At 32.5% G+C, this 72089-nt stretch overlaps 4 protein-coding genes across 4 annotated transcripts; 3 read left to right on the forward strand and 1 right to left on the reverse strand.

Moving 5' to 3' along the window:
• The first annotated feature begins 14789 nt into the window (after positions 1 to 14789).
• LOC134696312 (uncharacterized) lies at positions 14790 to 21300 on the forward strand. The gene is made up of 2 exons (XM_063558036.1): positions 14790 to 14845; positions 19701 to 21300. Exon 2 carries the CDS (start codon positions 19714 to 19716, stop codon positions 21127 to 21129), a length of 1416 nt encoding a protein of 471 aa, XP_063414106.1. The 5' UTR covers positions 14790 to 14845; positions 19701 to 19713; the 3' UTR covers positions 21130 to 21300.
• A 4511-nt stretch (positions 21301 to 25811) lies between these two features.
• Positions 25812 to 28142, reverse strand: LOC134697963 (uncharacterized). The gene has a single exon (XM_063560248.1). It carries the CDS (start codon positions 28140 to 28142, stop codon positions 25812 to 25814), a length of 2331 nt encoding a protein of 776 aa, XP_063416318.1.
• Positions 28143 to 28838: 696 nt separating this feature from the next.
• Positions 28839 to 30635, forward strand: LOC134697964 (uncharacterized). The gene has a single exon (XM_063560249.1). It carries the CDS (start codon positions 28839 to 28841, stop codon positions 30633 to 30635), a length of 1797 nt encoding a protein of 598 aa, XP_063416319.1.
• A 1018-nt stretch (positions 30636 to 31653) lies between these two features.
• Positions 31654 to 33984, forward strand: LOC134697965 (uncharacterized). Its single transcript, XM_063560250.1, has one exon. The coding sequence runs from the start codon at positions 31654 to 31656 to the stop codon at positions 33982 to 33984; it is 2331 nt and encodes a 776-aa protein (XP_063416320.1).
• Positions 33985 to 72089: the final 38105 nt, after the last annotated feature.

Below are 72089 nucleotides of genomic sequence, written 5' to 3' on the forward strand. Positions count from 1 at the left end.
ATATTTTTTTTAAATAAATCTTAAACATATACAATTTAAAATCATTAAAAAAAACTTTGAATATTAAAAAGATTAAATCTGTGAAGATTACTTCTCCAGGCATTTTCTAAGTTTCACAGTTAAATATTTACATAAACTTGAAGTATTTGTTGTTAGATAAAAAAAAAAAAGGAAGATGTGGTATGATTGCCAATGAGACAACTGTCCACAAAAGACACAACTGACACAGACATTAACAACTATAGATGTATTTTAATTAAAATGAGGAATAAGTGAGTATAACAGGGTATGCTATACATGCAATCGCATTACAAAGGTAATCGTGCTCTAAGCGGATTCTATGATACATAAGCCCGTCATTTTTATTTAAGGAAATTAACGCTCGTGATACTGTTGTTCTTTTATTTGGTGATACATTGAAGAATGTTACTTTTTTTTATAAAACATAAAGCATCAAATACGTGTACATAAATGGAGTAGATAAATCGTATTGGTGTATGCTTTAACAAAAGATGAATCATATGTGCATTCGTCATTTGTTTTTGGTTACTCGTTGATTTTGTGGATAAAGGTGAACTACGATTAAAGTATTTAACGAAATGCGCTTATTCTGTACGTTTTCTTTCAAGGGTTGTTAAAACAATGAAAGAAAGTATAAATGGAAATACGTTTTATCCTTATTCCTCTAATATGACACCATCAAATTCAAATGAATATATCGTGATAATTCTTGATCACTTGATAGCGTTTAAGTACATCATTTCCTCAGGCCGTACAGTTACTTATTGTCAGCCATGTCACGTGACCTATTGTTTATAAAAGTGAATATTAAGTGTTAAATGCATATATTTGAATCAGTAAAAAAGATATAAAAACTGGAGTAATCATTTAAAACGCCAAAATAACGCACCTTAATGTGGTAAGGGTGTCTATCGCAATCTTGGATTTTAAAAGACAGAGAATCTTCAATGTGAGGTTCAGGTTTGCAATCAAAATTTGAAAAATTTGATGCAGGAATGCAGATAACTCATGTGAATTTGCATTTAAAGGAACACATTTAGCTATCTTCTCGTATTTTATTTACAATTCTATCATTTAGTTTAGCTTCTAATCACATAATTATGTTTTTTACTGTTTAATCCATACCAAATGTGTCATTTAGTTACAACCTGTAGCTTTAGAATAAAAAAATGGTGACTTATCATTTTAATTATATTTTTGAACATATATCAATATATAATACATATACGTTTTGGTAAAGTATTAACAAATTCTATCATTTTTAATTTAGACTCCTATACAACCTAAAAACCAAAGGAAATACAATGTTAAGCCGTTATAGGTAAATTAAACTGAAGTATTTATAAAATTGACTTTGTAGAGTCATATCTTACTTGCAGTGCAGTAGTTTCCTGTCCAGTAATCAATTCTATCGCATTTACAGACTCCATGAGTACAAAACAGAGTTTCTGAACACTCTGCTGATATATTGCAAGGAGCATTGTGTATCTTTCCTATAATATCAAAAAATATTAGTCTTCCTATAGAATAGTCCAATTGAATATGGAATTATAAAAAAGTCTGCCATATCACAAGATAACTAAACTAGTTTGGAGACAGTTACAAAAAGGTCTATCTTCTTGTTTTTAAAGATATAATCGATTTAACATGCGATAGGAAATGATTCTCTCTAGATTTTTCATACATGTAACACTATGAAAAACAACAAGGTTGTCATATGATTTTAAAAGATAACCTTTTAAACTATATGTGATAAAGATTGTTAGAGAACAGTATGTATTAGCGGACAAATTTTTTATTGACACTATTTAGATACATCTAGATAATTCCGAATGTCTGACATAGAGTTTGGGAAACAAGAGTAGTACATGTATTATGGTAGATCTTATTTATATCCCTGATTTTGTAAAATTCCAATTTCTCCATAAACAAGCCTTTATTACTCTTTTGAAAACTGTTTTATATAACTTTTTAATTCTCTTTCACTTGTTTTGTTAATAAATTAATACCAATGCCATTTCTTTTTTTTTTAAATTAGTTGTAAGTTAACTTAATATTTAATTTGTTGTTTCTTGGCTGCTTTTTTTTTTTAGCTTTTGTTGTCCATGTTGTCTGAATGTTAAACACTAGCAAACAATTTGAACATGTTTAAAAAGAATTTCAGAAAAAAAAAGTCCAGAAGTGAAGATTATGTAAGAAAAATCTTACTTGAATTACAGTTGAAACCATCCCAGTATTTATCTATTGGACATTTGCACGTATTAGCCATGCACACAAACGGGATTTTGCATTCAGTTGAAGATGCACATACATGATTGATTCCTTTGGCTGTAAAATATTAAACAAATATTCTAATTTATAAGTGATCTGATGTATTTCTTAATATAAATCACTTTTGATAAAAGTTAAGTTCTGCAAAGGAATTGTAAGTATCATAAATTATAATAATATATTTCGTAAATCGATTAGTTTGAAATATCATTAACAACAAGTATTTAAAAGTTCAATGTAATAAATTGCTATAACATACGATACAGATTGAAATAAGGAATGCACCTATAATTGTCAACATCAACTTTATTTAAATTTGGTGGGTAGTTGTCTCATTGTAATCATACCACATCTCTTCATTTTTATAAAAGTATGTTTTCGACATCTTTTTTTATTAATGACACGTGGTCTACATATACAAACGAGTGCATTTATGGTATATTGCATAAATCGCTTCTCTAGTGTATACATTGTGAATAATTGTATTTATGATTAATTAATTCAAAGAAAGACATCAGAACGAAAACTATAAAAATGTATAAATGCGTCCTTTTGTTGGGCGTTTCTATTTTGAATAGAGTGTTTATAACCAGCTCGGAAGACCATCATTTGTTTGTTCTGTTTGCAGGAAACAATTACAAGATAAATCATATTACCTCGTACAAAAGTCAAGATTTCATACTTATGTACTTACGTAATGTGCAAGAATTTATCGACCAGTAATAATCATAAGTCGGACACTGGCATTTACCAGATAGGCAAATCAAATTGCTCTAACAACCACTTGTTGATGTACATGACCCGTTAACAGATGTTTCTGTAAAATAAATTTTGAGTGACGAAGATATCACGATAATGTTTGAATTTTAAAATAATCAGTCATACAAAATATAAACGAAACAATGAAAACAAATCATTGACTTGAAAAAAAATCCTGTTAACAGCGGCATTTACTTTTAAAAAAAGTATCAAATTTATTTTTCTGATATATTCATGCCAGGGGCAAGTTATAATCGTCATATAGCATGGTTTCATTTTAATTTTGAATCAGAAATTAAGTTGTTCAATACATAGATTTTTGATTGCAGTAAATACAATAACTTTTCTTAACAAGTTTGACAAACATAACTACATGTACGCTTGAAATCGAAAAAACTGTATCAACAGTTCTTTAAAATTATCATGTTTTCCCATTCAAACATAGATTTGACAACAGTCTCTATTTGAAATATATCTTGAATCTTATCTGTGATTTTTTACTTTTATCTCCTTGTTTTTGTATCTTTTTAAAATGAATTCATTATTTTTGAATATCTATATATACTTATTCGTTATAAAGGCTTTCTGATTGATATAACATATCTCTATTTCCAACTCAATAAGTTATCAACCCGTGTAAAGTTTGCTGTATGTTTTATAAAGTATGCTATATGATGTATGCTAAAGACAATGTGGTTGATTTCATATGATTTTGAGTTTCAAATACGATGATTACTATTAGCTACCTTAGAAATTGCTATATTGAATGACTATGATGATGCCATAGGTATTGATGGCAAAATTTGTTTAGGCGTTTTTCTGCTTTTTCTATTTTCTGTTTGGAACTGTTATTGGCAATCGAACAGAAACTGTGATCATTGTTAAAATATTACTGAATGAAAACCCTTTTACATTTTAAACATTGACATACATTGTACATATAATCTATCAAAAACATTGTCAAAAGTATATATTTTACTGAAATTTATTTGGTATTATAAATTATCAAAGAAATCGTATTCAAAATGATTGTTGCGTTAAAAACATTATTATATCATTATTATCTTATTGTTAACAGTAGCTTTTCTGGTACATTTCAAATTTTCGATTTGTTTTATAAACACAAACATTGTGTTTTGTACTTACGGTTATAGTGATTACATACAAGGTTACGATTACAGAAAGAGTTCCCTCCACAGCATGTTTCACAGGGGAGATGTCTCTCGCCCTCAGATCTTCGACCAAATATGTTAGAATAAAACCCGTTCATACAAATCTAAATATACAATCTTACATAAATTTATACTACATGCACGTGTGTATGATTTTCTAAAATGTATTGAAATACTTGTGTATTATTACTAGTATTTGTTACCTGTAAGTACCGGTCCATTGGTTAGCATTACACCAACATCTGGCAGCTCTGTTTCAGGGTTTTTAATGTGTCATTGGGAACATTTGATTCCGGTTGTGTGTACTATTAAGGATACCAGTACATGCAATATGTTTTTATCTATGTAGAGTGTGTTTGTATTGACATACTTTTTTTTAACACAACCAATTACCAAAAACTGTGTCGGTTCATTAATTACATTAGAGTTTTGACCAAAATCTCAAGAAAAAGAAGAATATAATAAACATGGCGAGAAGCCATCATACCGCCTATCATTTAATATTTTTCGTTGTCATGTATCTGTCTTAAAAGAGGGAAGCAAATGTTTATCGTCAATAATTTCTGATATGACTATCGGAAGCATTCAAATATAAAAGTTCAATACCCATGAGATAAGCTGTTAATGCGGTTATCAAGGAACAGCTTTATTGGTAGAATCTGTTTTATATCATGCACAATTAGTTTGGTATCATGAAAATATTGAACAGTTTTATATCAAAAAACTTTGTACAGTTTCATGTCATAACAACTTTTACAGTTTGATGATAAGGAAACCTAACAGGCATTTTTTCCATTTATTGGAGCCAGCGTTCTGTAAGTCACTGTCCCTGTCCCTGTCCCTGTCCCTGTCCCTGTCCCTGTCCCTGTCCCTGTCCCTAGTCAGAAGCTTGCAATCCAGTAATTGTTGTGTGCTACAGTATATCATTTTTGTTTTTCGTTTATTGTTTTGTAAATACATCAAGCCGTTAGTTTTTCTCTTCTTTGCATTGTTTTGCATCTGTAATTTTGGGGACATTTTAAAGCTGAATATGGGTATGGATTTTGCTAATTGGAATATGGTGATTTATTGTTGTATGCTGATAGGACATGTAGTCACAGGTATAAAACTGTTTCCCTAACAGTTATTCGACATCTTCTCATTTTTATATTTTACAGTTGTGTATTAAAAAACTTACAGTTGAACTTTTACATCCGAGATCAAAATGTTCTTGATTTAGTCCTGTCCGATATTTTTGTATAAAGCAAACCTATACGAAATAAACATTAATTGTATTTTAGCCTTTTCTACGATACTGATTTGAAGTTTATAAATTTTCAAAATACGTTCAATGTTTCAGTTGACTATTGATTTTTAAACATTAAAAGTTTTTCATATAATTGTATGTAATATCAAATAGGAAGGCCCTATTAATTTTCCACATGAGTTGATATTTAGTGGCCACCTATGCAATCAAGTTATCAAGTTAACATATAGGAAAAATAAAGATTACAATTATAATGGTTAACGGAATACATAATATACCTAATCTAAAGACACAGTATAGCGTTCTCTCTTTCCTGACCTTTGTAGTTGTCGCTGCATGTTATGACGGAGTTACAAACGTTGTCCTGGCAACATTGGTGACACACTACATGGCCATGGTCGACAATGCGTTTTCCAAACACAACTCCTGTGCTATCTTTCCGACAAAGCTGTAAAACTTTAGATGTGTTAACATCGACAATATGGTACAGTTATTTAACGATGAATATGCATTTAAATATTAATGTAAAAAATACTGTTTAATATAGTTTCTATCAATTATATTTGAAATAAATACAAATTAAACTTAAATTAAACAATTTTAAAAAAGTTCTCGTAGATCCGTTGTTTTTTCATCTTGGTGTTTATAACAATTTATTGTAGAGTAGTGGGTGTTGGTGTGGTTTGTCGTACTTATATTGTTAGCTGATTACCTCGACATGTCAGATTGACTATGCTTGAATGACATGTACACCTCGCAGTATTTTCATACGACAAACATTGTTGTCCAATTTCTTATATTATATTCTAAATTACCTTTATCACCAACAGAAATAGAAAAAAATATTACACGATAAAACTTGTTTTTCGTCGTTATTGTATCATGAAAATAAAGTTAAAGACTTAGGGAGATATGCTGAGGAAAACCTCTAATCAAATGACATGTACATAAAGAAAACGCCTATCGAGCTATTTTATTCTCTAGAATAAAAAAAAAACTTATAATCAAAGAGCTGACTGTCAACTTCACCGAATTAGCACCCCCTTGTCATATTAGTAAACATCCGTCTTATAAAAGACAATAAACAATTAAATGATAATATTATTTTGTCACCTCTGGGTAAGAGCATCCTACATCATATTTAGTGAAGTTATCTTTCGTTCTGTACTTTTGCGTAAAACAAACCTGAAAATTATAAAAAAAAAACAGTAGCGGTTTAAAAGTAAAGTTGTAATCAAAACTCAAAATGTTCGTTTTTGCTCTCTAAATACGTGATTATCACCTTCATTCTACTAGCATAAGAAAACTCTGTTAGTTATGTCAAATATTAAAGAAAAATGACAAAAATGACAAACTCTGATGTCAATTACTTTAAAGTATTGCAGCCTCTCGCAAAACGTCGATTTCAATGAAAGTTAAAACAATCTATTTGATAAAAGCTTTTGTTTACGATGTTTGTGGTCTTTGAATAGCAGCAATCAACCTAAAGATGTTACTTCTTAAGCTATTACTATGTATAACGATCACTAGTCGGCCTTTCTGTAAGCAATGGATCGTCTATTATTTTATTGTCAGTCAGTGGTTACCTATTGATAATCAGACTGTTTAGGTCTTTATTGGTTCTTCGTATCATACGTTTAATTTAGATGTGCTTTGATATAGGTTTTACCTTTTTCATGTACTTATCGTGGATATGCATAAACTGTTTGATGTTACAATAATCTGATAGTGTTTTATCTCAAAGGTTTCGCCGATAGTACATTACAAGGAACTCCTCCGGATAATATTCTGAAAAGATTGCCACGACAGCTAGGAAACTGTGTTATTCAACTCGGTATTGAATTAGGCCTAAGCTTTGCCAGCATTGAAGAAACAATGTACAACTATACAAAGGATATGTTTAGTCAGTTATATGATGTTCTAAAAAATGAAAGAAATCAAGTGAACAAAAACCGTCGGTCTATACATTGATGAAAGCTCTTCAGCGAACAGATTCTGGTGGACTAACATTTCTGCGAAACGAGTACAAACCTGCATAAAACTCAATATTGTTCTACTCGTCATTGTTCTGATTTGTCACACAAACATTGGGAACAATACATGTAGCTCTGAAGACTTTTTTCATTTCGAAATGTCTACCATGATCTCAATGTATCAAACTTTGTACATATATTTTGTTTTCTCTACGTGTGTACCATTACTTGAACTATATTGTTTTGCAGACTTTTAATGTGTTTGTGTAATTTATTTTACAGTGCTTATTTACTATTTCTTTCACAATATCAATTGCTATAAAATGCCAAATCAAAATTACACAATATTTTTTTGAAAGAAAACAAAACATTACATTTTTTTTCTTCAGGTAAACAATGTTTAGAACTAATTATTTATAGAATATCATTGAGATTGAAGATTCCAAATTCAAACCTTTGTAAATCATTGTTCCATGTAAAGTAATGCTAATTGTATTCCAGATCGATCAAGTTAGATAACTGGATGTGGATAGAAAGAATGATTTTTATTTCATTGCATTCACTTCATACTAAGCGTAACAATTTTTCCCTGAAGCAATGGGCTAAATTGATTCACCAATTGATCGATTTGTAGAGGCGTTTCAAACTATAATTTGGTAAACTTTTATTAGGGAATTGGTACTGTGAAGGGGCAAATAATTATGAAATTATATGTACAATATTTTTAGTATATCTTTGTGAAGATGATATTATGTGTATGTATGTATTTATGTATTTATGTATTTATGATATAAAAACAGTGCATGGTAGCTTGATTTTGAATAATTTTGATTGTGTATTAGAAATTTATAATATTTTATTTTATTTTTTAATATTATTTCCTTAAATAGTCTTGCTTTCGGCAAAAACATGCAATAGCTACATTTTTAGGCCCCAATTTTTGGCTTTATGTTTTCTGTTCTGATAGTCTGTTCGTCCATCCGGTCGTCCGTTCGTTTGTCCCTTCGTCCGTACGTCTGTTCAACCGTTCGTCCCACTTCAGGTTAAAGTTTTTGGTCCAGGTAGTTTTTGGTGAAGTTGAAGTCCAACCAACTTGAAACTCAGTATACATGTTCCCTATGATGTGATCTTTCTAATTTCAATGCCAAACTACAGATTTTCCCCCATTTCCACGGTCCACTGAACATTGAAAATGATAGTGCGGATGGGGCATCCGTGTACTGGGAACACATTCTTGTTTCTATATTTGATGCTAGTTTTAATTTGGTAAAATGTTATGGTGAGTTAAATCGGATCGTAACTTTAAATTAAATTATAAATTAGTAGCAAGAGAACAAAAGTAAAAATTTGAACCTATGACAGCGTTATTTCGTCTTACATTAATATAAGACAACATATCTGAACATTGTCTTAAAATCTGAAAAGTCTCAACGTTTTTCTCTAGCGGTAAATTAAGTCGATCAAGACTTGATCAGAGCAAAATGACCGTTTCAGACTTTAATCTGGCTACTAGTGATTTGTCAAGTACAAGTATTCGAAAATTTATTAATGTGTGCCATTATTTTAATCAGAATATGGATTCGTTTTGACATTATTTTAAAACTCTCAACCTAAAACTGATTTATTATTAAGTATTTAGCATGTATATGAACACTTTATATTTTTTCAATCAAATTATATTTCTTACATTTAATTTGTTATAATACTAAGTTTAATAAAGGTAGCTCCAATGTATTTTTGTTATTTTACTCATAAAACTACAATGTGCAATGCCATCGTTTTATATATTCACTTCTCAAGTCAACATTCGAAATAATTACAATTGACATACTTAGGTAGGATTGCTACAAATGATTCCGACAACAATAGTAGGCGTGTTATACACCCTCGTAAAGATAAATCAATCTAGATTTAGATTTACGACGTAAAAAGTTTAAGTGGGGTTGACAGCCGAAAATTCGGAATATAACGGAATTTCTCCACCTGCTGACATTTTTTCTAAATCGCGAGTTAAGTACCTTGTATTATATTAAGGTAAAATATAAACTTTTTTGTACTCGGCGCAAAACTATGAAAGGGTTCGATAGAACCTCGCCCTTCAACAGTTTCTCAGCCTCATACAAAAAAGTTTATATTTTCAAGACATTGACCTAATAATGTTAATATTTTCAAGGTTATTTGAGGATAAAGACGCTTGTTAAGTCCTGAATGAAAAATTCTTTACCATTAGTGTTAATACTTCTCAGGGTGCAATCAACAGGGTTTTTTTCTATGACGTCCTATTTTGAGGGACCATACATATATGACCCTTAGTGATGGACTGATTAATAAAGATACTTGTTTAAAACTAGATATCACTGGAATCAAAATGTTCTCTAGTTTATAAAGAAATAAAAATAAAGTGTATTCTTTTGCGATTAGGTCTAGTTTATGGTGAACCACTAGTGGTAAGTCAAAGATAGTATGTAAGCAGTCGTATGAGTATTGGCACATCTCATTACCGTGGAGATTATTTGGCCCCGCCCCCTCAGTTATGGTCTATTGACTTTGAAATGTTTGCTTAGATTTTATGTATTTGTTTGTGATTAGGTTGGTTTATGGGAACCACTAGTGGTAAGTTAATGATAATTGGTATGCAGTTGTATAAGCATTGGCATATCTCATTTCCATGGAGATTATTCAGCCCCGCCCCCTCAGTCATGGTCTATTGACTTTGAAACTTATGCTTAGTTTTCATGTTTAGTTTGTAAATAGGTCGGTTTATGGGAACCACTTGTGATAGGTAAATTATGTTTGGTATGCAGTTGTATAAGCATTGGCACATCTCATTACCATGGAGATTATTTGACCCCGCCCGCTGTGTTATGGTTAATTGACTTAGAAATTTTTCTTAGTTTGTGTTTAGGTTTGTTTTAAGGGAACAACTCATGATAAGTAAATGGTACATGGTATGCAATTGTATAAGAATTGGCACTTCTCATTTCCATGGAGATTGTTTAGACATGTATCTTCAGTCGTGGTTTATTGACTTTGAAAATGTGGAAAACTTATATGTTGAAGATTTGCTTTTTAAATTTCAACATTTGCATTATCGAAATGTAAAAAAAAAAGCGAGACATATCTCTGTGATAACAGTTTATTTATACGAAACTGTGTATAGCACCCTCATCTGCAAAATATTACAATATTCTCTGATCAAGGTTATCAACAGGGATTTTTAAGTGTCTATGTGAAGAAAGGATTTGTGTTAAACAAATGTGTATACATGTATATTGTTTTATTCAAATACTTGTTTAGTTAACATCTGCACGAGATTAAAGATCAACATATACACAATGAAATGCATTTCAGTCGTATAAAAGTATTTTTCTGCGTTGGTGGATATATATTTTAGTTGGATTATCTGCCATCTATATTTTTATTATTATTTTCCTTCTTGACCTGAATGAACGAATTCAGACTGGGTCACACACTAAAACTGTTTTGCCTTTATCCGACTAATACAATTGCTTATGTCGCTCTCCAACAAAACCAAACCTAAGTTTCATAATAAACATTTAAATCAAAATTAGATCTCCTAACCACTTGAGTAAAAGATGGAACAACGGGACAAAAATGTGTTAAAATGCAAAATTTATAATAGGACAATGTAAAATGATTCTTTGGGAGACCACACATAGAAGACATATTTGAAAACATTTCATTACGTCACCCTACACTGAAAAAGACAAACACACTATTGTCTTACACAGTCTTAGCTTTATTGTTGATATTCACCCCACATGCACCAAGTTTTAGAATAATTTTGTTGATATACATGAAATTTCTTGATGTTCCTATACGATAGGTTATAGAGACAGTAGAAGAAATAACTTGTCAACAAACTTATTTTCTTTTATCTGTGTAAAATAGTATATACAAATGACGTAATTTTTTTTCAAAGTTGATGTTTTTTCTTGGGTAGTTTAGCATTTCACAGATATGTAATACTCTGTGTCATACATCATACTTATTCGTTCATTGTATATAAAAAAAAAAGAAGATGCGGAATGATTACCAATGAGACAACTTTCCAGAAGAGACCAAAATGACACAGAAATTAACAACTATAGGTCACCGTACGGCCTTCAATAATGAGCAAAAAAGCCCACGAAATGAAAATGTAAAACCATTCAAACGAGAAAACTTATGGCCGTATTTATGTACAAAATATGAACGAAAAACAACTATGTAACACATAAACAAACGCCAACCACTGAATTACAGGCTCCTGAATTTGGACAGGCATATACATACAGAATGTGGCGAGGTTAAACATGTTGTGGATCCCAACCCTCCCCTAACCTGTATGTTCATTTGTGTTACTACGTCGTTTGAGTAAGTTAAGCCATTCCGATTGATGTTTTATAGTGTGTCTTTGTATGTTGTGATGTTATACTATTGTTTCAGATCAGGAAGAAGGTTTGGAACCATTTAAACGTTTAAACCCGCTGCAATTGTTTGCACCTGTCTTAAGTCAGGAATCTGATATTCAGTAGTTGCCTTTTTTTGATGTGGTTCTCTTTATTTATATAGATAAGACCATTTTTTTCCCGTTTGAATGGTTTTATACAATTACTTTTTGGGTGCCTTTTATAGCTTACTGTTTTGTGTGAGCCAGGGCTCATTGTTAAAAACCATATCTTGACATACAATGGTTTATTTTAATCATTTCAACAAACGTAATCTTAATTATTATTTGCTACATGAAAATAAGGCTTAATTAAAAGATAAATATAGATCAAAAAGCTTGTTTTGATTTATATATATCAGCTGTCTACATGTATACAAATACGAAATACCATTTACTGCAAATTGAATGGTTCGTTTTAGTTAAAAACGATGACCATGTGCTCACGTTTACCAGGTTTTGAAATTAATACATTTCGGTTTAAAGTTATACATTGCAGTTATCTCTCTTTCGATGAAGCACAATTTTTTAAGCAATTCTCCTTTAGTAAATTATCATTATTTCAATAGCTGAACTGTTTCCTAAAATTATCACAATGCGATATTCATACATTTACTATAAATTATTGACAAAACAATTCGCTTTCTTCAAAAAAAATCAAAGTAAATGTTTGTTCTCAGCTGGTTAAGGGTAATGGTAGAAAGGTAATTTTAAATGTTAAGGAAAATACCAGGACAAGTGTATCATGTGTCTGATATAACGCTTTAACATTCTAATTATACTGCATGAAAGAAGCATTTAAAAATTCAATAAATATCCAAATAGAAATATATATATCTGTTTTGTATTTTCTTTTGTTACATTTATTGATATATTTTTAACATGACGTGATTGATCTACACTAACAGCTTGACTTATGATCTTCTGAAACGTGATATATAAGTCAATATTAGGATAACGTGGATTTGATTTAATGGAAAGGTTTGGCATATTATTTCATTGGCGTTCATTGTATTTCTTTTGTTTATTTGTTAGAGATATTTAATTTAGAATCATTTAAGAAATGTTTTAGAAATGAACAATACAAACATTTGCGCTTTTATTGTTGAGTTTCTAAAATGCTTAAATGTATTCCAATACTAATGTGCCAGACAATTTGTTCTTGGTGCTATAATTTAAGCCATGAGCGACACATACATGTTGAAATCGGGAAAACCCATAACACATAAAAAAAATCGTCGTTTCTGATACGACGCACTTTATATGACTTTTTAACTTTTTTGATTCGATTGTCATTGGTCAGTCTTTGTACATTATACTTGCGTCTGGAGTACAATATATTAACCCTGGTATATCTGCGGAGTTTATAGAAAACATTTCTACAACTTTTCGTTGATAGATTTGGAAAATATAAACACACTGAACTCTAAACTCCTTCAGGTAAAGTTGACATTTAACGGATTTGGCTATTTTTTAGGTCCTTTTTGTAGATATAATGCATCAACTGTTTCGGTTCTTATACATTTTTGGCTTTCAAATATTCAGCATTTTTTTTTATTTACCTTTTCGGGAACGCTCAAAACAAAACATATGATCCGCCATGATATTTCAAGGCTAATGGATGTAGAACGTCGTTGTGAGAAAAAAAAACGCCGTTAATCATGTGTGACTTGCCACAATATATCAAGTCGTATAGCGGTACCTTATCTATATAAACTCATCATAGATACCAGAATTAAATGTTGTACTAAACGCGCGTTTCGTCTATTAAAGACTCATCAGTGACGCTCGAATCCACAAAAGTTTAAAAGGCAAAATAAAGAACGAAGTTGGAGAGCATTGAGGATCAAAATTCCTAACAGTTTTTGCCAAATACAGCTACGGTAATCTATTCCTGAGGTAGAAAAGCCTTAGTATTTAAAAAATTCAGTGCATTTATAAATATGACCAAATCAATAATAATTTAAGACAACACATAAGTGCTGACTACTGGGCTGATGATACCCTCGGGGAATTAAAACTCCACCAGCAGTGGCATCGACCCAGTGGTTGTAAATAAACTCATCATAGATACCAGGAATAATTTTGTATTTACGCCAGACGCGCGTTTCGTCTATAAAAGACTCATCAGTGACACTCGAATCCGAAAAAGTATATGACCTTTTCGTTAATTTATCTAGAACATAATGAAATCAAACACTATGTCATGTTATTACGTCAAATTTGTTGTAATATCAAAGGAACGAGTCTTATTGAAGATTGGCATTATGAGACTATTCGATGACGACTTTTTATATTCGAAGGCACTAATCTATAAAATACAACGTTATTGTATTTTATTGGCGCCTTGCAATTTCCAACTATTTGAATACAAATTACAAATGAATTAAATGTACTAAAAATTCAAACAGTTCTTAACTCTCTTTAAGAAAATGTAATTTAAACTTTTTGTAATGAAACAAGTATAACATTTGACAAAGAAAGAATTTAGAATTATATTTTAATTTGTCTTTTAACTTAGATTTATGATGCATGTCTATACTCCACAATGTATTCACGTAACAATATAAAGGTAGTTGTTCTCATACATGAGGGTCTTGATTAGGTTTTACAGAATAGAAGATAATGGGTGAAAGAAATATAGACTCAAATGAATAAAGAATATGACTAACGCGATTCTAAAATTAAAAAAGAAGAGAATAATGGGCAACAAAGATAAAGAATAGAGAAAATGGCCTTTCAAAAATAAAAAAATAAAGAAACCCCATCCATACCCTCATTTATGCATTTGATACAGTGAATTCATTATGGTCATATTTTAAACTCAATTCATAAAAATCTATAGAGCAGAGAATATTTTTTTTATCGATTTAATATGTAGATTCAAATATTTTTCTCTTTAAACGTAAAACTTCTTGAGACCTTATATAGGCTGTATAGTTCAGAAGCCAAGGTAAAGTGTTTAAATATCTTCTTCACACATACTTATTTATCTGTAGATCGTGAAAATTGAAGGAACAACTTTTAAAACAGTTATAAATTTGTAAATGATTTATTTACTTTCAATTTATACATTATTTTTACCGGGTCTGAACTTATGAAGTCAGAGGCTGAATCTTTGTTTTTCTATTTTTCTATTCTTTTACTCTTTTTTTAGGGGAGGGGGCACAGCTTCGTGGTAAGTGCATTTTTTTCTATGCCACTCTAACGTTTTTATGGTATCCCAACGTTTTAGAAATCCTTAAACTGCAACTATAAGTTAATAACTAATATATTTTAAATCTACCATACAAACCTAGTTTACGACATTATCGGAAATTTATGACAAATACTGTGTCCTGTCTGTTCTGTTATTTATGGAGTGACTACACATCACAAATATTCAGGTCAATCGTTTTATAATAACCGACTGTCCCTTGTATTAACAGATAAAAAAAGATTTCTGTAAATCCATCTAAGAAGCTTGTACTCTTATGGAACGTAAAATATTTTATAAATTGTGTCAAATGTATGCAGACAAAAGAGTTTAAAATAATTCTAACATAAACGTGTATGGCCCATACGAATTTTTAACATGACATTTATACTATAATAATTAATGCCAGTGTTTTTTTTCTAACAATGACGTTCAAACCCCATAGGACTGGAAATGTCATGGTGGGTTACATATTTAAATGCCAAGGATGTATAAGTAGAAAATGTAATTGGAAATAGGACAAAAGAGTCATAAACAAATAGTCAACGTCGAAGATTGCCTGATAAATAGGTATTTTGTAAATCATTGTTAGTACCGAAGAACTAACTATTCTGTCGATGATAACCTCGGAGATTGATAATCTACCAGCAGTGGTATTTACCAAGTGCTATCAAAAATTAATATAACATTTATTAATGTTGGGTATCCGCTTTATAATAATTTCATGTCTATATAAAGTGCGATTCGGCTAGTTAACTGTTTACTGTCATATTCTAGTATTACAATAATTGTAAACTGTGTTTGTTAACGTTTTGAAAATACAAAATATTTAATTATAATGTATGTTTCACATGACGATGGAAATGTTCTTATCGTCGTAACTGCAATTCCGTTCTCTTTTCCCCGAATATGACCAAATGAATAAAACCGGGTTTGTATTTACATAAGCAACGGGTGCCACAACTAGGCGGTATTATTTCTACACTTCTGGAGCAGCTGTAATCCTCCCTAGCTTTTGGTGGGTTTCATGTTGCTCAGTCTTTAGTTTTCTCTGTTGCCTTTTGTCTACTGTTTTTATCAGTTAGTGGTTTTTTTCTTTGTCAGACACGGCGTCATCAATTTTTACTTATGAGTAAGGATGTCCTATTGGTATATTTCACCTATATGTTAACACATTTTTATTAGAAAATGACTTTACTATGTACACTTACAGATATTTTTTATTTGAATTTATTGTCTAAAAGAAATGCACTACGAAATAACTGTGTTCTCGGGCCAGTTCAAGAATTTGCAATGAACGATAGTAAATTAAAAAAATATATAAAGACAACGAACCATGAAAACTCATGGAGTTTTGTCTTTAAACATTTATCAATGAAATTTAACAACGGGTTTCTCATTAGTTGTGACAATTTTGAATAGCCATATGCATGTGTCTGATTTAATTGTAAACATCACGAAACAAAGACTCTAAGGAACTCTTGATTGAACTACAAATAAAAGCATGGTTTGTTGACTCGAAAACTAAAAGTGACAGCGCGTGTTGTGACTTTTCATTGATTATTTTCAAAAAGAGTACTTATGTTATATTATTAGTTACATAGACTGCTATCTAATAGGACATATATATGTTCAACGAATTCCGTATGGGGTGGAAGATGCATCCATTAATTTAGGAGAATGTATAGTACCCACTATGTAGACTGAAACCGAAAACTTTAAACAGAGTTTTAAACAGTGTCAATTAATGAGGTTTCATAACAATTAAATTTGTTGTACTCTTGTTATAGACCGGATCTACAGAGAAAAAGAAAGTATTGTTCATTATTCGTCAGTAATCACGAATCGCAAAAAGAAAACAGCATAATAGATTATTTAACTTAATATCAACAACCTGAATGACAAATCCTTTTTTAAATTATGTAACATTAATAATCATGTTAAAATGTCGACTTTTTGGGAAATAAAATCTTATTGCTGCGATAAATCTCCTGCTCTCTCTTTTCTTGACATACCTGGAGTAATGAAGGTGCATCTCTTACCTGTATCTTGAATTTATTTAAACAATACTATTGATATTCTATTTCTTATTCGATCTATTCATAAATCATCAATGTTTTTCTATCAATTTACCATCCTTCATAAGAGAGGGACGAAAGATAGAATAGGGATAGTCAAACTCATAGATTGAAAATAAACTGACAACGCCATGGCTAAAATTAAAAAGACAAGCAGACAAATGATATAACAGAAGACACAACGAAGAAAACTAAAGACTAAGCAACTCAAATCCCACCAAAGACTGGGGTGATCTCAGGTGCTCAGGAAGGGTAAGCAGATCCTACTCCACATGTGGCACCCGTCGTGTTGCTTCTGTTATTACAAATCCGGTAAATAGTCTAATTCGGTAGGTCACATTCGTGAAAAGGAAAGGATATTATAGTAACGACAGAAGGAACATATCTGATATTATCTTTGAAACAGTTATTCAATAACGGTTAAACAACTCATGATGGCGTCATTAAAGTTTACGAAGGGATGATTTCAACTTCATCATTTGGAACTCTTGGTTTTAAAGCTTCCTTGTGAGCATCAATCCTCTATCAAGGAAATAAAGATAGGAAATACAAGCCCGGGAATATCGTATCAATTGGGAGATATATACTTCGTATGCAAGAATGATGCAACATAGAAAAGATCACCATTGGGAAGGTGATCATCATCTCTTTTGTCGTAAAGTTTTGTTTTCAACCTACCCTTGTTGTCAATTTCTAGGTGTAAGTCGAGATATTAGGCATTATGTTCTTATTCGTAACATCAACCGAACATAAAACATTTATCAATATAATACAAAACTCTTACATAGGAGTAGCCACTTGCAAAAGTCAAGTGCATTTTTATTCAGGTAATAAGTACACGTAATTCATTTTATATTAATGAGAATTATGAAAATTGTCTGTCTCTAACTAGCACTGTCCCCTCAATATTTGCGACTCATCTTGGACTATCAACCTGTAAATAAATAATTATCATAATTATTTATTTGGAAAAAAGCATCTAGAGCACTTGACTGCAATGACTCGAATGACTTTAACTACTATCAAACCACCCGTGCATGAAATTCTACCGGCATACTTTATATATTCAATCAAAAGACCTTTCTATAAATAGCATAAACACGTGTACCGTACCAAACACAACAAACTAGCATCGATATATGTACAACTTTGATAAATATAAGACTTTACTTTATCCTTTATCTATAGTTCGATGGGATAGATTCGTTCAACATAGACACCAAATTTTGTATTAGTTAGTGAGAGAACATCATCTATATAACAAATACATAACAAATATAGTTAAAATGGTATTTCAGGATTTGCACTTATGGATTTCTCTAGGTAAAAAAAAAAAAAAAAATAGAATTTCAAATGTATACTCTTAGTCATAATTAGTTAAAAGAACAACATTATCTACAAATATTGAGAGTTTATGGAGCTCCTTTTCAAGATATCTAAAAACAATAAAAACAAAATGCGGAAAAAAGGCTGTCTCGGACTTTTATCTTATATTTGCATTGATATTATTTGGGTTTCAAATCGAAAGAACAGAAATCTAGAATCTACTCAAATTTTGGTAAATGACCTTTAATGAGATATTGGGTTCTTATATGAAATGAAAAATGAATGTTATGATGCAAAATAGCTTACCCTGTATCGTAAAGGGGGGGGGGGGGGGGTTCCAAACAATTTACAAAAATTCCAAAACCTCACCTTAATATATTCTTAATGAACAATTAAGTATAAAAGTCCAAAGTATGTCAAAATATGTATTTTATTAAAAAAAATTACAAAAATCCCCGACATGAATCATGTTACAACAAAGAACAAAAAAACAAATAGACCAGCAAGCTCCATACGCAACCTCTGCTTTACATGCTTTGAATTGTTTCACATTTGTCATTTCGGGGCCTTTTATAGCTGATTATGCGGTATTGAATTTACTCGTAGTTGAAGGCAGTACAGTGACCTACAGTTGTTAATTTCTGTGTCATTTGGTCTCTTATGAAGAGTTGTCTCATTGGCAATCATTCCACATCTTCTTTTTCATATTTGATACCACTAAATGTCAATCTATGATTACATACTAGATTTCTACTTTGTGTTGTGTCATTGACAGGGCTATACATTGCTGTTCGCCACGATAAGGTTTTGGTCCTTTACAGCATTGTTGTGCAAATAAAGCAAATGACAATGATCACTTAAAGATTCACACAGTCTTGTCAATATCTATTATACAAATCACATTGATCATATTAACGATTGTGATCATATTCATATTATAATCTCAGGTAAAATATAGCTGAAATAGTTATAGGTACGATCATTATATATATTATTGAAAGAATAAATAGGATATTTAAAAGAGCTGTATTCACTTTGATTATCTTGTACTACCATCTTTCATAGTTAGTGTCATTGCTGGCGTACAATATCATGAGCCGGGCAGATTGAATTATTTTTATTTTTATTTTAATTGTCAGTTTTATGAAATGTGATAATACACATAAAGCTTAAATCAAATTTTTCACTATTATATAATGTATTTTCAGACCAAATCCAATAATGGAAACGTTATCCAGAGTAGATGCTTTCATGAACAACTGGCGAACACCGCTTTTTAACTTTGGTACCAATGAACATGACTTACAAAATTTAATTTCAAGAAATGCACATTTACAGAACATTAATCCTGCAGATTTTGACGAAAATAGTCGTACAACAGATGAAATTCTTAGAATAGTGATGCAAGGAATACGTAGATTTACAGGAGAGCAGTTTGAAGGGTTGGTTCTTCACGATCAGCTAATAAAATTTGGTAGTTCAAGAGAAGGGCTCAAAGTCATCGATGCTTTAGAATTTGATAGCATCCTAGTATTTGATATAAATGGATTGGAGTTAGAACCAGTTCTAGGAAATACTCTGGGATTGGTAAGACTTCAGGTTAATAATGCAGAAGAACTATTAGAAAAGTATCCTTGGATTAAAAAATACGGAGTATTTAAACAAGTATTTAGGAACAAATATTTAATCAACTCAAGGAATCTGCACTTAAAAGTGTTCGAATCTATCATCGACAAAACCCGTGAACTTGTGAATGAAATGCTTCGAGACACAGAATATTCTTTCGATAGAATTGCAAAACCACCAACAATAAACATTAGAATACTCTTGAATAAAGAGAAAGGTAAACCTGATTTATACGATAAGTTATCTACCATCACTTTGCAAAGTGAATCGTTAGAAGCCAAAGAATCCAAGTCATCTTTGGATATTGATATTGTTCCAGCACTACTTATACGAAACGATTCTGTTCCAGATCCTACTGCGAGGGGCGCAAAAATGCCCTGTCCTGTATATGCTGTAATGAAATGGGTCAATTTAAGCCAAGACACAGAGATGGCAATGTACAAGGATTTTTTGTGGAGAGTTTGCACATCTGGATACGAAAGACACATTCTAGACGTTTGCCAAACGAATCCCAGTCAGCAGTTTTTGATAACGGCCTGTCGAATCCTGAAAACGTACGTTTCTAACCAAGACGGCACCAATCAGCTTCACAAAGTTGCAACTTCTAATCACCTGAAAACAATATGTTTCCACTGTATAACATTACTAACGATACCAAAGGACCATAACTCATTATCTGGAGTCAAGGAAGCATTGGGTTATTTTCTGTCGTTTTTGAACTTATGTATCAATTCTGCAACGTTGCCACACTTCTTTCATGGAAATCCTTGTTTAGTCCTCATGTTCCCTGAATGTAGCTTTGGCCAAGAAGAACACATCAAAAATGTGTATGGGTCAATGAGTTCCGAGACGTTCAATCAGGCTAAGATTAGCTACAACAAAATGCTACGGGACCTACTTGGATTGTATACTGATAATGCTCGTCTTGATCATGATCGTTTAGAACGATTCGCGAAATTATTAGACCTCCGACACACCGCCAGAAAACCCAAAGATGCGTACAAGTTTTGAAATATTAGTACTATTGTTATGAAACTAAATGGTTAATCATAGTTGAGAGTATTTCAATTTGTTATGCTTCAAAAAGAAGGATTCACCTTATTGAATAATTAGATTTCTTCGCTATGTTGTAAGCAATATTAATTTGTGCTTTAATGTTTGTATAAACACTACTGATTTTTACATTGTTATGGTGTGTGTTATTTATTGCAATTTGTGTGTGTATATGTGTGAATTTATAGATAAGGTTCTAGCATGCCTTATTGATAATAACTAATAAAAGGATTTAAGGGATCACTCGATATATTTATAAAAACGTATACCAAACGTTATACCTGTAATTGGTATCAGTATCGAATTCAATTACTTGTATTGAACAATATCCATACCATCAATTTCATTTTGATAAAGAAACGAAAAATCTAACTATGCTCGGTTTTTTTTAAAATGATTTCTAACATGTTTTATGATGTAAAGCCATTGTTTATTGTTCGTTGAATATGTTGTTTTTTTTTTAACTTTCTATATTTGTCATTTCAAATTGATTACCTGGGTCAAAATTGGTTGTCATCATTTTGAAACTCGGTATTACATGTTTTTTTTTAAAGTGTTAGCCATAATACAAGTACATCAAAAAATAATCTCGAATTCTAGATTATGCTCATAGTTTCAGAGAGAAATACCAAGCATAAAAATCTAACATTTGCCTCTGCGCATAAAAAATGTCAAGGTCATATATAAATAAACATTTATGCACACATTACAATCATTGCAAACATGGCAAGTATGGCTAACTAATATTCTTTTTTAATTTACTTATCTTCATAAACTAAAATTCACTGATGAACAAATGTTTTATTAATTACAAATCGAACGTCAACAAAAACACTAAGGCTGGTCCAAACATATCATATCTTGTTATCAACCTTTCGATCAAGTATATGAAATTATAGAATCTGAAGCGAAATGATGCATCAAATATTATACGTTTTAAAGACAGAAAAGACAGCTCAAACACGCCTGACCATTAAAATATTTAATAGACTTTCTCTGTTCGATAAAGTTTCGAAAAATTGTCCAAACAAACTGCCACCAGGTGCAAAGATTAAAGCTTTACAAAGATCAATTTAGTATCTTTCTTTCATATATTTTTCCAGCAGAATTTATGCTTATGCACAAAGAAAGATCTACTTGTATTTGTACTTACCACAATCGACTGGTTTATTTTATAATTTGTCAATAGTTAAAAAGTTTACAAATATTGCGAAGCTTCATACCATGTTTTGAGTAAAAACACATTTATGAGATGCATTAAATCCTAAATTAAGCTTCGCTTCAGAGGATTTCAGAATATGCTCGTTCTGACATATGAGATTTCATTGTATGGCTAGGGTATTGTTTTTAACTAGATATGCCCGTTTTGAAATATTTCACTTTGTAATTTAGACTTTTAGTTTACTTTCCAAACATGTTTTTCCGCAGGCAAAAAAAATATTCATAGTTTCATATTCATAAAAATATTTAACGTTTTACTGTATCTGTATTATTACTGGTTCCATGATAGATATTATTGAAATCTATATAAATTACACTGAAAGATGTTATCGACAAAATCAAATCGGATGTTGTTCATCTAGCTAGCAACAAGTACTCGTCATTTTACAACACCTCTCCTGACGAGAAAAAAAGCCATACAATCGCTGAGAAACCGAGATGATATTGTGATAAAACCAGCAGACAAGGGCAATGCCGTTGTGATAATGGACAAAGCTAACTACATCGCGGAAGCAGTGCGTCAGCTCTCTGATGAGAGATTTTATAAGAAGCTAGACTATGACCCTACTTCCGAGTTTAGCTCCAAAATTATCACTGCGTTACAAACCATGTACAATGACGGTCACATAGATGAGGATACAATTGGTTATTTAAAGCCAGAGAATGCCAAGCCTTGTCGATTGTATCATCTTCCCAAAATACACAAGGTTAACAACCCTGGTAGACCCATTGTATCCGTAAACGGCCATCCGACTGCGAAAATCTCGAAATTCGTCGATTTTCATTTAAGATCTCATGTAGAAAATCTTCCTTCCAACATTCAAGACACTACAGATTATCTTCGTAAAATGGAATTCATGAACCTTCTTCCTCCGGAAACCCTCCTTGTCACTTTAGATGTCACCTCATTGTATACCAACATACCTCAATCCTGTAGTGAAATATGGGACTCGCGCAACATTTTAGAACCACCTACTGAATGTTTAGTCCAGCTGCTTACTCTGGTCCTGAAATGCAACAATTTCACCTTTAATGGTGAGCATTAACTTCAAATTAACGGGACAGCGATTGGGACGAAAATGGCACCGTCTTACGCCAATATTTTCATGGGAAAATTAGAAAATCAAATTATTGCAACATCTTTATCCAAACCTTTGTCTTGGTTCCGTTTCATTGATGATGTTGACATGAAATGGATTGAATCTCAACAAAAACTGGATGATTTCATCAGACATGCAAACAACGCCCACCATTCAATTAAATTTACGTATGAAATTTCCGACTCTAAGATATCTTTCTTAGACACAACCACATCTATAAAGGACGGTGTCATATCAACAGACCTCTACTGTAAACCCACAGATAAACATCAATACCTTTCTCCCCTAAGCTGTCACCCCAAACACTGTACAAAAAGTATCCCGTACAGTCAAGCTCTCAGAGTCAAGCGGATTTGCTCCTCTGAGGAGGCTGTCACGAAACGGTTACAGGAACTTCGCGGATTTTTGACAAAACGAGGTTATAAGAAATTGGACATAGATAAGGGGTTTGCGCGCGCTAACAATAACAGTCGCAATGACCTCTTACTGTACAAACGGAAGAGGCGCAGCAAAATAGTCCCGTTTGTTCTTACATACAATCGAGCCTTTAATAATCTTTCACGTTTGATCCGTGCCAATTGGCAAACTATTGCCAAACACCCTAAATTATCCAAGATCTTTCCCAATCCTCCTGTCTTAGCTTTTCGGAGACCAGCAAGTCTGAAAGACTTATTTGTTAGAGCTGACGTCTCCTCAAATAAAAGCTGTTCAATTGCAGGATGGTGCAAGTCATGTGGTAACAGACGTTGCCTGACTTGTCAACAAATACTGAATACTCAAACATTCACTTGCTACTCGACTGGGTCTGTATACACTATATATTGCAATGTAACTTGCAAAACCCAGAATGTTGTATACCTCCTTCAGTGTCGATGTGGCATGCAGTATATTGGCGAGACAGAGCAGCCATTTAACAAACGCATGAATGGTCATCGAAGTGACTACACTTGCAAGCCCGACCTACCCGTAAGTCGTCATTTGAGATCACCTGGACACACACAAGCTGATCTCAAAAACCTTACCATCACGATCATAGACCACAACGAGTGTTGGTCGAAGGTCGACAGAGTCGCTCGGGAAATATTTTGGATAAGAAAGTTACGGACAGTCTCCCCAGAGGGCATAAAACATAGAACGAGTCCCTCATTTTCCTGTGACCACCTGTTTCAAACAACGCCGGATTTAGTACTGGCTTTACAGTTCCAAATTATTTTTTAAAATAACAGTTTAAATTACAGGTTTTCATTGATTCGGGATGATGTATAAGTACGTTGCCACGTTCAATTATTTTACTCATTATACAAAACTTTTTTTCAATCACTATTCGTTTGGAAGGCTTTTATATGTAAGTTCTGTTGTAATTGCCCTGCTGTTGTCTAATTTATACCATCCTGGATCGGTTAGGACATATTTGATTTTTTTGATTTTTTTGTTTGAGGACTGCCCTCAATGCAGTTATTACATCTCAACTGTCACATCCTTTGGAAATCTAGAGTTGTGCCATTTCACAGTGTAAATAACTATTTTTATTTTTGGCATATTTCTGTAGTCTTTGCGGTGTGTTTGCAAATTTTAAAATTGTTCCAGCGTTCGCTTATATTGTATAAATCAAGATTTTGATAGAGTCTCATTTTGAATTGACATGATTCATTTGAGATCGTGCTATTATTGAAGAAGGATATCTGTTATCCGAAATATCTAATATTTGTATATTTTATAGTTATTTTATGGTGATGTTGTACCTTTTTTGACTTGTTATATATTATATTTTGTAGTGTACAGAATCATATTACATGATCCATCGCCCTGTAAGATTGATCGTTGACTATTTATTCAGTCATTTTATATATATGTTGGGTTGATGTTTAGACGAGTTGTATATATATATATATATATATAGATTGCCTAACAATGTAATTTTAACACACTATTTAATATGTAAATATAAGAATGTTTAAAATATTTACAAAATGATGAAAATAAACGCAATATTTCGCTAGACCAACTAGCTTTATCAAGCGTGCATCTATCCAGGTGAAATCGGATGTAGATGATAAGAAACTTTTGCAGCTCAATGTATATGTTGAACTTAGCTGCCTTGAAAATAAGAAAAAAATTTAAGACAATTTTGCAGCTCAATGTCTATGTTGAATTTGGATTGAGCTGCCTTAAAAATAAAAAAATAAATAAATTTTTGCAGCTCCATGTATATGTTGCTCTTGGATTTAGCTGCCTTAAAAATACATAATTGGAAGTTGAAATTAGCAACGTCCATTGGCCGATATTACGGGATAAAAAGGACGATGCTTTGTTTTTAAATTATTCTTTATCTTTCCTGTATCTTTTCTCGTCTTTTTCGTTAAGACCATCAGGTTCTAAAGTGTGGAGTTGGTGGATCCAAAAGTTTTCTCTTCTCCTTCTCGCCGTGGTGTCCCACTCGGTGTTGACTTCTATAATTTGGAAAGTGACATTTTCAAAAGGATGTTTCGTAGAACGAAGATGTCTTGTGAGAGGACAGTTTTTGTTGGTTTTGTACGATGAACGATGGTTATTAAGCCGAATATTAAATTTGTCCATTGTTTCTCCCACATACTGAATGCCACAAGTGTCACATGTTAATATATAAATTGAGTTCTCCGTTTTGCAGTTGGAATTTGAGTAGATGGTATAATTTTGTTTAGTAACGGAGCTGATGAAAGAACTGCTTGTATTGGCAGCTTTACAACACAAACAATTCCTTCGACCACATTGTTTGTAGCAACCGGGCGATGGAGTAGGCTGCTTTACTAATACAGAAGTCACTAATTTGTCACGGATGTTTTTAGGTCTTCTGAAGGCCATGACTGGTGGTGATGAAAATACTTTTTTTAGATTTAAATCATTTTCTATAATTTTCCAATGCTTCTGAACAATGGATGACACATTTTTAAAATCAGGATGGTAAGTGAGTACAAGGGGTGTTCTGTTAGCTGCTTTATTCTTATCTTTGTACTCAAGAAGTTCTTGGCGACTAGTTTTGTTTGCTCTTTCGAAAGCGCTATCAATGATGTTGTTATTGTATCCTCGAACAACTAGATGTTTACGAAGTTGTCCAAGTCTAGTATCTTTCGTATTTTCATTAGAGCATATTCTCTTGATTCGTAATGCCTGGCTGAATGGGATACCGCGGGAGCAATGTTTAGGATGGCAACTTTTTGGAGAAAGGAATTGATGTTTGTCCGTTTGTTTGGTATGAAGGTCCGTTATAATGGTTCCGTTCTTGATGTAACTCGTAGTATCGAGGAAGTTAATTTTCTCCATAGAGAATTCAGATGTAAATTTTATTGAATGGTGGAAAGAGTTACAGTGTTCTAGAAATTCATTAAGATGTTCTTGTGAATCTGTCCATTTGAAATCAATATCGTCAATGAATCGGAACCATGATAAGGGCTGATATGGAGCACTAGCCAAGAGGCGTTTTTCAAGTTGGCCCATAAATATGTTGGCATATGACGGTGCCATTTTTGTGCCCATACTAGTACCGTCTATCTGGAGATAGTGTTTTTCATTGAAAGAGAAGTTGTTATTCTCCAGTACTAGTTTGAGAAGTGTAACAAGGCACTCGGTAGGAGGATTTTTTTCACTACGAGTGTTCCATGCCTCTTGACACGCTGCTATTCCTTCGTCTTGTGGAATGTTGGTATATAAAGAAGACACGTCCATGGATGCAAGTATAGTATTGCTTGGTAAAGGATTGAGGCTTTCCATTTTCTTTAGATAATCAGTTGTGTCTTGAATGAATGATGGTAGTTCTTTCACATGAGGTCTTAGATGATGGTCTACAAATTCTGATATCTTTTCAGTTGGATGACTATTCGCTGATACAATTGGTCGACCTGGATTGCCCGTTTTATGTATTTTAGGCAACATATAGAATCGTCCGGCCTTTGCTTCGTTCTCAAGAGGTCGGAGATAATCAAAGGTGTCATTGTCTATATGCTTGTTGTCGAACATCTCTTGTAGGATGGTGTTGATCCTTCGAATAGTATTAAGCGTTGGATCTGTGGTTAATTGTTTATAAAAATTAGAGTTTGAAAGTTGGCGATTCCCCTCTGGTATATAATCTGTTTTATTCATGACAACCACAGCACCCCCTTTGTCGGCAGGTTTTATTACAATATCCTCTTGATCTTTTAATGCTTTCAAAGCTATACTTTCTGACTTGGATAAATTATAATTTCTTGTATTTGTTATACAGGACTTTATATCAGACCTCACGTAGTTAATGAATGACTCCAAGTTATCATTTTTACTCTTTGGTGGTTTCCATGAACTTTTTTTCCTAAATTTTGGGATGGACGTGACTTCTTCATTGGTGTCAGTATCTGAATCTGTTAATCCGGCTTCTTCAAGGTTTTTCTTGCCCCTATTGTAGAAAAAATCTTTCAAGCGTAAACGTCTAGCGAATTGGTCTAGGTCTTCTTCTAGCTGAAAGTTATTTACAGTTGATGGGATGGGACAGAAATTTAAACCTTTACTTAAAAGAGATTCCTCAGCACTTGTAAGTTCTTTAGATGACAAATTTACAACAATGCTTTCTGGTTTTTGTTTCCGTCTTTTAAATTTTCTTTTTCTAGGGGTCTTATGGTTTGTTGTATCAATATCATTCATAGGCTGATTTAAATTGACAGTTTGAATTTTATCTCTTTGAAATTTATTTTTTTGTTTTTCTTTATGTTTCGATAGTTCAATTTTTTCAATATCTGCGAGGCGACGTTTAATTATTGCTAAATCGTCACGAGAAATGTAACTATTGTTGATGATATATGATATTTCATTTACAATTTGATTGTAATTTGTGGTTGTAAAAGAAAGTAACAGTTGAAGAAGCTGGATTGAGCAGTTAAACAGAATTTCATTCCAACGGCTCATGAATCTTTTGGATTTGTGTCCCGGTGCCTGGGGACTCACTTTGATGTTTAAACCTTTTGGTACAGTTTTACTTTGAATATAATTTTGTAAGTTTGATAAATGATGTTCAGTTTGTAGTTTCTTTTTAGTTAAAGATCTTAGTTTCTTGAAATGCTGTGCGCTATCCATGTTGTAAAGATAGCGATAGATTTGAATGGATTACACAAACATGTGTGTAATGCGTGCTACTGGAGATAATAATATAAGTGCCTATAAATAGCACGACATACAAATCTATGGGAGTGTGGATTAATCAGTACAGAGATTAATTCAATTACACAAATAAAATTATAGATTGCCTAACAATGTAATTTTGAAAGTATAGCTTTGAAAGCATTAAAAGATCAAGAGGATATTGTAATAAAACCTGCCGACAAAGGGGGTGCTGTGGTTGTCATGAATAAAACAGATTATATACCAGAGGGGAATCGCCAACTTTCAAACTCTAATTTTTATAAACAATTAACCACAGATCCAACGCTTAATACTATTCGAAGGATCAACACCATCCTACAAGAGATGTTCGACAACAAGCATATAGACAATGACACCTTTGATTATCTCCGACCTCTTGAGAACGAAGCAAAGGCCGGACGATTCTATATGTTGCCTAAAATACATAAAACGGGCAATCCAGGTCGACCAATTGTATCAGCGAATAGTCATCCAACTGAAAAGATATCAGAATTTGTAGACCATCATCTAAGACCTCATGTGAAAGAACTACCATCATTCATTCAAGACACAACTGATTATCTAAAGAAAATGGAAAGCCTCAATCCTTTACCAAGCAATACTATACTTGCATCCATGGACGTGTCTTCTTTATATACCAACATTCCACAAGACGAAGGAATAGCAGCGTGTCAAGAGGCATGGAACACTCGTAGTGAAAAAAATCCTCCTACCGAGTGCCTTGTTACACTTCTCAAACTAGTACTGGAGAATAGCAACTTCTCTTTCAATGAAAAACACTATCTCCAGATAGACGGTACTAGTATGAGCACAAAAATGGCACCGTCATATGCCAACATATTTATGGGCCAACTTGAAAAACGCCTCTTGGCTAGTGCTCCATATCAGCCCTTATCATGGTTCCGATTCATTGACGATATTGATTTCAAATGGACAGATTCACAAGAACATCTTAATGAATTTCTAGAACACTGTAACTCTTTCCACCATTCAATAAAATTTACATCTGAATTCTCTATGGAGAAAATTAACTTCCTCGATACTACGAGTTACATCAAGAACGGAACCATTATAACGGACCTTCATACCAAACAAACGGACAAACATCAATTCCTTTCTCCAAAAAGTTGCCATCCTAAACATTGCTCCCGCGGTATCCCATTCAGCCAGGCATTACGAATCAAGAGAATATGCTCTAATGAAAATACGAAAGATACTAGACTTGGACAACTTCGTAAACATCTAGTTGTTCGAGGATACAATAACAACATCATTGATAGCGCTTTCGAAAGAGCAAACAAAACTAGTCGCCAAGAACTTCTTGAGTACAAAGATAAGAATAAAGCAGCTAACAGAACACCCCTTGTACTCACTTACCATCCTGATTTTAAAAATGTGTCATCCATTGTTCAGAAGCATTGGAAAATTATAGAAAATGATTTAAATCTAAAAAAAGTATTTTCATCACCACCAGTCATGGCCTTCAGAAGACCTAAAAACATCCGTGACAAATTAGTGACTTCTGTATTAGTAAAGCAGCCTACTCCATCGCCCGGTTGCTACAAACAATGTGGTCGAAGGAATTGTTTGTGTTGTAAAGCTGCCAATACAAGCAGTTCTTTCATCAGCTCCGTTACTAAACAAAATTATACCATCTACTCAAATTCCAACTGCAAAACGGAGAACTCAATTTATATATTAACATGTGACACTTGTGGCATTCAGTATGTGGGAGAAACAATGGACAAATTTAATATTCGGCTTAATAACCATCGTTCATCGTACAAAACCAACAAAAACTGTCCTCTCACAAGACATCTTCGTTCTACGAAACATCCTTTTGAAAATGTCACTTTCCAAATTATAGAAGTCAACACCGAGTGGGACACCACGGCGAGAAGGAGAAGAGAAAACTTTTGGATCCACCAACTCCACACTTTAGAACCTGATGGTCTTAACGAAAAAGACGAGAAAAGATACAGGAAAGAAAAAGAATAATTTAAAAACAAAGCATCGTCCTTTTTATCCCGTAATATCGGCCAATGGACGTTGCTAATTTCAACTTCCAATTATGTATTTTTAAGGCAGCTAAATCCAAGAGCAACATATACATGGAGCTGCAAAAATTTATTTATTTTTTTATTTTTAAGGCAGCTCAATCCAAATTCAACATAGACATTGAGCTGCAAAATTGTCTTAAATTTTTTTCTTATTTTCAAGGCAGCTAAGTTCAACATATACATTGAGCTGCAAAAGTTTCTTATCATCTACATCCGATTTCACATGGATAGATGCACGCTTGATAAAGCTAGTTGGTCTAGCGAAATATTGCGTTTATTTTCATCATTTTGTAAATATTTTAAACATTCTTATATTTACATATTAAATAGTGTGTTAAAATTACATTGTTAGGCAATCTATAATTTTATTTGTGTAATTGAATTAATCTCTGTACTGATTAATCCACACTCCCATAGATTTGTATGTCATGTGCTGCTATTTATAGGCACTTTTATTATTATCTCCAGTAGCACGCATTACACACATGTTTGTGTAATCCATTCAAATCTATCGCTATCTTTACAACATGGATAGCGCACAGCATTTCAAGAAACTAAGATCTTTAACTAAAAAGAAACTACAAACTGAACATCATTTATCAAACTTACAAAATTATATTCAAAGTAAAACTGTACCAAAAGGTTTAAACATCAAAGTGAGTCCCCAGGCACCGGGACACAAATCCAAAAGATTCATGAGCCGTTGGAATGAAATTCTGTTTAACTGCTCAATCCAGCTTCTTCAACTGTTACTTTCTTTTACAACCACAAATTACAATCAAATTGTAAATGAAATATCATATATCATCAACAATAGTTACATTTCTCGTGACGATTTAGCAATAATTAAACGTCGCCTCGCAGATATTGAAAAAATTGAACTATCGAAACATAAAGAAAAACAAAAAAATAAATTTCAAAGAGATAAAATTCAAACTGTCAATTTAAATCAGCCTATGAATAATATTGATACAACAAACCATAAGACCCCTAGAAAAAGAAAATTTAAAAGACGGAAACAAAAACCTGAAAGCATTGTTGTAAATTTGTCATCTAAAGAACTTACAAGTGCTGAGGAATCTCTTTTAAGTAAAGGTTTAAATTTCTGTCCCATCCCATCAACTGTAAATAACTTTCAGCTAGACGAAGACCTAGACCAATTCGCTAGACGTTTACGCTTGAAAGATTTTTTCTACAATAGGGGCAAGAAAAACCTTGAAGAAGCCGGATTAACAGATTCAGATACTGACACCAATGAAGAAGTCACGTCCATCCCAAAATTTAGGAAAAAAAGTTCATGGAAACCACCAAAGAGTAAAAATGATAACTTGGAGTCATTCATTAACTACGTGAGGTCTGATATAAAGTCCTGTATAACAAATACAAGAAATTATAATTTATCCAAGTCAGAAAGTATAGCTTTGAAAGCATTAAAAGATCAAGAGGATATTGTAATAAAACCTGCCGACAAAGGGGGTGCTGTGGTTGTCATGAATAAAACAGATTATATAGCAGAGGGGAATCGCCAACTTTCAAACTCTAATTTTTATAAACAATTAACCACAGATCCAACGCTTAATACTATTCGAAGGATCAACACCACCCTACAAGAGATGTTCGACAACAAGCATATAGACAATGACACCTTTGATTATCTCCGACCTCTTGAGAACGAAGCAAAGGCCGGACGATTCTATATGTTGCCTAAAATACATAAAACGGGCAATCCAGGTCGACCAATTGTATCAGCGAATAGTCATCCAACTGAAAAGATATCAGAATTTGTAGACCATCATCTAAGACCTCATGTGAAAGAACTACCATCATTCATTCAAGACACAACTGATTATCTAAAGAAAATGGAAAGCCTCAATCCTTTACCAAGCAATACTATACTTGCATCCATGGACGTGTCTTCTTTATATACCAACATTCCACAAGACGAAGGAATAGCAGCGTGTCAAGAGGCATGGAACACTCGTAGTGAAAAAAATCCTCCTACCGAGTGCCTTGTTACACTTCTCAAACTAGTACTGGAGAATAACAACTTCTCTTTCAATGAAAAACACTATTTCCAGATAGACGGTACTAGTATGGGCACAAAAATGGCACCGTCATATGCCAACATATTTATGGGCCAACTTGAAAAACGCCTCTTGGCTAGTGCTCCATATCAGCCCTTATCATGGTTCCGATTCATTGACGATATTGATTTCAAATGGACAGATTCACAAGAACATCTTAATGAATTTCTAGAACACTGTAACTCTTTCCACCATTCAATAAAATTTACATCTGAATTCTCTATGGAGAAAATTAACTTCCTCGATACTACGAGTTACATCAAGAACGGAACCATTATAACGGACCTTCATACCAAACAAACGGACAAACATCAATTCCTTTCTCCAAAAAGTTGCCATCCTAAACATTGCTCCCGCGGTATCCCATTCAGCCAGGCATTACGAATCAAGAGAATATGCTCTAATGAAAATACGAAAGATACTAGACTTGGACAACTTCGTAAACATCTAGTTGTTCGAGGATACAATAACAACATCATTGATAGCGCTTTCGAAAGAGCAAACAAAACTAGTCGCCAAGAACTTCTTGAGTACAAAGATAAGAATAAAGCAGCTAACAGAACACCCCTTGTACTCACTTACCATCCTGATTTTAAAAATGTGTCATCCATTGTTCAGAAGCATTGGAAAATTATAGAAAATGATTTAAATCTAAAAAAAGTATTTTCATCACCACCAGTCATGGCCTTCAGAAGACCTAAAAACATCCGTGACAAATTAGTGACTTCTGTATTAGTAAAGCAGCCTACTCCATCGCCCGGTTGCTACAAACAATGTGGTCGAAGGAATTGTTTGTGTTGTAAAGCTGCCAATACAAGCAGTTCTTTCATCAGCTCCGTTACTAAACAAAATTATACCATCTACTCAAATTCCAACTGCAAAACGGAGAACTCAATTTATATATTAACATGTGACACTTGTGGCATTCAGTATGTGGGAGAAACAATGGACAAATTTAATATTCGGCTTAATAACCATCGTTCATCGTACAAAACCAACAAAAACTGTCCTCTCACAAGACATCTTCGTTCTACGAAACATCCTTTTGAAAATGTCACTTTCCAAATTATAGAAGTCAACACCGAGTGGGACACCACGGCGAGAAGGAGAAGAGAAAACTTTTGGATCCACCAACTCCACACTTTAGAACCTGATGGTCTTAACGAAAAAGACGAGAAAAGATACAGGAAAGATAAAGAATAATTTAAAAACAAAGCATCGTCCTTTTTATCCCGTAATATCGGCCAATGGACGTTGCTAATTTCAACTTCCAATTATGTATTTTTAAGGCAGCTAAATCCAAGAGCAACAGATACATGGAGCTGCAAAAATTTATTTATTTTTTTATTTTTAAGGCAGCTCAATCCAAATTCAACATAGACATTGAGCTGCAAAATTTTCTTAATTTTTTTTCTTATTTTCAAGGCAGCTAAGTTCAACATATACATTGAGCTGCAAAAGTTTCTTATCATCTACATCCGATTTCACCTGGATAGATGCACGCTTGATAAAGCTAGTTGGTCTAGCGAAATATTGCGTTTATTTTCATCATTTTGTAAATATTTTAAACATTCTTATATTTACATATTAAATAGTGTGTTAAAATTACATTGTTAGGCAATCTATAATTTTATTTGTGTAATTGAATTAATCTCTGTACTGATTAATCCACACTCCCATAGATTTGTATGTCATGTGCTGCTATTTATAGGCACTTATATATATATATATATATATATACAACTCGTCTTAACATCAACCCAACAATGTTAGATCTGTAAATTTGCTTTCGCAAATTTTTGGTTCTTCCCTCGCCGGGATTCGAACCCATGCTACTGTGATATCGTGACACCAAATCGCCTGCACTGCAGCCGTCCCGCTAGACCACACGACCACCTGGGCTCTCAAAAAAAGAGCTTTCGGTGGCCATATGTTACCTTTCCACGTCAGTTTTAATCTAGCGGCGTACTACAGTACATGATATATAAGGCATGAAGATGTTATTGTTACAGATCAGCTAAATTATCTATAGTAAAGGATCCTACAAATTAATGTAATATACAGTCACAGAATATAATTATATATATATATAATAAAAACTATAAAACAAATTCCCACCTATGTGACACATGGGAATTTGTTTTATAGTTTTTATTATACAATCATTCAGAGACTTTATGTATATATATATATATATATATATATCCATCAGATCGCCAACAATGATGGTGATACATGGCTGTGTACATAATGTATATACAACTCGTCTAAACATCAACCCAACAATGTTAGATCTGTAAATTTGCTTTCGCAAATTTTTTATTCTTCCCTCGCCGGGATTCGAACCATGCTACTGTGATATCGTGACACCAAATCGCCTGCCCTGCAGCCGTCCCGCTAGACCACACGACCACATGGGCTCTCAAAAAAAGAGCTCACGATGGGCATGTGTTACCTTTCCACGTCAGTTTTAATCTAGCGGCGTACTACAGTACATGATATATAAGGCATGCAGATGTTATTGTTACAGATCAGCTAAATTATCTATAGTAAAGGATCCTACAAATTAATGTAAGATACAGTCACAGAAAATAATTATATTCATAAGTACGTCTGAGTCAGTGACAACCCTACAACAGATGTATCCATCAGATCGCCATCAATGATGGTGATACATGGCTGTGTACATAATGTATATACAACTCGTCTAAACATCAACCCAACAATGTTAGATCTGTAAATTTGCTTTCGCAAATTTTTGGTTCTTCCCTCGCCGGGAATCGAACCATGCTACTGTGATATCGTGACACCAAATCGTCTGCACTGCAGCCGTCCCGCTAGACCACACGACCACCTGGGCTCTAAAAAAAAGAGCCTCGGTGGGCATGTGTTACCTTTCCACGTCAGTTTTGATCTAGCGGCGTACTACAGTACATGATATATAAGGCATGAAGATGTTATTGTTATAGATCAGCTAAATTATCTATAGTAAAGGATCCTACAAATTAATGTAAGATACAGTCACAGAAAATAATTATATTCATAAGTACGTCTGAGTCAGTGACAACCCTACAACAGATGTATCCATCAGATCGCCATCAATGATGGTGATACATGGCTGTGTACATAATGTATATACAACTCGTCAAAACATCAACCCAACAATGTTAGATCTGTAAATTTGCTTTCGCAAATTTTTCGTTCTTCCCTCGCCGGGATTCGAACCATGCTACTGTGATATCGTGACACCAAATCGCCTGTACTGCAGCCGTCTCGCTAGACCACACGATTTACATCTGTTGTAGGGTTGTCACTGACTCAGGCGTACTTATGAATATAATTATTTTCTGTGACTGTTTCTTACATTAATTTGTAGGATCCTTTACTATAGATAATTTAGCTGATCTTGAAATTTATACAATTTAAGCGAACGCTGGAACAATTTTAAAATTTCCAAACACGGCGCAAAGACTACAAAGGTATGCCAAAATAAAAATAGTTATTTACGATGTGAACTGGCACAACTCTAAATTCCCAAAGGTGGTGACAGTTGAGATGTTAAACAGTCCCAATAAATAGTCCTGACCGATCTAAGCTGGTATAATATTTAAAATATGACAACGGTAGAGCAATTGCAACAGAGACTGCGTATTTGAACATCCCAAGATAATCTGTAGTGTCTTCAATGTGACAAGGAAGATTTTCAACATGAGATCTTAAATGAAAGTCTACAAATTCCGAGATTTTCTCAGTCGGGTGGCCGCCTTTGGGAATTTACAGTTGTGCCAGTTCACATCGTAAATTACTATTTTTATTATGGCATACCTTTGTAGTCTTTGTGTAGTGTTTGAAAATTTTAAAATTGTTCCAGCGTTCGCTTAAATCGTATATATTTCAAGATTTTGATAGAGTCTTAATTTGAATTGACATGATTCATTTGTAATCGTGCAATTACCGAGGAAAGATATCTGTTATCCGAAATCTCTAACATATTGTTCGTTTTATTGTGTTTTTGGTGATGTTGTACCCTTTTAGACTTGTTATATATTATATTTTGTAGTGTACTGAATCATGTTTATATGATCCATCGCCCCGTAGGATTAATCGTTGATTATTTATTCAGTAATTTTATATATATATACATATAGCTATACTTATAATCATCAGACAGAACCTTTTAGAATGTGTCACATAGGTCGTAACCGATTTTAACGGTCAGCATGGTTCCGCTTATGACCGTACCAGCAAATTTTGAAACCTCACATATTGAAGTCTTGCGAAGATCTCATATACAAATCAATAATACAAACAGTCATTTATGTATGATTGATTACATTAACTAAACGTCATAAGTATCCTTACAAACAACGATATATTGCTGGGTCTTCCAAGTGCTCCACGAAACCTCTTTTTTAAATTATTAACATCTATTTTATCAGCAATCAAAGACGGGCTTCAAAGTTATTGTGAAACTGCCTATTCTAGAGGTGGCGTGAATCAGATGTGGATACTTAAAAATTCCAAAGATCTTTTAGAGTACATACAATCTAACTCTCTTTCATCTTGTAAAAGTATTAAAACATTTGAATTTTCTACACTTTACACAAGTATTCCACATTCCAAACCAAAAGACAAATTGAAAGAGTTGGTATTGCTTTGTTTCATAAAAATGAATTGCCAACGTAGATACAAGTATCTTGCCTTAGGGAGGAATAAATCCTAGTTTGTAAGGAATCACTTTGATTTTAACAAAAAAATCTCTGAAACTGACATTATCAAGATGCTTGATTACTTGATTGACAACATATTTGTTACGTGCGGAGGACTTGTTTTTCAACAGACTGTCGGCATTCCAATGGGAACAAATTGTGCCACTCTTCTTGCCGACTAGTTTCTTTATTATTATGAGGCTGACTTCATACAGGAACTTATAAGGAAGAAAAATAAGAAGTTAGCGATATCCTTTAACTTTACTCTCCGCTAAATAGATGATGTTCTTTTACCAAAAAATTTAAAAATTTGTGACTATGTGGAACGCATCTATCCCATTGAACTAGAGATAAAGGATACTCATATTTTGACTTACATCTAGAAATTGACAATGAGGGTCGGTTGAAAACAAAACTTTACGACAAAAAGGGATGATTTCAGCTTTCCAGTTGTGCACTTTCCATTTATAAGTAGCAACATTCCAGCAGCACCTGCATACGGGGTATGCATCTCCCAATTGATACGATATTCCCGTACTTGCATGTCGTATCATGATTTTCTTGATGAGGGTTGCTGGTCACAAGGAAGCTATTAAACCTAGAGTTCCAAATGGTGAAGTTGAAATCATCACTTCGTAAATTTTACGGACGTCATCACGAGTTGGTTGATCGTTATGGAATAACCGTTTCACAAATTATATCGGATATGTTCCTTAGGTAGTAACTACAATACCCTTCCCTTTCATGAATGTGACCTACCGAATTATACTATTTACCGGATTTGTTATCACATAAGCAACACGACGGGTGCCACATGTGATGCAGGATTTGCTTACCCTTCCGGAGCACCTGAGATCACCCATTGTTTTTGGTGGGATTCATGCAGCTTATTGTTTAGTTTTTTTATGTTGTGTCATGTGTACTTTTGTTTGTCTGTTTGTCTTTTTCATTTTTAGCCATGGCGTTGTCATTTTATTTTCGATGTATGAGTTTGACTGTCCCTCTGGTATTTTCGTCGCTCTTTTATTGATTTCAACTACGAAAATTATATCTACAGTGTATCGTAGGCCATAACAAGTAAGATAATGAAAATGAACATGGTCTAATCGCTACTGAAACAAGTATGACAGTGCTGGAAAATCACATTAAAGAAAGAAATTGATCATTTATGTCGTAACGTTTTTGTGTAAAATTTCTGTTGTACAAAAAAATGATTACTGATATATATAAATCTAGGACCGTGTTTGCATCTGTTGGTATAAGATTTATTTCAATTGGTTCATTTAGTAAATTTCAGCAGTATATTTCATCACGATAACGGTAAGTGTGTGTTAAATTTACCAATTAAATGGAATTACATAACATTAAACTATTATATCATTTCATTTAATTAGATCTGATATATTTTGCTTATGACTAGATATAGCAAGTGAAATAAAATTTTGAAAATACATAATTTAATAATTTAATTTTGGATGCATAGCTTCTTCTGATTGGCTGACGTTGTTATGTTTATGAACTCATTGACATAATTTTGTAATGTGACCCTGACGTAATCGTTAAATCGGTTTCAAATGGAATTTACAATTAAATTATAAAAATGACTGTAATATGTTTCTGTCTATTCGAAATAACAAAAGAAATGTGGTGCACACTTTAAAATAACCCGCTACGTGGGCTATTCAGTGTGCACCACATTTTTTATGTTATTTCTTCATAAACAGAAAAAATATTAACGTCCTTCCTTAAATAAAAACAGGTTATTACTAAAACGTTTAGCACTTTTTGTATTGATTGCAGTCTTTTGTGATTAAAATCAAGCATGTCATATTTAATGGATGGATTTACATAGTTTATCGGTGATAGATTTTTTAAAAACCCGTTCTTACATGTAATATACACGTAAATATATTTAAAGTGTATATATTGTATGATAAATTATAGTCTGATAAAGATTTTAAAGAAGAGATAGCAGTGTCTTCGTAAATAACATTATATTTGAAAGGAATTAAACTTTTCATACCTGAATAAATATATATATATATCTTTTTATGAGTCTGCAGTTTTTGATTTTACATACGTATAAAGATTACTTATAAAGACAGTTCTTTCTACGTAAGGCGTCATTATACTTCTACTTATATCTGTTAAAGCTCTGTATGTGTGAAATTTATTGAAATGTTTGTTTAATTGACAATTTTATAGGACTACAATTTTATATAACTTAAAAGTTATATTACATCAGTAGATAGATCTCCATAACCAGCACTACAAACCGGTTACCTGCATTTGAATGGCTAGTAAGCATAATTTCAATCACTTTCCTATTTCATTTGACTAGTTTATTGTTTAAAACATTATTGTAATATGCATTATTTTCATTGTGATCAGTATCTTTATATATCATGTTGAATTTTTTCCGGAATATATTTTGGGTATTTCTGATTTTTTTAGTGCCTACAAGCTTAGGAAATCTTCTTGTGTTAAAATATTTTGTATGTAAGACAGAGTTGGAACAGTATACCAATGTAAATAGAAAAAAAAACCTCTTGCTAAACGTTAAGGCCATATAACCTACTTTCTGTTTAGTTTGTATACATTGCGTATTGTTAGTTTTAAAAGTAAATATATAACTTGCATTGATTTCTGGGATCATATTAATATACATTTTTATATTTCAATCATGATAAATCAATCATTTTATTTATGTAGTATAACAAATACTGCATTTTTTGCTACAACTAATGGTCTTCATGTTTTCGATTGCTGTACAATTACTACTTTTTGCCATAGAGATATGTTTTATACTTTCACAATTATAAATATGTCGCTAGTAAAAATCATAATAAATGTGTAAATGTGTAATATGTAAATGCACATTGAAAATAAGCTGAAACTGTGTTTTTGCAGTACTAGTTGGTTTTCTGATTTTAACTTTGACCTCCAGTTTAAAAATCAGGCTTTCTGCAATGGTATGTTCAAAGTACTTAATAAACAAATGTTTACGGGTGTAAAGATTTAAATTCAATCGAACAATGTGTGTGTTGTTCGTATCAGATATTTTCAAATATGGTTTATTGATAATTGTTTTTTAGAAGTAGAGATGGGGGTTCTTGCTGGGGTTTTGTTTACCACGTTCGGTTAGATAGGGACTTTTACTCTGATACCGCATGCAGAGAGTGCCACGCCCTCTGCACGTTTTGAACCCTTGCAACAAAATTTTGAGAGGTCTGTAGATACCCTGTTACAAAAATTATTTAAGAAATAATTTATACAAGCTATACTTTATTGTAGTTTTAACATGGGTAGGCATTATATTCATGATAATTTTTGGCCGAGCTATAGTGAGGGCTAAAATAGCACCAATATAATGCCTACCCATATTAAAACTACAATAAAGTATAGCTTGCATCAATTATTTCGATTTTGAATAGGACAATTAAGGTAATGTATATGTCCGATAAGTATAAGTTTAAAAGCGTTTGTGTAGACTCTTCGGAGAACCTCCCTTTTTGTTTGTGAAGAAGCAAACGGCTAGCACTGTGATTTTTCAGAGGGTGTAGTTTGAACAGCCAGCAAGAACGTTTGTTGTATCTAGGTCGAATATGTTAATTTCGGAATGCATCACACATAATAGATGAATCAGTAGCATCATGTGCAACATTTAAGAGTTTTGAAGTGTTCAAGCTAAGGAAAGATATTAAGTGCATGATAATTTTATAAAATTCATTATTCTGAAGAAGTCAATATACGTGTGTGCAAACACATTTTATTGGATTTAGAGCATGGGTTTGTTCACAAAACGAAAGAAGCACGTCATATAAGATTTTTTGTTAGTATCAAATTCACCCACATTTCCCCTCGCTTACTCTTGATTGAGCCCTTTAACTGGACCGCCTATTTTATGTATAGTTTATTTATTCTCCTCCTCAACATGCAGGTAATACTTCCTAGCGGATGTTAGGTAACAAACTATAAAGCATCCACTTTAATGTAAAATGACTAATGTTGATATTACGAGCACATCAGATATGTATATAACATTCTGGGCAATCGGTTAACATGATTAAATATCAAACTGTGTACATTCTTTGTTACTTAAAAACATACTTCTCATATATCTTTAATTGTTTTTGAAATATTGCCAAAATTGATTTCGAATGCTATATTTCGTTCACTAGATGAAAAAGATATAATAACTTGTTTCTTTCTTTTTTAAATTATTTACGTGTATTTGTTAAGATTCTGGCTTTATTTGACGTATGCTTGAGTAACCATGGTTAAGGGTCTCCTTTTCAAGGTGTTTTGGATTGAATTTTCGAAAGATTATTATGATTTTTTTAGACTAGGTGTCTGAGATAATATATCCGAACTCGATAAGGAAACACACAAGAGAGCACACGCTGGAATGGCTCGCCTTTTTTTTACTCAGCATTGATATTTTTTTATAGTCCTAAATATAAAGCTTATCTACAACTATAACATAAACGTAACATAATCCAAGAAAATGAGGCCAAGGTCGTATAAACCTAAAGGAGAAATACATGTACACCTGACAATCATTCAATATGATTGACTTATTGCTTATAGTTTCTAAGAAACAGACTTTACAAAGAAAAACTAATCATTGTCCAATGAACGATGGCAGTTAGGTCACGGTCAAATGGACCATGCCAGGCAGACATGTACAGCTTACAATCCTATTGATTATAGTTTAGGAAAAACAGACCAAAACACAAGAACTTAACATGGGGCAATGAACCCTTAAAATGAGGTAAAGGTCAATTAAAACTTGCGAGACTGACATATACATCTTAAAATATTTCCATACACAAAATATAGTAGACCTATTGCATATAGTATAAGAAAGAAAGACCAAAACTCAAAAACTTAACTTTGATCACTGACCTATGAAAATGTGGTCAAGGTCAGATGACACCTGCTAGTTGGACATTTACACTTACAATCATTCCATACACCAACTATCGTAGACCTATTGCATACGTTTTAAGAAAAACAGACCAAAACACAAAAACTGAACTATAACCACTGTACAATGAAAATGAGGTCAGGGTCAGATGATACCTGCCAGTTGGAGATGTACACCTTACAATCCGTTCATACACCAAATATACTAGACCAATTGCTTATAGTATCAGAGATATGGACTTGACCACCAAAACTTAATATTGCTCAATTATCCATGGAATGAGGTCGAGGTCAAGTGAAAACTGTCTGACGGGCCTGTCGTAATTCGGTGGTGACCTAAATGCAAACTAATAATTAAAAGGGCATTTGGAATATTGCCAATATTGACTAAGTGTGCAATATTTCGTTGATGATAACTTGGAATAAAAATAAGATATTATTTCTTTGCAACGCTGTAAAATTATTTAGTTTACAAGTTTAAAGTCCGGATTACAGACCTACATGGCCTAGTTTTGATGCATCTGTTCTTACTGTTATTGGCGTATCCCAAGGTGTTATTGATTTGACCATAACCAAATTGCCCAATCGCTTTCTGAACTCAGTTTGAGACACTGTTGAGGGAATGCATTTTGAAGTGTTTTAATTTTAATTGATAATTTTTAGGAATAAGACCGTATGTAAGTTGGCCTGCTTTATAAACAACTACACAATAGAAATTAGGATGTCATATCCCGTATTAAAAAAGAATTATAGCCAAACTGTCAAACCAAATCTTCGTATGATAGAATTTGATAAAAGGTTTTAATATATTTGTTGTAACTTAATTTCTAAATGAAGAATTTACCAATTATACATACATTGCGTTAAACTGTAAAAGGCAGGAACGTACATATCAACGTTTCATTATTAAACGTACGCTTACTTTATGTTGAAACGATTGCTTTTACTATCATACCATTGTTACATTACATTAGATATAAAAGAACCCTTAATCAGTTCGTGTGCTAAGCAAACCTGCAGCTGTAATCTTTATGTGACTGTTGCAAATAGAGACATGAAATTATCACTGATAACCCTTTAAAAAATCAAAATTTCATAACTTGATACAAGATATTACTATTGTCGTTGAAATATTATAACATGTAAGCTACGCTTCATAAGACTTTACAAATATGATTTTATGACATAAAATAATTTATTGGATGGCTAATGTTCAATTGTGCTTTTTTATCCATAATCGGTAGATTTCAATAGCTATTGAAATTTAAAGAGGTACATGAATAACGAATAATAAAATCGTAATTTAGTTTTGACAAACTCGTGCATACATGTATTCTTATGTAATAAGTATTTTAAGTGGAGAGATTGTACTGCTCAAAATAAAGTATCATATAGATTTAACGAAGAGATGAGATTATGTATGTGAATAATTATCATATGGGTAAAAATTTGAACTTTGTAAACATGCAATCTATATAAATATATCCTGAGTGAACAGATCATTTTGATCAAGTACACTTTTATACAGATTTTTTAAAAAGATAGCCGTGTCTATGTAAGTATTCAAATATTTGTACGAATTGATGTAAAGACTGTTTATACGTGCAATTTATTACGTTTTGTTTTAGTTGGCACATTTATAAGTCTATAAATCTATATATATATTAAAACATAAATAAGAGTGGATTTTGTTTTGTAAGGAATTCGTACAAAAGTTTCCATACAATGCATTACATGTTGGTTTGTCTTCAAATGTATACCTCAGCAGGATTGTATCAATTTACCACTTTCCTAATTTACTTTTTGAATCTCCTATTAATTTTACCTTATGTTTTGACCACATCTTTCTAACGATACTCCATATCTTCATTGTTGTAACTATGTTATTATTTTTGTTGTGTTTTTTGTTTTCGTTTTTGGAGGGGGCTGGTAGGGGGGATTCTATTCAGTTCTTATTTCTGTTTTGGTTTTTTAAAAGATGAAAAGCAATAGAAAATTATCTATGTTTAATTAATAGTTTTAATGAGGAAACAGTTATAAGAGTTTAATGCCATTTTTGAAAAAGATAACGTGTACTGTAATACTTAAAGCCGTATTTGGCACAACTTTTTGTAATTTGGGATCCTCAATGCTCTTCAACTTTGTACTTGTTTGGCTTTATATATATTTCGATATGAGCGTCACTGATGAGTCTTATGTAGACGAAAAGCGCGTCTGGCGTACTAAATTATAATCCTGGTACCTTTGATAACTATTATAAGTTATTTTTGTAGGCAACGACAGACATAATTTAACTTTACAATTGCCAGTCTTGATAATTCATTTCATATAAGAGGATACGACAATTTCAAAAATAGCTTGAGCCAGTGCCTAAAAATAACACAATAATATGATCAAAATCTGAAAGAAATGGTAAAACAAAACAGCCTTTTACACACTATTAATGATAATGTCGTCTACCAATGATCTTGTGATGAGAAGACATGTTTAATCACGTCAATTGAAGATAGTACTTTGATTAGTTCAGATATTGTTTAGGATTGTACTTGAATATACAGATCTTTAATCTTTCATAACCGCAGTCGATTGTTATCAGGTTACGGTATCTATTACAAAATGTACACATATTATGAAGAATGTACAACTTCATTTTCCACGTTGTGTTTCAACAAATGTTATTATAATGTTTACCACAATTGTATATCAACTATTTTCCTGTAAACGCACACTGCGATGTTTTCAGAAATAAAACATTAACTAGTTATGTGCACCACATAAGGAACAGAATTCAATTCAGCTTTTAGTATGAATTTAGGTTCCATGCATGCATCTACAGTTTTAAATTTTACTGGAAGTACTGTTTAACAGTAAAAAAAAAAGAGATTCAAATGTTGTTATTATTTCCTAGATGGATTTCTTGAAATATAATAGAACGTAACTGAAAAGTACTTTCCTTCTCATGTACAACGGCTTGAACATATTGAGCATTACACAACGTTTCATTGTGGCTGACAATATTATTTGAATGTACTATAACATTTCACTGACCACAATCAAGACAACGCCTTTTCCGATGTCTTTCTTTAAATTTTGAGGTTTCATAAACGCCTTTTAACATTGTAAATGTTTATAAAGTGTTCCTCCAAATATTAATGTTCTTTTGCCACGATTAACAACCGACCTTATAATATGTGGTTGGGTCACTTTAATAGCTGTCTTGACATTAATCTAATAAAAATAATTAAAACATGAAGGTGACATTTCTAAAAAAAAATATTTGAGTAAGTATATATTATTTGACTATGAGTGATTTGTATTATTTTTCAAATACTTTTCATCGTTACAACTTCGTTTCAAATGTGCAAATTTGTGTATAATTTGTTTATAATCTCACTTATGTCCTCATTGTTTCGACAAGTCAGCAGTGCTGTGTTTTGTTGGTAACTTAATTCGTAGGAAAATGCATATAAAAAGTCAGGAATATGACAGTTGTTATCTGTTCGTTTTGATGTGTTTGAGGTAATGATTTGAATTTTGCCATTTAATAAGAAACGTTTCGTTTTGAGCTTCCTCGGATTTGAGCTTTTTTTAATTTAACTTTTTTCTTATTCTTTTCTCTAGTCTTCCCCATCTGTTCCCATTGTTTGCTGTATAATTGATTAGGAATATCACAAATAATAATGTTCAACCCTGAATTCATTTATACAAGTTGTTGGTAATGCTGTTTAAAGCTGAAAAAAATAAGATCATAAAATTTAAACAATTTAACATATTAATTAAATATGAGAATCAGTGGGTTTACCTTACAATATTATATTTTTATACTAAAAAAAGCACATGGATAAATGTCCTTTTGATAAATAGAAACCATTTACAAACTTAGAATTCAATCCAATTGATTAATTGATATAAGCATATATACTGAAAAAGAGTTAGCACACTCGTAGATTTACTTTAACATGGAAATGGAGAATGTGTCAAATAGAAAACAACCAAGAGAGCACATAACAGCCGAAGTCCACCAATTAGTCTTCAATACAGCGAGAAAATGCCGCACCAAGAGGCGTGCTTGAAGTGGTCTATAATCAAAAACGTATACTAGTTCAGTGATAAAGGTCGTCATACTAAACTCCGAAACATATAAATGAAACCAAAATTGAAAATCATACAAGACTAACAAAGGCCAGAGGCTCCCGACTTGGGACAGGCGCAAATATGCATCTGGGTTAAACATGAGATCTCAACCCTCGTCCTATACCTCTAGCAAATGTAGAAAAATAAATAAACAACAAAACGCAAAGTAAAACTCAGTTTAAAAGAAATCCGAGTCCGATTTCAGAATAGGTTACAAAAGAAACTAAACAAAATAATAATGATACATGAATTAACAAAAGACTACTACCAGTAACTGACATGCCAGCTTGTCTTATTCGCAATTTAGGTCACAGTCATAATACCTTTCTTTATTTACCTATCATTTACGTTCTCGTCAATAAGTGCGTCACATTTAGGTAAATCGATTAAATATATTTCTGTCTTAATGCTATCTTGAATTAAATGCATACTAATCATGCTTTTAAATTATGTTTGAAATATTGCCAATATCAATTTAGAATGTCATATTTTTTTCACGACAACGTGAGATAAAAAATAGACATTCTTTAATTTAAATTTATGAACGTCTGTTTGTTTAGAATGCAGTTTAAATAATTCTTTAAACAAGGAATTCAATCTTGAAACGTTTTCTGTTAGTTTAACCTCTGTTTAAATATACGTAGTCCAGGGTTACCTATTCAGTTTTCACGGAGACCTAGCAAAAAAGATTTACATTAAGACTAGTTGAATGAGTGCTATTAGGTACAAGTCAAAGTATAATTGATATTGTCACTACGTAAAAGATTCAATATTTCAAATCTCAATAAAAGAAGACAAAAAAAAAATAGTAGAACAAGTTGAGTATACAAACAACTTCATGTTGACCAGGTAAATTACTTACTACTCATTTTGCATAAGTTGGTCGTTTGCTTTTAAGTTGAAACAGCATTTATTTTATTTCTACATTGATTAAAGAGATCATTATCATGTTTAAACCTTAATGATAATTTATTTTAAAAAATCTAAACGGATATGCGATTCAATTTTAAAATACATTATATTTATTTCGTACTTCTTGCTTTGGACTTAGACTAAGACAAGGGAACATGAGCACTTCGTCAGATGGAATTCCAACAATGTCAGAAGACAAAAACAACAAACTTCACAGACATATTGATAGAAGGTAAGGAACGAATCAAGTATCAAGGTGCCAAAACATATAATTCACGTGGAAGGCAAACAATTTAGCCGTGATTGATGTTGGAACTAATCTTAATACTGATGTGAACATACATATGTAATGTGAATGTGACTCGTAATACCGTCGTTTCTAAGTTCGATATTTGATGGAAACGAGTATAATGCTAGATGGTTTATTTGGTTATAAAGTTTTTCATAAAATGTTGCATATCAATATTCTTTCTCCACTGGTAGACTCTCTATAATTCTTACCAACGGAATTGAAAAGCTCATTTGTTGTCCTTGTCCTTGTCGTCAGTGACTGTCATCAGTATCTAGGCTACAAGGGACCCTTGCGCTGGCTGTTTTTATTCTTATGACCTGTCTGAGATCCGGACAAAGGAATTGTCCTGACAAGAGTATAAGTAAATCAACAGAACTTTATAAAATGAGAGAAAGATATTGTTTATATATGGGTCTAAACGTCAATCACTACACTTATGCACTGAAGACCAAGGAGGAGCAAGAATGCATGTCTGTATTTCTTGTGATATCATTTTGACTCTTAACCAACTCTCTTTCAATATGATCTTTTTGCTGTAGCTTTTTGTTCAAACAAAGTCGAACTATGTAATCCAACTACATGTTGCTATTGAGACATTTTACGACTTTCACGATTAGAAATACTACACGAATAAAACTTTTTACAAATGTGTCAAAACTTACAATAACTTTCCATTTTATAATCCGATGCATCCGGCAATTAATCGATTCTGTAAAGAGAGTGCTATGCCTTCTGCACGTTGATATTCCTTATCACTAAATTGTAAGTGGTCGGTAGGTGTCCTGTTGGAAGAATACATTTTAGTTCCTCTCTAAAAAAATAAAAAATAAACAAATACCAAACTCCGAGGAAAATTCTAAACGGAATGTCCTTAAGCAAGTGGCAAAATCAAAAGTTTTATCACATCAAACGAATGCAAATAATTCCTGCCATATTCCTGCTTTGGTACAAACATTTACTTATGAACATATTGGGGGATAAAACCTGGGTGTATAGCTAACTAAACCTCTCACTTTTATGACAGTTGCATAAATCGTCACCACATCGACAACGATGTGTGAACACAAAAGAAAACAGACACAATAGGTAAAAATGGCAAAATCAGGGCACGGCAGTCTAACTTACTCTTATTTTACCTCGTTGCAAAACGACTGACCCCTTTAACTGGACCAACTTGTTAATATATCATTTACTTGTTCTCATCATGAACATGCAATAAATATTCGACAGTGGATGATAAGCTACAAACTATAATGCATCCACTTTAAAGATATTAATGTAAAATTACTAATTTTGATATTACGAACACTTCTAATGAATATACAACATTCAGGGAAATAGGTTAAATCTGTGTCTGTCTTATTCTTTGTTGACTTCAATGCATATTATTCAAAGTGTGTTTGAAATATTGCTTGTATTGAATAAGATTATCATATTTCGTTCAAGACAACTTGGATAAAAAAAATATTTACCTGTCTGTTACGCTTAACAATTATGTACGTGTATTTGATAAGATATAAAAAGAAGTTGTAATATGATTGCCAATGACACAACTCTCTTCTGGGGACCAAAATGACACAGAAGTTATCAACTATAGTTCACCGTACAGCTTTCAACAATGAGCAAAGCCCATACCGAAAAGTCAGGAATAAAAGGCTCCGAAATGACAATGTCAAACAATTCAAACGAGAAAACTAAAGGTCTAATTTGTGTACAAAAAATGAACAAAAAACAAATATCTTACAAATTAACAAACGACAACCACTGAATTACAGGCTCCTGGCTTCGGACAGGCACATACATAGAGAAATTCGCGGGGTTAAACATGTCAGCGGGATCCCAAAGCTCCCCCTTAAGGATGTCTGCTGGTCATGTTTTTGAATTCTTGTCATATTTTCGATTTTCTCAGGTTTTATCCATCCAAATGTATTAAAAAATTTTGTACACGACACCCCACTTTTGTCTTCATAAATCTGTTCAATAGATCATTTCAGATTTAGTGATCCGGCGGCATGAAATCCTTGTTATTTTTTCTTGGTTTAAAGGGTAAAAAACAATTCCAATGTTAACAAATAGTAAAGTCTGAAGAAAACCCTTTTCCCGCCATTTTCTAAATGTCTCGTACTTTGAAAACTACACACAAGACTTATGATTTTATTACTTTATTTTGTTTAAATATCAAAGTTGTTTTCATTTTAAGCAACCACATGAAATCCTTGTTATTTTAAATTAGAGCAGCAGACATCCTTAATAGTCTGATTTAATTGATACTAACTAATAAACATTGACTAACATATCTGAACGAATATGGGATGCATATAATAATTATGTATGTTTGCATTTCTTTCTTTAAACCTTAGACTTGAGACTATAAGTACTTTGTCAGATGGAATTTCAAAGGAAACGCCAGTAGACGGAAACAAAAAGCTTGACACACCAAAGTTTACAAAGTAAGAAACGAACCAAGTGGTATAGCTGTCAAAACAATTTAGTAATATGGAAAATGTGTGGAAGCCATACGTTTGTTTCTTGTTTGTTGTTCTTTTCATCAGATATGTTCAACAATAGTTTCTATTCTTTTTTTTTTCCTTTTTTTGTTGTCTGGATGTATTTTTACTCACCACGTCCTGTCAGAATAATACCAGTTGTTGGCGAGATACGGGTTACAATGTATGTTCGTTTTTGGTATACAAAAGATTTGCATAATACCAAACCTCTTATGGATTGTGGTTGATATGCATATAATGAATACATAATCTTTATATCATTTAAATTGAGGTCTAAAAATTGCATGGCAGTAACTGATAGTGACCTTAATTGAGGAAGTTGATTTATGTTAATTATTGTCATTTTGCTTGGTTTCTTCTCGCCTTTTCTAACATTTGGACTCGGACTTTAAAATGAGTAATACTATTCTTATTGCTGCTTGCTTGTTTATTCCTAATCGATTAGAGATTGAAGAATGATATTTCCTCTTACAAAACACGTGTAACCCACCGCATAACTCAAGTCAAGAACCCTTACCCTGTGTAAGTCTTGTATGTTTTAATCATTTTTAGTTAATTTCAAAACTATTTGTTAAGATAATTGAGAAGTCCATGTTGATGAACAAAATACATTATTGTTTAGGGGTCAGGTGATTTTTGTATGTGAGTTGAAGACCCATTGGCGGCCTTCTGCTGTTTCTACTCTTCGGTCGTGTTGTTTTCTCTTTGACACATTTCCCGTTTAATTGCGTAAACATATTGGAAGTATAAACAATTGTCATACGAGTTGGAGGTTAAGATAGTTGTTAAACAATGTTTAATCCACTATTTTCGTCTGTAAATGACAGTTGTTTTTTTACTTGTTCTGTTGATTGGTAAGATTTTGTTTAATGGTTTTTATAGGATACCCCTTCTTCAATTGGTCTTGGAGTTTATTAATTTGTTGACCATTCTGGTTTCAAACACAACAAAATGAAGAAAAATATAAACTGTGCATTGATTTAAAGATTTAAAACAATGTACCTCTTCAGGTGTTAACCCTTTCAATAACATAAATCAACAAATATCAATGATAATGCGCTTCAACTTTAAAATACATTATACCTATGTCTGCACAATTTTTCTTAACTTAGGATAGGACAAGAGAATATGAACGCTTCTCCGGATGGAACTCCAACAGAAATGTCAGTAGACGAAAACGTTAAACTCGACAGAAACAATGAATCAAGGTAAGTGAGGAATTAAGTATAAAGCTACCAAATCATAAACAAAATTTGAAAAGCTGAAATATTACGCCATGATTTTTCATTTATTTTTAAACTGATGCTTACTTTTAACGCACTGAAAATAATTCGGAAGAGCTCGTGTCTGCATCTCTGGGAAAATCATTCTGACTATTAACCAGCTCGATTGCAATAACCATCTTTGCATTAATAATAAGTTTAAATTACTGTAAACCAGCTGTTTTCTGTTAGCGAGTTAAAAAAAAATTCAACTTTCATGTTAAGAAATATTTGGCGAATATTAATCGTCACATTTAGGTAAACTTTGATTATCTTTTATAATAATATATCACGAAATAAATTAAAATGTGAGGAATATTTTGGAGCAAAGAATTTTGAATGATAAATCATTTAAGATTTGAATATAGTCTTGCGTTACCTACAAAATAACAGACTTGGTTATCTCTTTTGTCAAGAGAAATTGAAATTTCATAACCAAATTCCTACTGATGTATAATGCATAACATTAAAATATATGTTTATTTCACCAAGATACTGTTACGATTTCATGTATCTATGTTAAAAAAATATGTGTGTACCTTCAATAATGATTATTTGTTCACCAAAAACAAATAATCATTATTGAAGGTACACAAATATTTTTTTTTTAAATTGCGTATTTTAGAATTGGAAATAAACTTATTTTGTCCATCTGATGAGTTAAGTCTTTTTCAACTGATTTTTATAGTTCGTTCTTATGTTGTACTTTTATACCACTGTCCCAGGTTAGGGGAGGGTTGGAATCCCGCTAACATGTTTAACGCCGCCACGTTATTTATGTATGTGCCTAACCCAAGTCAGGAGCCTGTAATTCAGTGGTTGTCGTTTGTTTATGTGTTACATATTTGTTTTTCGTTCATTTTTTTTTTACATAAATAAGGCCGTTAGTTTTCTCGTTTGAATTGATTTACATTGTCTTATCGGGGCCTTTTATAGCTGACTATGCGGTATGGGCTTTGCTCATTGTTGAAGGCCGTACGGTGACCTATAGTTGTTAATGTTTGTGTCATTTTGGTCTTTTGTGGATAGTTGTCTCATTGGCAATCATACCACATCTTTTTTTATACATTATGATAAAAAGAGATTAATTTGTCCAGGCATAAAATACTTTTTTCACTTTTTTTCTGAATTTTTGTCCTCAATGCTCTTCAACTATATACTTGGTCGGTTTTCTGACTATCTGAGCGTCACAGTTTAGTTTTATGTAGACGAAATGTACGTCTGGCGTATCAAATTCTGGCCTGGTACCTTTGATAACTATTGTATAAGTCTCATTTAGTTTGATAGAGTCTAGTGAAGATTCTTATACAGCTAACGTTTACAATACATATCTGTAGATACACATTAGACCTTCAAGGCAGTTGTAAGGAAGAATGCGGTAGTGACTATATTGGTGGCCTGACAATCAAAAATAAAACACAACCAAGTGATGTAAGTATTTGGTGTTTTAGATATGTATTAAACATATTAATTACTCTCTTTTCCACAGGCGTGTGGATTTTTAAAAACTCATACCAGTGAGGTTGATTCATAAGAATTTTTTTAAATACAATTTAGTTTGTTTGCATAATGAATGAACATATACTTAATACTATCTAAACGATATCTCTTTATCTCATAATTAACAGGAAAACATGGTACACAAATTAGTTTCAATTAAAAGTTTATGATGTATTTCTAATGCCGTGTTCACACCAAACGCCGTGTACAGTAAACATGTTTACATTTGGTTTAATGTAGTGTACACTAGTTTCACATCTATACACCTTGTTTAGCTACCTGTACATAAGATTTGTTCACACTTGTAAACTATATGTCATTTAAATTTTATTACGTAGAACCGAATTCAAATTTTCGAACAATTCTCTAGCAGTAAGTGAACGACCATTTGACTTTTAAAAAAAGGGGGATGGATTTTCCCACAATTTGAATAAAAAAAATCGGGTCATTCAGATGATTAGAATGAACAAATATTCTGAATCCAAAGTTTCTCCATACATTATAGTGTTTAATATTGAATTAGTACCATCGAAAAAAAAAGTAATTATAAACTTTCGCGAGAAAGACTCAGAACCACCCCTCCCCCTCTTTTTTTTTAAGTAAAGTGGTTGCTCCTTTTAGAAAGTCATTTGAGATGATTTGCAGTAGTTTAAAGATGTATCTGGCAAAGGGAGGGGGTAATGTTTTTTTTTTTATTTCTAATTGTATATTTACGGATCTGAGATACTACACAAACAAACAATTAACCTCGCCCTTTTTTCAGTTATGCATTTATGAGTGAATCGTTGTTTGAGTATAAAGACCAGTGTCAAATATTTCTGTCAGTATGTACGTCCAATCGATTCGGGAAGACCTTTTCAAATGAATTATGTGTTCGGCAATGAAGATGGATGAGTCTTGATTAGGGGTTAATAAGGCTACGTAAAGTGTTTTTATAACAAATAAATATATCAAGTTTGGACAAATATTTCTGTAAAGACCATTATTAATAAGTTTTATAAGTATCAATTTTATATAAAAAATGTTTCTTTTTTAAATATACATGGGAAAATTAAAGTTCTGAATGCCTAGTTTTGTGTCGACTTAACATACACAAGGCCTACATCGACTATCGACTGCATGTAGACAAAACATGATTTAAACTACATGAAACATTGAGTTTTATCAATGGGAACGTAATTATGTTTAGTTCATGTGTGATTTAGAAACACTCATTTTAAGTCGAATGCATATTGATTAGTTTTTCATTTGGTAAACCACAAGGACCTAGCACTGTCAGACAATTTTTACTTTTATTGTATGTACAATCTCATAAAAAAAATATTTATCATCTATGACGACAATCAACTTCAACCATATACGCTGATAATGAATTGATATCCGACGTCTGTAGTGGCAAATGTCAAAGGCACATAACGTCGAATATATTTTTACATCTAATAAATCGCTTCTAACACGCACAATTTCTGGAATATTAGGGAATATCGCTATTGGTTTACTTCATTCCAAGCGGTATGACAGGCTCATTGTTTCAGTTCTCTGATATATTTTTCAAATTGTGTTCAGTTGTACATTGTTGTATGTTAATTGATTTTGAAATGTATAGGAAACAAAGGTATCAACTCTCTCTCTATTAAAGTCGGAAGAATGTCAGTCTCTTCTCAGATATTTATACATCCGTGGCTTTCAATTGTTTGGACTTAAACGTTTCTGGTGTAAAGAATTCTAGAAATGTAAGTAAATTTAGAAAAACGCTTCGGATCCACAAATCTATGTTAAAGTGGTGTTTTTTGATATCCTAAATTTAAAATTTAAATAAAATAACTTTACTTAATATCAAAGAGATAGAGGTTTGTTTTGATTTTATTTTTATTTTTCATTTTTTTATGGCTTAATTTCATTTTCAGAAATCCATGTTATATATTTTCTGACTTTGAATAAATGCCAATGATAGATTTGCTATTGTGTTTTGACTACTCAACAGATATCACTCAGCAAAATATTTCGCAAGGTCTATAAAAACAGGTGATACGTGTGGATCAGCAGTTACTTACACTTTTGGTTAAATTGCCTTTATCCCTATTTATTGTTGATTCTTTCACTGAATCTTCGTGTTTCTATGTATAAACTTTGGGAGTTGGTTAGGTATGTCTGATCTGTTCAAACATTTTCTCTAGTTTTTTTCGACCTATATTAATTTATTAGGTTTTGGTTTATTACTCGCTGTTATTGCAAACAAGTTTAGCTTTCTAAACAATTAGCTTTTTTCTAGCTTTCTGACAATTTGTTTTCACGTGATATTGGAAGCTTAAAAATGTACCAAATTCGTGTTGCATACCACATCCATTGTTGTCAAAAACAGTCTAACTCTATCACAAATCAATAAAATCAGTAGGTTTCTGGTGTGAATTGTGTAACTTGTGATACGGGTCTCAAATTAAATGTTAGTGATATATAAGTTCATGCTTCATATAACAAGATTCTATATTGATATTTTAATGTGTAAATAATAGCTGTTAAAATGCGGACTGTTTATGTTTTGCAGACGAAACAATTACCTTCTGTTGATGAAAGAAAAAGAGATTCAAGACTGACTTATGAGACGAACAAGGAAGATAAGGATACAGTTGATTTAAAATCCATTAAAGTGGTTGTCTCCGATGTCGAGACAATCGGTAATATTAAAGATGAGGAGGCATCTACACAGAATTTAATGTCTATTGCTGCATGCTCAGAAAACGTGTTAGAGACGGAAAATAGGGACTACCCTATCAAGAGAAATCCAAATCATGATAGTTCTTACCATACTGATAGTAATGATCATAATCAGACTGCCTATGCAGATATGGCACCTAACCCACAAATGTTGGAAACGTCAAGTTCAATAAAACACACGGAACACAAACCTGCAGAACCACTCACACAGGAAAGTCAGGATATGAAACCAATCAACGCCAGAACAGATGGCTATTTGAAAACTACCTTGACATTAGATTCAAGTTTAACAGACCGCCAACAAAGCCTTGTGGAGTCACAACCACATGAAAACCAGAACGTTAATAGAAACAATTTTGTTATCAATGTAGAAAAATCAAATGACGTTTCGAAAACAACACCAAACATATCTGAGAGTCCTGATCGTAATGATAATAACCAGTCGTCTCAGTCAACAAGAACAACTACAGCACAAATCTTGGAGAAACTACAGTCGCAAGAAAGTCCAGACTTTGATAAGAACCAAGTGGAAACAAGAATAGAAAACACGGTTGACGACTTAAACATAAACGATGATATTTCGGAGAAAAAAGATTGTAAAGATTACAATCAGATAGTTGAATCCGGCATCGCACATAGCTCACCAATTACAGAGACATCAGAAAAACAAAAAAAACACGGAAATAAAAATAAAAACAAGAGAGGACAAAGCAGAGAGAGAACTTCATTCAAGTCCAGAACAGTCTAGTGCATGTATGCATACACTAGGTCAGCAGGATAAACTAATACCTGAAATCAAATATACATATATGGAAACGCAGGAACATAAAACAACAATGACAACACGACAATTAGCTATCCTCGAATTTATGAGTAAATTCGGTTTAGATGCAGTATATCCTCAGAAGATTTCACTTGTGGACGTTATGAAAATACGGACAAAATCAGAAGAATTCACTTTATCCCAATTACCATGGATGGTTTTAGAAAATTTAATGATGATAAACTCTACCTGTCGTGATAAAATGCTGCAAGAGTTTCTTGAGAGAATCCCTAAAGAAGACGATACTGATGAAAAATACAAAACATGTGTTGACGAGGAAGATAATTGGGCAGAATTAAGTATGTTTGACACTGACAAAGAAGACACACAGAGCAATGTGAATCCGCCTGACCTTTTGGTAGCCATATTCATCTGCAGTTCTCAATCCCTTAGAAATGTTTTAGCAGCAACATTATTCATGTGCAAACTAGCAATCCCCGTTGTTGTTCCATCTGCAATAAACGAACTGACTCTAACAAACTCTGTTTTTCATTCTGTTGTATTGGACGAAACAACACCTACTAATCTCGTTAGACAAACATTAGCGATGAATTGCCATTGTCACATTGTAAGCTTTGTTAGATTTGGGAGACCATCCATTTCAAAGTCAAAACTAATAAACACCTTACTTTCCGACAGCAACCATGAAACATTTTTTAACGAAAACTGCCCTCTAGGAACTTCACCTAAAACAATTAGCCAAGGTATTATAGAAGCTGCTTGGTTTCTTCCATCAAGAGAAACAAAGAACTTTGAAAAAATCACGATGTTTTTGAACTTAAGAGGGAATTGTCAGACGGAACACAAACAGTTGCAATTGCTCTCAAGACTTTCCTCTGTAATTGTAATTTTAGTCGATCTAGACAATCTTCAAGACACAAATACGCAAGACATTTTGCATAATTTGCAAACTTTAGTTACTGGTGGAGTTGTTTTGGCTTTAGATGCATATAAATATGACAGTAGAACGTCTAAAGAAATATGCCAAAAGTATTCAAAACAGATCCCTGAGCAAAACATGAAAACTAAACTGTGTCCTTTGGCAATGAATAAACAAAATGTGCCCGTATCTGAAGTTAAAAGGATCCTATTGGCGCAATTGTCATCTATGCTAAAGAAGACAGATGCGGAACCTCTTTCTACAAGGATAGTTGCAGAAACTGACACAGATTATAAACGGAATAAAGATTCAGTTGACCTTAGAAAAGCAAGAGAAAAGGCTACAGATGTATTAAAACTAATTCCTAAAGAAGTAATCGATGTTAAGAAACTTATCACTCCCTTACAAGGAGAGCCATGGCATATCTGGAGCGAAAATTCTAAAATTATTAACAGAGCATCTAAATGCACTTCCCCTCAAGAAAGGTCATCTTATCAAGAAGAGATGAAAAAACAGCGTCAGTTACAACTTAAAACAGTCGAAAATATGCATGAATTAATGAAGATGACAGTTGATACTTTTGATGAGTTTTTAAACAATGATCAATGTTTTGGTGTGGTCACTGAATGGATGAAACTTATGTTGAATGATCGATCAAGAACCGTGACGTCTAATTGTTTAGCACGCTACCAGTCTGATTGTCAAGCACTTGAGTTAGCTAAAGGTGTAAACAAAGATATTAGCGAAGCAGAAGAACAAGTAAAGAAAAGCAAATCAAATCTCAATAGTGCTCCCTTTCGGTTCGAACATTTAATGAGAGAATGCGGACAAATTTTTGAATCAGTTGAAACATGTAAAAGATACGAGGATGGAATGAGTAATGCAACTGAAATGTTATCAACAAAGCTCCCAAAAATTGCAGCGAAACTTCTTTTACTTGGTGAGCCCTTGGAAATTCTTGATGGCGATACCACACACGTTCCATTAATGTGGGTTGAAGCTGTTCTTTATCAAGTCAAACAATTGATACATGATAAAAAACTTTTGTCTATATCCGTTGTTGGCCTCCAAAGTTCCGGAAAATCAACACTACTTAACACACTGTTCGGATTACAATTCGCAGTAAATGCCGGCAGATGTACAAGTGGTGTTTTTATGCAATTAGTTCCCGTGAGCAAGGGGAATTCTGGGTTTGACTATATTGTTGTCTTTGATACAGAAGGATTACGTTCTCAAAGGTATGACGGAACAGGCGATTTAAGACATGATAATATGCTCGCTACGTTTGTGATCGGTTTGGGAGATATAACAATAGTCAATGTGAAAGGCGAAAACACTTCAGAAGTCAAAGATATCCTTCAAATAGCGGTTCATGCATTTTTGAGACTAAAGCTTGTCAACAAAAAACTAAATCTTAAGCAAAGCTGTTTATTCATTCATCAAAATGTTTCGGATGCCGGTGCTATTAGTAAAATGCTGGAGGAAAGACAGATATTTGTTCAAAGCTTAGACGAAATGGCAAAAGCAGCTGCCGAACAAGAAGACGTCGCAGATATTCAAACGTTCAGTCAAGTTATTGATTTCGACTGTGAGAAAAATGTTTCTTATTTTTCAGATCTCTGGCTTGGAGATCCACCAATGGCATCTGTAAATCCAGGTTAGTGTAAGCGTGTAGATGAAGTAAGAAATACAATCCTTCACAATCTTGCATCAAAAAGAAAGACATATTTGACTATTACAGACACAATAACGCGCATAAAAGACATCTGGAATGGAATTTTAAATGACGACTTTGTATATAGCTTCCGTAAGAGTTTGGAACTTAAGGCTTACAACGAAATTGAAAGAGTGTATCATGCCATAGTATGGGAACTTGAAAAGTTTCAGTATGAATTTGTATCGACAGTTACAATGGGCAAACTCAGTCAGGAGTGTATCGATAATTTGGACGCCTCCGTAAATGACTCTCTTCGTAACTTTTCATCAGAATTAGAAGCAAAAATGAACGCTCAAAGAAAACGGTTGGTTTCTTTTATTGAAACAAGCAATTTAACGGAAGTCATGATTCAGTGAAAAGATATAAAACTAAAAAGGATGAATATAATTTCTGAAAACTTGATAATAAAATCCAAAACTGACATGAATAATATAAAAGAGGAAATAAAAGCAAAAATGATTCAACGAAAAGAGAGAGTTAAATACGAAAAACAAATAAATGAACTTGCCCAAAAATTTGCCAGAAACTTACAAGGTATAAAGCCGAGTAAAGAAGCAATAAAAGATACGTTTGACAAGAGATGGAGTATCTGGTTGAATGAGTTGAATTTTAAGGACATAAAGAACTCATCTTCAGTCGCAGATCGAATTGAAGCAATGTTATTTGAAGAATTTCAATCTGAGCTGGGTTTCATGCACAGCAGAGGGGATTGCAGTGTTGTTAAAAGGGAAAATTTGAAAGGGAGTATTAAGAGTAATAGCATTTTGGATGAACATATTAGCGTCAGGAACATGTTAAATACAGATGAGCAGGAGGTAGAATCGATTGATGTGTACAGGGAGCAAGCTGCATCAATAACTGATGATATTTTCCACCAAAAAGACAGAAGAATACAGGAACTTCGCAAGCTTGATGTACGATTTGACAACTTGCATGTCCGTGAAATCCTTAACATAATATCTGCGAACTTTAAAGATCATAATGAACATACTTCCAATGACTACAAATTCAATTTGCACTCTACATATAGAGCTTTTATAATAGAACATGTCGTTCGACATTTAGTAATTGTATTTACAGAGTTAGATCAACAGTACGACTCAAAACATAGTCCTCGAAGTCAAATGGAGGAATATAAACACACAGTCTGGAATCTTTTTACAAATCTTTTTGAGCAAAAAACAGAGGACATGATAACTGTTGGCTTTTTTAAAGACGCTATGTTGAAAATTGTGACTGATCATGTTTCTACTCTAGTTCCTATGGATGTAGCAAACAAGGTGATGGTCTCATTTTCTCGGGAAAAGTATACCTTGATGAAAACAATTATGATCGAACTAGCACGAAACGACAATTTTGATGCATACATGGCCTTTGTTAAGGAACCAGCTACTTTTACTAGAAATTGGCTTTCGGACTATTTGTACAAATACCTTTTCCATAACAAAACTGATGATATTCACCATTACGGCTTACTTGCAAAGAGTAGAACAACTAAAATATTCGAAACGGTATTAACGGCGATATCTGAAACTACAATACTCTTAGAAAAGAAGAAGAAAGTTTGTTCATCTAAATGGATAAATGTGTTTGTTCGTAAAATGAAAAAATATGATATATTACCAGTTACTGAAGAGATCTTTGTCCATGTACTGGACCGAAATATATCCGATATTTTAAATTTTAAGAAGGTTCTTTTCGAGGAAATGAACAAGGTAGAAAACCAAGTAAACAACTCATTTATTGAAACCACAAGCGATAACGTGCAGTGGAAGCAAGACGTTCTTGGTTTAATTATGGAAAAGTTATGGGGCTGTGAGGAAAAGTGTATGTTCTGTTCAGAACCATGTATGATTACTGATAAATACCATGTATGATTACTGATAAATACCATGTTACGGAAGGCAGACCACATCAATGTATACAACATCGTCCAAAAGGCATCAGCGGCTTCACTTACGAGTTGAACAAGTCACTTGTAGTAAACTTTTGCAATGAAATAATCCAAACAGAAGCCGACTATGTGACCTTTGACATAGATGAATATAAGGGGAAATCACGACAATATAAAGACTACAGAAAACATTACCCAGACTGGGACATTCAGCCAACACATGACACGTCAAAATACTGGATGTACGTTATGTGCACTTATCAACAGAAACTAACCGACAGATATCAAAAGAAGACACTACCCGATATTCCCGCTATTTGGTACGGTATAACGCTTGAAGAAGCCATAAACAGCTTGTAACAATGTTTTCACAATGTGCGTTATATACCAAGCAAGGAACTGCATAATGTGAGAAATGTCACTATTGTTTTCCCTTATTAGTCTTTGATGAATTGACATTTTTCAAAAAAATTTGCATAGTTTATCTTTGTTTGAAAAAAAACAAACAAATACTTGCCATGAGCGTGGTTTTATTTTGACCAATTCTACAGACAAATTATCCAATAAAATTTTCGCCACTTATTTTCTGTTAACAAGCATAAGGACCATGAACATGATGAAACTCAAGTTTCAACATTTTAAATAGAAACACTAAATAAAAATAATCGAGCTTTAAAACAATTAAGAACTATGTTTATGTCTCAAAATCAATTTCTGTAATGGAATGCAGGGCTAAATTCCTAAAACTGTCATATTCTATGTGATTTTTTTTCGATCCCTTTTTCTGTCTGAAACCAGAAGTGACATACTATATATATTGTGTCACCTTTTACATGTATTAAAGTTGTCAACTTAATATTTAAAATTGTAAATGAAATATGAACTGTTCTTTTTGTGAAACTCGACACTATGTGAGCACAGGAATTTCAACAAATCTGTTTTGCAAGAACAATATTTTTAGAAATAAATTTAAACAAAATCAATAATAACATGTGGCAGTATAAAGTATATAGAGCATAACAAGACTATCAAAAACAGTTCTTTCTATGTTTAATGAGTTTAAAATAACAGTAATCTTTTTTTGCACTGCTTATATATGTTATTTTACTTCTTTTGGTCGCTCTTATCCCAAGATGTCCAACCGCAGAGTAGGTAACTTACATTAACCGAGTCAAAATTCGGTAATATAAAAATGGTCTATTGCCTAATAGTAATTACTTTTGTGGGATTGTTTTAACATTTTAGACACACTTTGTAATACGAGATTTCTGATAATTTCCGGTTTATATATTTAGATTTTTTTATTCATTATTTGTCAAGTAAGGCATATTTAGAGTTCACTTTGTTCATAACGACACTTCATTTGCTTATAAACTAACATTTGTTTTAATTAAAAAGATCTTAATTGTGTTGCATCTAGTGAGCTTTCATCGTAATATAATGTTCCAAATTTAATTTATTCTTTGATCATGTTTATTGATGAAATTGCATGGTTAGTCGGTTGTCACATGACCATTGCTAAAATTTTCCTTTTCAAAATGGAAAAGCATTATAATTTTTTATGACACATTTTTCGTCTAATATATATAAGCAAAGGAAGATATGTTTATATAAAATTATTTTCTTATTGTTATTGATTTTTATCATCGATTGCTAGCAAAATGCAAACTAAATGTAGTCTTTACTTTTATCATGATAAATCAATATAGGTTGCTTTTGTAAATACAGCTGTTTCAAAAGTCACACCTCTTTTGGGGTGATATGTAATATTCATAGATATGTTGATTTGTAAACGTACTGGTTCCCAGGTATGATCTCTGTGTTTCATCTCATAGAGACATAACTTTAAAATGTTACAAGTATAGAACAACACGGAAGCGTCTAAAATTTAATTCTTAGGAGGTCCAAAAGTGGAGGAAGGGTTGCATAGAATTTTAGTATAGTTTATCAACTTTGGGTTCTGGGAATTTGGTAATTTTTCACGTAACAGTGGCACAGTTTAAAGCGCAAAGGGAGTTACTATGGAAATTGCATTGTCTGTATTTGCAGAATTGCAACCTATATGAATGAATTATCTATGTTTTATTTACTAGTTAAACAAAATATATACTACTTACATAAGAGACTTTCTTTTAGTAACCTAATTGTAACCACTTTCGGTAATTAAAATGACCGAAAAAAATGCATTACCAATATCATATAGTTAAGCTTATCATCATGAGAATCAATATAACATGTATAAGCCCGAGGTGCCGATATAGTGTCTACTGTTGGTCGAAGGATGGTCAACAGAAATTCGAAAACGTTCCCGAAGTTTGTCATGATATTTAACATTTATCAATGACGTCATTAACAATCGAAAAAAGGAATGTTTTTTTATTCATTTTTTTAACGTTTTTAAACTAAATGCATATTAAAAACATTATTTTATAAATAATCTATATACCTAAAACTAGTATTAACCTCTTTATTGTTTGAACAACTGGATGTGGGCCTCGATAGGACCAATGATATACCAAGGTATGCTGGCAAAGGCTGCTTACTTCAATTTGTATTACATATGCAGAATGTACCATGTTGAATTTTCTTTAAGTATATGATAAATGATATTATTCCATAAAATTATGATTTAAGTAGGTTATGCATAAAATAAAATTTTTAATACACATTCACCAAGCGCATTTCATGTAAAAATATGGTAATTGTCTGACTTATAATTTTTTTTTAAATCGTATATTGATTTCTTTAAGTTCTTTTTTGTCGAAATATGGACTTTAACAATATATATTTATAATTTAATCAACTTTTGCTTCGGTCGATATGTTTTTTAATTGATTTTGAAAAAAAAAAATATTGACTTCGATCGTTGGAATTATAGATGTAGCATATTTTCTAAGCTCAGTTAAACTTAATCAGAAGATATCATTTAAGTCTCAAAACGAAGTTTGTCATTTTGGTACTCGGCATCACTCGTCTTTTCAGAATGTTCAAATACCTTGGTTGAGATCCCCATCGATAAACCATATACTTTCTCAATTGACATGTATGTTAACAAAGCACAAGGATTTCATTGATAAATTTTTATTCTTATTACAATACACAGAATTCCAATTTTCAAAAAAGCATCTTCCATTTATTACTATTCAGATATATATACGAATTGGTTGAAATCACCACTTCAGAGATTCCTTATACATGAATAAGCAACCAAATTTCCCCCCGAAAAGGGGTGCCCCCCCCCCCCCCCCCACCCTAAATCCGCCTCTGTCAATCGACTGATACATGAGCATTTTTTATATCCCTTTCATAATGGAAAAGAATTTATCTTTTATGATGCATACAAATAGGTTCAAATTTGTAACTTATGAGACATTTTGCGTTTAATTATTGGGAAAAGAAAGATATCTTTGTCAGTGCTATTGTTTATTGTTATTGATTGTTAGCTAAGATTGTTACCAAACTAACTGTAGTCTCTATGTTCTCGAGAATAAACAGTTTATGAATGTATTTTTAACGTTTTATTTACTTTGTGTATAAAAGTTAATACATTTTCGATATCCCTATCCTAAACTATATTTCTTTACTCGCTTTTCGAGTAATTATAAACTGAATGATATAATTATATGGTCAACACCTTGGGGTATATATATGTATAAGGACTTCGTTTGACAGATGTTACAAACAATCTTAATTTATATTTTTTAACTGTAATATCTTTTAACTCTGTGAATTAAAGTTATAACTATTGGAAACTTTCTTTTATTGTCTTTATTGTAACCATTTTGTATAAATGAAAATAAACAAAAACAAGAATGTGTCCCTAGTACATGGATGCCCCATCCGCGCTTTCATTTTCTATGTTCAGCGGACCGTGCAAATGGGGTAAAAACTCTTATTTGTCATTAAAATAAGAAAGATCATATTATAGGTAACATGTATACTCAGTTTCAAGTTGATTGGACTTCAACTTCATCAAAACCTACCTCGACCAAAAGCTTTAACCTGAATCGGGACAGATGGAGGAACTGAGGAGCGAACGGACGAACGAACGAACGGACGCACAGACCAGAAAACATAATGCTCATAAATGGGACATACAAATACGGAGTAAATCATTACCTATGTCATCCATTAAGTCCCGCTTGTCATCCCGGAACTTTATAGCTTTGGTACGTTAAAGCGCTCTAATTAACGTCTCCTCGGAGACGTTATTAAGAATTGAACGATGGACAGCATGCGGGCTGAATGCTTCTTACTACCTGAAAGATATTACGAGACGTGAATAATTAAAATTCGTTGATTGGTTAGGACAATCCAAACCTAGTAAATGTCTTTCAATCCCGTAGAATATCGGATTTGTCCTCTCTATTTATACAATTAGATTTTGTCTGGTCATTAATCATGAATATTGGTACACAGGTAACTCTTATCTATAAATAGCCGAATCTCCTGGAGTTTTGTAAACACACACAACGTTAAACGATAATCCGAGGAGACGTTAACTACTTCATAACGTGTGACCTCACGTATGTGGTAAAATTTGTTGATTGATATGCAAGGCTATTATAAATGAATTAATCTACTAAGCGAGAACACTTTCCATATTCATCAGCTAAGAGACGGCTAGCTTTTTTTTTTAAAAGCTATTACTTGTACAGTTACCTTAATCAGTCTCAATATTAAACCTGCAATTTGCATGTGAATAGCATATAACAATACAATTGGAAGGTACAGTACATTTGTCTTACAAACAACAAACGTAATAAACCTAATATATCAGGTTTCTCTTGTAGTAGATAATTACGCTCTTCTATAAAGTAGAAATGAAGAACGATCATCTTTACTTTGAATGTCCCCACTAAGTGGGCGTGGTACTCCCTCAACTTTGTTTCTGAAGTACACGATAGCTATTCATTCCTCTAAAAGGTTTTATAACTTAAAACGCATATAATAAGACATTTTAAGACGTGTTTTAAAATTTCTAGTGACATTTTGAAGCAGAATTGCTGGATTTGACCTCAATCGAAGCTGTATTAGTATACATATCAACGGTGTAAATTTCCTGCGCCGAAAATGTCAACGTAAAGAATGTCATTAATTTAGTTAAAATTATCCCTTTCTTCTTTTACACAATTCTGTTTATCTAAATGACAAGGAGGTCATGCAATATCAAAGTTTGTTCGATTTTATCAAGGTAATCTATCCTGTCAAGTGTACCAATTGTATCTATTTAAATAGTTTACACACTTTTGTTAATATCAGAAAACTTTAAAGCTCTAATACTAAAATAAAGAGGTACAATTGTTAGCCGTCATGGGGTAAAAACGACAAATCAAATAATTCAACTTTATATATAGCTAATATAGGACAATGGTGTTGATTAAAAATTATACCATTCCAGACCCTTTTGTTTTCCACATAATTAATATTGCCAAAAATTAGCAAGTTATAGGTCGAACCCGATACCAATATCAATAGTATATTCACCTATTACCTTATTTGGACGTTCCGTATCTGACAGGCGCACCACCAAACGGTGTATTTAGGATTTGCTATATACACGAGACATAATCACAGTGTAGACACTACTAAATTCAATCATTGTCACATTGTTTCCTATAGTAGTATTTTAATGAGCACGACTTTATAAGATGGCAATACGAATACCAAAAATCAAGACCTAAAATAAGGCGTAAAGGTACAGTTTCCAATTTGTTAGCCGGCCTAACGTTAAAACGGCGAATGAAAGAATTCAACTTTATATATAGCTAATATAGGACAATGCTGTTGATAAAAAAATTATTCCATCCAGGCCCTTTTGTTTTCCAAATAATTAATAAATACCAATATTTCATAAGTTCCAGGTCGACGGGTTCAACCAGAAAGATTTTGAAAGCAGAGAAGACTGTGCATCTTATAATCAGCATGACTTTATCAGGTGACAATAACAATACTAAAAATACCAATACTAAAACTTCAGGCTCAAAATAAGGCTTACACATAGTTATATACTTCAATTCAGTCACGGACCCTCGATATCACGGGTGTGTTCTAGTGTCTTAAATATAAGTAGGATGTTTATCTATCTATAAAACATTGTTCTTTTACAAAATGATGGAACCAAGTCCGGAATATTTCTATAAATTTGTCTGCATGGGTAATCAACTATCTGAAAATATCTTAAACGTTTTATTAGAATTTTTCAAATATTTTTGCTTCAAGCACCGAAGAGACATCTTTGTTGAAAGGCGTAGTTAATACAGTAAAGTTGGTATATGTGCCATTAAAACATTTTGAAACTATTTATCAAGTCAGTAATGTGCCACATATATTTTCAAAGAAAGAGTCATAGCAAATTCATTATGGTGATACATGATCACGATTCAAAGCATTTGCATCATGTGGGAGCAAGGACTTATGGATAAATGGCTATAACGTATATCATGTAAATGTTGACTAAGCACAATGATTTTTTTATCATTCTTTATTCTTGTTATGTTACTGAAAACAACAAGTCTAAAAAAGCATCATTCTGAAATCTAAATCTGATATGAAAAAATGGCTGAATTATTTCATCCTTAATTGAGTTCACTTTAATACGTGTCAATGAAATTTTCGTTTTGAATGATAAAATAAAAATGAAACTTAATATATTTTCTGAAAACTTGATAATAAAATTCAAAACTAACATGAATAGTATAAAAGAGGTAATTAAAGCAAAAATTTATCAACGAAAAGAGAGAGTTAAATACAAAAGACAAATTAATGAGCTTGCCAAAACATTTGCCAGGGACTTACAAGGTATAAAGCCGAGTAAAGAAGCAATAAAATATACGTTTGATCAGAGGTGGCCATGGAGTATCTGGTTGAATGAGTTGAATTTTAAGAATACAAAAAAGCGTCTTCAGTCGCAGACCGAATGTAAGCAATCCTAACTGAAGAATTTCAATCTGAACTGGGTTTAATGCACAGCAGATGAAATTGCAGTGATGTTAAACACGAAAATTTGAAAGAGCGTATTAAGAGTAATAGCATTTTGGATAAAAATATTAGCGTCTGGTACATATTAATTACTTTTTCAATTCATTAAAATCATTACATCCTAGCACAAAAATCCATAATTCCAGAAACCCAATTTTTTTTAATCTGCATTTTATTTTCAAAAAAAATAGTATCGTTTGTAGAAATCCAGTGTAAACTGAAATAAGTTACAATGTAACAATGTTCAGGACATGAAACACCAACCTAAGCTATTTACTTGTTTTTTTAGTACTGAAAGTATTTAATCACTTTTTTTATGATTCAAGCGATCGCCAGAATCACGACTTTAGACGCTAATTTCAAAACTGTTAAGTTATTTCCTATCCGTGTATTGATCCAATTTTTAATTCATACGAAAACATATGAGTCCGTTTTATTTTGTAATCGGAAACAATACAAAATCGTAGTACGCCTTGACAAAAAATCTAGATACCTAAAACCATTCGACAGAACATGCTTTTAAAATTTAAGTCAACACCTGAATAAAAACAGTGAAAATTGTTGTTAGTACGAAAACACATCACACGAGGATACTGTTTCTCAAATTTCTTTACTGTTGACTTTGATCAGAAACAAACAGAATGGGGCGTAGTTTAACTAGGTTGTTGGCACCAAATCCTTTCTCGAACTTTTGACAGTACTGCAATAGTACAACATAAGCTAAATATAAATCAGTTCAAAAAGGCTTTAATCATCAGATGTATACAAATATGAATACATACAACAAAAACACAGAGTTGACGTAAACGGGTACTTATACGTTTACATATATAATGCATGAGTTGTTTAATACATTAAGAAGACCCCTTGTGAATAGAAACCTCTTCTATTGTTTAGAAAGTTATACATCATTAGCTGTTAAGGGTTTGGATATTTAAGTTAATGTTGAGGGTAAATCTAGTAAAGTTGTTTAGACGAAATCTTTTTTTATAATTGTCATTAATGTTATTCTAAAAATAATATTTTTTTCAATTAAAGACAATGCTTTCATTTTTATACTAGATCCAATTTAAGTTTATACGGTCATGTTGATGATTTGACCATTTAAACCTTATATTCAGGGAGAATATTTGTCAAGTTTGATTTCAATTTACAAAGTGATTAAGAACAGAAAATAGTGTGAACAAATAACTAACTTAAAGGCGAACGATGACGGTGATAAACTTCAAATGCGGATTGCGGAAAATACCTTTTGCTGTGCATTAAATGCAATACTATATTTCGATTAAAAAAAATTCCCCTGATGTACTCAAATTTTTTAAGAAATTGAAATTTGATTAAGTGTCTTGACATGTGACTTTGAATAAATGATAACAAAAAATTCAAACAATCCAAAGCCTGGTTCACACTTTTACTAAAATATTCTTAATTTTTTTTTTATAAAAATTTTTGCTTTTAATGTTTTAAATCAAAAGATTTCATTTGACCAACATGTCACATATTGAATATGTTATACAAAAACAGCAATAACAACCAAAATAAACATAAAACCTTACAAATAAGATGTTTAAATTCAAATAAACTAACAAGAATACGAGTTTAAAATAAAAGTTCCCAAGAACCTTTCTGGTCCAATGTTTGTATGGTGGGAAATCGAAAACATTAGAAATGGTTGATTGTTTACACATAAAATTCAGGAATTTTTATACTGTTCTCGCAGAAAGGTTAGTCCGCCAGAATCTGTTCGCTGAAGAGCTTTCATTAGTGTATAAACCGATGGTTTTTCTTTGCTAGATTGTCTCCATTTTTTGAGAATATCATGTAATTGACTATACATATCCTTTGAAAAGTTGTACATGGTTTCTTCAATACTGTTAAAGCTGAGTCCTAATTCAATACCAAGTTGAATAACACAGTTTCCAAGTTGCCGAGGCAACGTCTTCAGTATTTCATCTGAAGGAGTTTCTTGTAACATGCTTTGGGCAATGCCTTTGTAACAAATAAAATATTTCGTCATATAATTACAAAAATGTATATACAGCATTTATATCGTTATGTATCATATTGCACGTTTTCACCTTTACAAAGTGGTGTGTGTAAAGAATGATATTGCTATAATTTTCGTATTTGATTATTTTAACGATCAAAACTGGTCCGGTTTGAAACGCAAATGCTTAGGTGGTTTATTGCAAGTCTATTTGTAGTCTATTCATCAAAATGGTATTCTCTATGATAACCTTTTTTATTGAAATAAAGTATTGATATTGATTACTATATATAGGCTACTTTTAACAAGAACTAACTTTTAACAAGTTAACTGTTTTATTCGGTGTAGTAGCAGGAATTTTAGACTTACAATACTTATGTGCCATCCGTAAGTATATTAACATTGAGGTAATGTAACGGTTAATTGATTTGTTTATTATTAATGAATTACGCATTTAAGTGATTTTATTATGCTTGCAGCTGAGCAATATGAGAGTTCAGCTTGTGTATAATTAGGATTACAAATGTCAAAAGGGTGACATTAGTGTCATTGGTATATGTTCCTTTTCATATGATATTTCAAAACTTTGTTCGAGAATCAGATCTCATTTTATAAGATAAGAGAGTTACATTTGGGTCTCTTTAATCCATACAAAACATCAAAATTTACACAGAACACGTCGAAAAATGTGAAACACAGTGAAGCTGATTACTCTTAAAAATACTTAAGTTTATTAATGTGATGCAACTGTACTGTCCAGTTATAAAGGATAAACTGTGTTTCTTCAATTTTTACTCACCTATTAAATTTGTTTCTTCTCTCACTATCTGTAAAAAGATATCGAAAGGTTGTTTAAATATTCATAAGACAGTAAAAGAAGGATGAAAGATACCAGTGGGACAGTCAAACTCATATATCGAAAATAAACTGACAACTAAATGGCTAAACATGAAAAAAAAAGACAAACAGACAAACAATAGTACACATATGCATGACACACCATAGAAAACTAAAGAATAAGCAACACAACCCCCACCAAAAATTAGGGGTGATCTCAGGTGCTCCCGTATGGCACCCGTCGTGTTGCTCATGTTATAATAAATCCGGTAAATAGTCTAATTCGGTAGGTCACATTCATGAAGGGGAAGGGAATAATTGTAGTTACGACGTAAAGAACATATCCGATATCATTTGTGAAACGGTTATTCCATAACGTCAACCAACTCGTGATGGCGTCCGAAAATTTAGTAAGTTAATTAACTCCATTGATTTCACTAGCAGATAATGATGAGAACCAGGTTGTGCAATTTATAGTTTTATATGAACTATTCTTCTGTGTATTTCTAAACTAATTATTTTATTTCAAACTTGATGTCTTCTTTTTTTGATGTCACCGATATCTTGATCCAAAGGCTATTTATACATTTAAAATAAATTATTGCAATATATGTCGAAGACAAAGAATCAAGAATATATAAAAGAGAGACGAAAGATACCAGAGGGACAGTCAAACTCATGAATCGAAAATAAACTGACAACGCCATGGCTAAAAATGAAAAAGACAAACTAAAGTATCCACATCTGATTAACGCCACATATAGAATAGGCAGTTTCACAATAACTTTGAAGCCCGTCCTTGATTGCTTATGAAATAGATGTTAATAATTTAGAAAGAGGTTTCGTGGAGCACTCGGAAGACTCATCAATGTACTGTTGTTTTTAAGGACACTTATGTAGTTCAGGTATCCAATACAGTGGTGGAAGATCCAGTTCTTCATTTTTTGTTGAAATTCCAAAGGAACATAGAACAGACCTGTGATTATCCAGGATTTCCTCTTTTGTAAGTGTCGTGAGGGTATATGTTGAGTTTCCAAGTGAATTGTCTATACCTACTGTGAAAGTACTTTAATTCGTGGGTATCAATTTTCGTGGTTTGAGCAATATTTACATGTTCGTGGGTTTTTAAATTCGTGGATTTAAGTTAAAACAAATAAGTGAAAAATTGAAGCATTTAGAAACGAAGGTTACAAATAGTCTGGATTGAAGGAAATTGCAAAGTAAACATT

This window comes from Mytilus trossulus, chromosome 14 (genome assembly GCF_036588685.1).
Source record: "Mytilus trossulus isolate FHL-02 chromosome 14, PNRI_Mtr1.1.1.hap1, whole genome shotgun sequence".
Lineage (NCBI taxonomy): Eukaryota > Metazoa > Mollusca > Bivalvia > Mytilida > Mytilidae > Mytilus > Mytilus trossulus.

Coding starts and splice junctions, on each gene's coding strand:
- LOC134696312 (XM_063558036.1), top strand. CDS start 19,714: ATGGAAACGTTATCCAGAGTAGATGCTTTCATGAACAACTGGCGAACA.
- LOC134697963 (XM_063560248.1), bottom strand. CDS start 28,142: ATGAATGATATTGATACAACAAACCATAAGACCCCTAGAAAAAGAAAA.
- LOC134697964 (XM_063560249.1), top strand. CDS start 28,839: ATGAATAAAACAGATTATATACCAGAGGGGAATCGCCAACTTTCAAAC.
- LOC134697965 (XM_063560250.1), top strand. CDS start 31,654: ATGAATAATATTGATACAACAAACCATAAGACCCCTAGAAAAAGAAAA.